This window comes from Lolium rigidum, chromosome 3, assembly GCF_022539505.1.
Source record: "Lolium rigidum isolate FL_2022 chromosome 3, APGP_CSIRO_Lrig_0.1, whole genome shotgun sequence".
Taxonomy (NCBI): Eukaryota; Viridiplantae; Streptophyta; class Magnoliopsida; order Poales; family Poaceae; genus Lolium; species Lolium rigidum.
The window spans coordinates 14,580,280-14,652,368 of NC_061510.1; the positions used below are offsets into that span (position 1 = coordinate 14,580,280).

A 72,089-nucleotide genomic window follows, 5' to 3' on the forward strand; every position below is an offset into this window, starting at 1 on the left:
GTTAACTCTCAGTCAGATTAAATCATACAGATACAACCCATGTTGTAACTTATGGCTAGCATGAATTGCAAAACAACCAATGGTCTGATTTATTTACTACTTTGTAACTCATGTTGCAACCCATTACTGGCATGAATCACAAATCAATATAACGGTTCTAGAGCATTTTCTCAATTGCTATCTATCTGCATGAGTAAAATCTTGTAACCAGAGATTAAAAACTTAGATGGGTAATTTTTTTTGCTTACATCGAAATCGACGGAATTTCCAAAATTTCTTAAAAATCTCCTGGACAAAATGACCATGGACGATAAAATAAAGCTACCATTATTTTTTCAGGGAATGTGTATTGTGCTAGTAGTTTGCCCATTACGACCACCTTGATTGGCCTAGGTTCGATTCTTCTTTTGCGAGCCATATCCAAGTGTGTGTCAAGAGGGTGGCGGTGTGAGGTTTTATGTCGCCCGACTAAGGAAGCCACATTGTCTGCAAAACGTATGTGGCACACAAGAGTAAAGTAAAGTGGCTATATGCGTGGACCAGAATACCATGAGATAACCTAGAGAACACACTACACACAACTATTTCTATATTATTGTCTGAGAAGAGCAAAAAATTGGTGAAAATAGACTACGTCACAAATATTTTGCACCCGCTTATGTCGCGGTCACATGGTCAAATTTTTAAGGGCATCAACAATCTTCCGTACCGCACACGGAAAGAATAGACGGGGCCTTAAAAATTCTACACTAGTGATGCCATAGAAATTATAATAATACACATTGGAGATGGAGAATCACATACCATAACCGGTCAAACCATCGTTGTATATGCTAGAAAATGTTGGTACAGTATAACAATTATAATAGAACCTCATGCTAGCAAACAATACGACACCATAATAATAAACAGATAAATATATAGGTGTGACATCATATCATGGCGACGGTCTTGTCCAGATGTGTCTCCTAGTTTGATCAGTCTTAGAGGGCGGACCATGGCGTTATCCTCATGATCCAAAATCTGTGATTTGTTGGAAGAGCAAAAATGATAATTAGTTGGTGAACTATATATGGCGCAATCTTCACCAAAACTGCAAATGGAGATTGTAGCTCTTTATTTTCTAAAAAGAAATTATAATTTAAAGTTTCAAAAAAATCTGAAAAAGCTAGATGTATCCAATGATATATCCTACAGACGTGTAAATTCTCAATGTTAAATTATTTGTATTCTGGGATACACAAAAATGAAGAAACTGACCAGTTTATAAAAAAATATGTATATATGTATACATATACACATATCACGAGGAATGTAATGGTGCTGATTTTATTTTCTAGATGTTTATATTTTTTTACACATTTGGTCAAACTTTACATGGTTTGACATTTAGAAATAAACTTATACGAAGTACATTTTGGCAATGATGGAGTATATGGGAGTGATTAATTCTCGGCTAATTATCTATCAGATTACATCATACAAATGCAAACTATGTTGTAAGCACAAATTGCAAAGCAACGAATGATTTGATTTATTTACTCAGTTGTAACTCATGTTGCAACCTGTTACTGGCACAAATCACAAATCAATATAACGGCCCAGAGCATTTTCTCAATTGCTACCTATCTACATGAGTAAAATCTTAGTTGTAACCAGAGACTAAAAACTTTGTTTGGATAATTTTTTTTTTGCTTACCATCCAACTCGAAGAAATTTCCAAAATTTCATAAATTCTCTTGGACAAAATGACCATGGAGGATACAATAAAACTACCATTAATTTTTCAGGGAATATTTACTACTAGTATCCTAGTAGTTTGTCCACTATGGGCAGCTTGATTGGCCTAGGTTGGCCATGCTAAATATCTTAGCAAATTAATTCTTTATTTTAGCATAAAACAAAATTGAACCAATAAAAACAAAGAGGGCTTTCACGTACGTGGCAATGGTAGACATAGCCAGGCTCAGCTGCGGCGTCGAAGGGGTAGGGTTCACCCGTCTCCACCAAGAAGAAGTTGACGACGAGTGTGGTCATGTATCCCGGGGCAATCTTGGCGACATTCTTCCACGCCCTCTCGTGTTCCGGCACCTCCGCCGTCTCCCCCACGGCGTGCTGGCTCACGTTGCATCTCTCGGCGTCGTTGAGCATGGTGACACAGCGCGTGAACTCCTCCAGTTGGTCGAGCGCGCGGGCACGGACCGCCTGGATACTGGCAAGATGCAGATGGATGGGGTGATCTTCCGGGGTGAGGTTGATGACCTCCCAGACCTCCGTGGTGCCAGCACGCGGCGTCTCCGTCACCGGGTCCTCGGGCCGCTTCCCATTGATGTATAGATGGAGCGGACTGCCCATGCCCTCCATGTCGCCCATGCCCTCCATGCCACCCATCCCCCCGGTGCCGTTGCCGTTGCCGTAGGGGGAGAGCACGATGTACCGCCTTTGCACAGCCTCTTCCTCGGCAACCTTGACGTACTCGAGCAGCTTCGCCGGCACCGTAGAGTTGTCCGTCGTCGTCTGTTGCGTGACGACGAACTTCATCACCTTGCCGTTTAGCTGATTCGGCGCGTTGCCCCCGGGGTAGGGATACGGCGCGGTGTTGACCATCTCTGCAGCGGCGCTCCCACTTCCACCAGCGAAGTCGACAACGACGTCGAACGCCTCGGCAACTGCGACGAGTAGGTGGGCTGTTGTCACCGGACGGGATAGGTAGGCGGCGTCGGAGCCTACGACGTGGAAGGGGAGGCCGTTGGTGAAGGAGAGGTTGAAGTAGCGGGCGTTGCAGGCGTTGATGATACGGAAGCGGTACCGGCGGCGCTCAACCGAGAGGAACGGCCATGCCTTGCCGTTGACCGTGATGGCCTCGCCGAAGTACTCCATCCGCCACTGCGGGTGCGTTCCTGGGTTGTCGCCGGTACTGTTCATGTAGATAGATCCGTCGTCGTTGAAGCTGCGGTCGGCGAGCACCAGCACCCGGTCCAAGTCGTCGCCGGAGGGGAGGCCGAGCGGCCCCTCCACGGCAGGGTTACGGATGATGTAGGCGCCGAGGAGGCCGGCGAGGAGGTTGACGCGGGTGAGGCCGAGGGCGTGGTCGTGGTACCAGAGCACGCCGGGGCCCTGGGCGTTTGGGTAGGAGTAGGACGGCGTGCTCCACGTAGCGCCTGTCTCGTTGAAGCCTGCAGTGAACCAGGCCATGGCGCTGCCATCAGATTGCGGCGGATGGACGCCGCCGTGCAGGTGGACGACGGTGGGGATGCCGCCGCGCTTGGGGACGGCGGCCGGCAGGGTGGGGTCCCACGGTAGGATGTGACGACGGGGCAGGTGGTTCTCCCATGTCACCTGCAGCGGGACACCCTGCAGGGCCTCGATGGTGGGCCCCGGGAAGGTGGCCGCCTCCGCCGACGTGCCGAATGCGAACACCGTGGACGGCGGCAGGTCGCGGTGGAATTTCTGCACGCGCGCGGCCGGCGCAAGCATCAGTACTGGATCGGAGTATATTATGGTGAGTGGAGGCAGACGTTGTGAAGGGAACGAACCCATTTTATCTGGAACATCCCCACGGTGAGGTTTGCCGTCGTGGCGTTGTAGCCGTAGATCTTGGGCATCTGAGGGAGCTGGTCCACGTACATCTCCAGCGAGGACACCGTTACCTTCTCAGGACCGTCCGGCGGCCCCATCCCGGCGGCGGCGGCGCCAACCACAAGGAGGAGAAGGGCCGTCTTGCGGAGCATCTCGCCCTCAATACTGCCACCTGCCAAAAATGAGGGAAGAGAGATGTGCTGAGGAACTCGCGTGTGACACTGTCACCTAGGCTAAAACTCTAAAACACCAAGGTTCCCATTGCTCTAAGTCTAAGCTGAAAGTAGCACAACGTCCAGTGTCAAAAACTCACTAGTAACCACGGGAAACAGGACATCCAACGGAGTAAAAAAAACAGGTGGACTCAAAGGTCTGTAGGCATGCCGTGTGATACTGTGATTGATGTGACATAGAGATATCACTCGGTTTGGCATCCGGCCGGAAGTTGTAGACTCTAAGCATTTGCAAGATAAGAAAAAAAAAGTAGGGCAAGCAAAACGTAGGATTGTAATAACATGTCCACCATAATTTTATAGGAATATTCATATATACCAAAATTTGTTAGATTTCATGGCACGAAAAGCAAAGGATTCTCGAAAGAGGTATCGGTGAATGTTAGATTTCCTATGATATCTAGTGTAAACGGCTGTTTAGAAAAATCATATGAAAACTTACAAATCAAACAAGCATTAAAGGAAAATTTCATATAGGATTTAATCCTACATATTTCCTATGCAAATATTTTGAATCAAACAAATCCTAATACATGTTGATTACATCCTGCTCTAACACCCACTTCAATAATTAGGTCCTTGGTTGCTTTTCTTTAATTACTAGAAGGATACCCCGCGCGTTTGTAATATCCCAGGTTTAGAGGCTATAAAATGAAAGAACACCAAAGTGTGCATTGCATTCATGCATAGAAAATCCGGGGAATTTTCGCGCTTCCAAATAAAACTTACCACAGTAACTGAAGTTTCACTTGACTTGCTGGAATTGAAGTAGAGCATCAAGTCAAGCGCTATAAACTTCACTGTGATCTTTGCTAAAACCTTGTTTTGGGTAGAGATGATTTGATCTATGGGCTAGATCAAATGTAATTAGTTTTAGAACAAACAACACCTTAAGTTAGGGTCAACTACAAGATCCTATAAAAGATCTCAACATGACATTCCTTACAACAACACATGAATAATTATTCAACCATAAATCAAAGAACATGAATAATTAAGAAACTATTCTTTACTTATCTTTTCCATGTATTTTACTAAATAAATGTTTCTACCATGATTCTCATGGTGTACCTTCAACTACTTTTGTGTGTAATATAATTCAATTCTAAACTTATTAATAAATAAGGTAAATCACAGGGTCTAAAGTGCATAAAGGCCACACATTCTTACTTAAATCATAACTTATTAAATATATGGAATATCATAAAACTGAATCCATTTACATTACAAATTATAGTTCAAACTATTTGAATAAAACTACTCATGAGTATTTTGAAACTCATATGATTATGCCTTGGTGCAATCAAACACCAACTATTCAAAATTGAGGAATAACCTTCAACCTTGACCTTTTGACCAATATTATAATGTAAATCAAATCAAATATGATATAGTGACTCATCCACCATAATAAAACCATCCACAAGATATTTAGTAACAAATGCCACTTGGCTATCCAAAGATAAATCATATGAGAGGATAAGGATCATGCCACATGGGATGAAAATATCTACATGACTTGCTTTCCAAGCTATGCCACCTCATGCTCAAAGGATTGCTATGGATGAGGGCATGACACCCAAGCACCTTACTCATCAAACCAACACAAGAGTCACCACCTAGGTGTCATGATACTAGAGCTTGCCAAAGCCTATAAATAGAGCCACACCCTTCATCCATTTGATCATCTTGTAGCATGACACAAGGAAACCAACACATAGAGCCACTCAATACATTAGCTAGGATCAAGATGAAGAAGCTAGGAGGTGGAGGCATACCACAAGATGCAGGTTTATCAGATTTTCAGAAGAACAAGCTACATAAGATACCAAGGTAGAATTCCTAGGCAAACCATATATTTAGAGGATCATATCATCATCTCTTGAGTAGGACCTTAGGATTTTCCAAGACATTTAGAAGTAAGAGTGGTTATAGATGCTAACTATATATATCCATGTCCATCCTAGAGAATATTAGAGTAGTATTAAATCCTACTTGTTCAAACCAACCTTTAATCTTGGAGGTGAGAGCCATGTTCTATTAGTGAAACATAACCAAAGCTTATGCTCATATACTAATCTTAGTTGTGTATCACATGGGTGATCACCACTAAAACCCTAGACCACATCTGAATTCCAATCCAAGGATCACTTTGGATCATAAATAGAACCATGCCATGCCTCATGCCTATTTATACTTCAATTTAGTGAAGAGTATGCAAAACCCTAAACCCTTTCACCAAGGATTCACTCCACATGAAATATTATGCCCTAACTTGTGTATCATGGATCACAAGTAATAAGCCAATACATATATACTTTAGAACTAAATGTCATTTGGTGAGAAGAGTAAAACCAATATCCAATTCTATTTGGTATCCCAAGTAAATATTTAGTTAACCAAAAAGGAAAATATATCATAGTTTGAACCATCACCTTAGCAAGTGAATTGACCAATGGTGAGCTTGGGAATTATCCTAAGTAATCCAAGTTAGAAGTTGCTAAGAAAGATTAGTAATTATAGAGTTTATTCAATCATCTTCTTAAACCCTCAGAACCCACATGAAATCATAAACTCATTCTATTCACAACACCATTTAATTTAAACTTCAACCATAATTAAAATAGATATGAACAATCAATATTGTTAAGCACACTAGTTTAACCTAATAATATTTCTACCATTCACATGTTCTAAACTTCAAATTATTTAAACAGATTTTGTTCTTAAATTAAAAAGGAATTGAGATTGATATCAAAACCCATTTCTATGATAATTAAATCTCACAATATATCAATCTAATCCAAAAATTCAAAGTTTATTTAAACAAAATAATGATACAGTAAGCATTAGTATCAATTTATGTTGATATTCCAATATTTTAGAAGTCAGTAAAACAAAACAGAATTCAAATGTGAATCCAAATACCAAATTCAAACCAGAAAATAAAACAGAAAATTTAAAAAGGAAAAAGAGAGGGAAAGCCTTACCTTGCCGGACCATAGCAGTCGCAGCGAGCCCAAGACCGCACCAGCCGAAGCAGGCCAACGCAGCCCAGACTCGGCCCAGCCCACCAAGGAAACGGTCCATATCGTTTCAGAAATAAAAAGGAGGCCATCGACTTCGTTCTCTTCCCCGGCGTCGACAGCGAGCCTGCGCTAGTAGGCCACGATCACGACGACGATAAGGACGATCTCGGACGCTGCAGGCGAACTCAGAGCTTCGCCAAATCTTCTCCGCGTCCGTCTGATCCTATTCACGCCAAGATTCGTGCCCACCGCACTCAACACCAACACCGCCGCATCTGTGCCGTCTCCGGCGAGTTGCCGTCGCCCTCAAGCTGCACTCAAGCTATAAAAGCACGAGCTGACGCGCACAAACCCTAGCTACACTCAGATCCCCTCCATTATCTCTCTATCCCTTTCTATCTCTCACTGGAACCACAACCATGGCCGGCCAGTTCTCCGGCTAGCCGTCGATTAGAAGCACCCCGGCGCATGATTTCTGGTCGAGGAGAAGCGCCTGGTCTCGTACACCATCTGGGTAGAGTACATCGTCAAGGGGAGCTCGGTGCTGTGCCAATTTTGGGATTCCCTTTCTCGGTATTTCGCCAGTAATGGCTAAATCGAGGTCGACTCCGCGGCAATCATCGTCAACGACCACACCATCATCTTCCCGGTGAGCTCGCGCATCCGATGAACCAAGTTTCGCTTCCTAGATCTCTCTCGTAGCTCTCAATCAATAGTTCGCCGGAGTGCACCGCCGCGAGGCATGTTCTCCGACGTTTTTCCGGCGACCTTTAGTCGATTCCGCCACCACCAGATGGTTCACCATCGTCTCCTGGTCCGAGCGGTACAAACGGCGTGTCCGCGGGAGCCCTGTAGCGGCGGCGCCGTCCTCGTCTGGTCGCCGGCGTCGAGCCGACGGCGAGAGGGACGTATCCACCGCCACGTCAGAAGCTTTGACTGGTCTTCTGCCCACGTGGCAGCTGACTGGTCAAAGGCCCCACTAGTCGGTCACTAGGGTTAGATCCAGGCCGGTACGTTTAGTGTTTTCATTTATTTATAAATTCCAGGAAATCACTGAAACTTTGTAAAATCATATAAAATTCATTTCAACTCAGAAAAATATAAATAATATATCAAATTGCTCACAAAAATAAACTCTATTCAAATAAAATTAAAACAAAAATGTGTGTCAAAATAAAAATTCATTTATTTTTAACTTCTTTAATTATGCCTTTTCATTTATTTAAAATGCAAATTGAATTCAATAAATAATTAAGTTCCAAACTTAAATTTTAACTGTTCAGTAACTAAGTAAAATGTTAAGATTAATTTTATTTACCATATTTGTATTAACTTAATTATTAGTGGTAATTCATAAACCCTAATTTGAAAATTCTAAATTTCTATAATAATAACTCAATAAAATATTAAAAACCAATATTAATTTGGTAGCTTAAATATTGTGAACTCAAACATTTTTAATTAGAAAATTATTATTTCTAAAACCTAATCATAATTATAAAACCCTAACTCTGGAAATTAAACCCTAATAATATATGTCTTAATTTCTAAACCTTTTGAAAGAAGTAAATGCTAAGGCTAATATTAATTTTGTTAAAATTACTTAATCACATTAATTCTAGTACCAACTATTATTTTAAGAATTGTATCATAATTTAGAAACCCCGATTTCAATATAAGTTAGAATCTGGATTCCATTATTTCATGTGCTCATCTCAAATTGTTTCAATTCTAAAAACCCTAAAAATTTAACCTTGTGATCATTCCACTTTAGTAGTAATTCTAAAACCCTAGTTATGTGTCACATGTGATCATGTAAGATTCATCTATGCATATAGAACCTGAATAAGCAACAATTGAATGCATGCTTATGATCCACTAGTATAAAACCAAGTCACATGAGATTACCATATCATGTTCCTATTCTTAAATAAAACCTATATGAATAACTAGTATCACCTAGGTATAAACCCTAACTTGCTAATTGGATTAGTACCATTGATCACCACTCCTATATACCACACCATTAAGATCAACCTAAACCATCAAACCCTAGTAGAACCCTAATGATAAACCCTAGTACCAACCTTGTGTAGCAATTCACATCATATGCTCCTATTCAACTAAACCCTACTTAGAAAGTAATAAACCATCTAGTTTAGAAGCCATTAGAGATTCCTTAGTCAAGAACATGAGAAGCTATAGTAAACCCTAACTCATAGCATCACCTTGACCATCATTCTTTGATATAATACCTATGCTCAACCTTAGTAACAAATCTACCCATACTTGTTATATATAGATCCATCCAACTTAAGAACTTAACTAGTCCCTAATAATGAACTAAATGAAACCAATAGTAAACCCTAGAAACCATAGCTCCCATTTGAAGTAATTCTTATACTTATTAACCTGTTCTTCATAGGTTATTCTTTTGAAGTACAAGTGTCAATCCAACCATAGAAACCCTAGTTCTTATTTATACTTATTATTTCTTAATTAACATGTTCTTCAAAAGTCATTCTTTTGAAGTATAATTTAAGTAATCATCAACCATGTCTTGTAGAACCTAAAAATTAATAACTGTTCTTTACATTCTATTCCACTACTATCCTTTGTGTATATGATTGTTATGATGCATTATATCACTTGTCTATACTATAATGTCACCAACCCTAATAAGAACCTTGTTTGAGAACCATCCTAAAGGTGCAACAAACCCTAAAGAAACCTTTACAACTCATACATCCTAAATCATCGAGGTTAGGTTACACTCGGGACGATTGCATCTCATACTATGCATTATAGCATCTTTGCCAGCTTCTTTAAACATTGTCCTTCATCGGACGATGATGGTATTTCAGCATTTGGAGTTCTCACGTATCGAAGCTTTTGCCTCGCATAATCTTGCAGTCAAGAAAGGCAAGTTCATCGCTTGCTCATGTCATTTGATTATTTTTATCAAATTATATGCAAAGTACTATACTTATCACTCTTGCATTGAAAAGCAAATATTATTTTACAATTATGAATATGACTATGTGGTGGGCAATGGAACCATGGTATGTGTTGATATGGTGGAGGTTTCACTGCACGGGTACTATTCATCTAGGACTAAGTACCAATGCCGTCCAGTGATTCTAGCGCCGTACATACCGCGTTGACCATAAGATCTATAATGGCTCTGGGGAAGTCAGCTGTATCTTTTCCCTCCCGCACGCCAACGGACTTGATAGAGCCTCGGCGGGGTGCCTGGAGGCACTGCCGTAGGTTGGGAAATCCTTTAAAATCCCCATCCGGACGTTTGGATGAGAGGCTCTACCGTCTATGAAGGATTGTCCATCGTACACCGGGGGTAAAGCCGTATGATCGGGAGATGTCTACCGGGGGTGTACAGATGGACAAAAGGGTGGGTTTGCAGGGTCGCGGAGAAGGCAGTGATTGGCTTGGTTCTTATACCTGACCTCACACCAAAGGAAGTGTGGACGGTGCCAGCTGCCCGGTTGGCAACAAGGTTAAGTTCTCTTATGGGAAAAGTAACGCACCTCTGCAGAGGATACTGAATTGTGACTGTCACTCCCTGTTCCGGGAAGGGAACTGCGAACGCGGCAGGAAAGGAACTCCATGAAGTTCTAGTCAACCTGTGAAGACTGACGGGCATAGTTTTCAGAATAAAATAAACCTTTTGAAGAAATGTTTAAGAAAACTTGCATTCGCCTATGACTTTCTGGTCTGTGGCTGTAGCTAGTGCATGATACACCTATTTCCTAATATGAGCTTGCTGAGTACGCTCGTACTCATCCCACTCTTAAATCCCCTGCTTAGCTATGGAGGCACCGGAGGATGAACTACCGTGGAACTCGAAGACAAAGGAGTCAACTGCAACAAGATGGAGAATCCAAGCAAAGAAGTCAATGAAGTCAACTGCTGCAGCAACTAGAGTGAAAACTTAGACTAGTAATAGAAGGGAACCTTTCCCTAATCCTAGCACCTAAGTAGCTAGATTTCTATAGAAAGCCAAGTAGCTCTTAAGCTTAAGTTAGCAATAAGTTAGATTACGAGTCGTTCTTCTGGAGCTTTATTTGAAGTTTTACCTCACTGTAAAGTAAGAGGTTGTGTTGATCTTCTGTAAACAGTTTATGTATCCTTCTATAGACATGCCTTGGACTCGCATATGTTTCTGTTGTACCACTCTGAGGGATGTAATATGAGTGGAACGGTGTTTCACTTGTGTTATATCAACGACTTGTGTACTACACCATGCAGTGGTACGCTGGGTCACCACAGCTGGTATCAGAGCAAATGCTTTGACCCTAGGATTAAAACCCTTTAAAGGAGACCTATAGGTTTGGTAGTGTCTATAGGAAGTAGTCTTAGCTAAGACAACTATGCTAAACCAATTATTCTATGGACTTGAGCTGGGTATTCACTTGAGAATAATCCTGACACACTTGAGTCAATCTTTCTTATCTATCTTTCTTAAGTAGAGTTAGTGAGTTATCTTGCTTCATTCCCAACTAACTAGAACACCACTGGAGCTTAAGATAATTGGGTGGTAGTAGACCACAGTTGGTATACAATACATGGTAGTCCAAAGAGAGGATACAACCACAAGGAAGATATCCTATTGGAAGAAGTATACCAATGCAAGTTATGGTTAAGTAAGAGTCATTTAAAATGTCAAATGACTGATGTTAAGTAATGTAGATAAGTAATATGAGGTAGTATATACCTATGAGGAGTCAATCATTGGAGGTAAGGAAGAGTGATAGGAATCATATAAGTCTACTTTTCATGGTAAAGTTGGTAATCATATATGATTCAATTGAGAGTCATGATGTGATAGAGTAGAACATCCTAAGTACGTAACAGAAGTATGATAAGGAGTAGGATTTAAGGAATAGTTCAAAAGCTTAGGCCTTAAAATCCTAATAACGGTACTAAGTATGTTAGAACCATAGTCCTTAATTTAAAGAAGGCTTATTTAGAGCATATCACATAGAGAAATCCTAGAGTTATAGGTGGTATATTCTAAACAATCATGTGTTTAGAGTAGACATGTTAGAACTAATTGTATTATAGGTAGTAGTCCTCAATAGCACATATATATGGTATCCTATTTTGTTAGTACTTCCAAAGAAAACTAGGTTAACTTCAACTATCCCAATCCATTTTGTTTCAAGTTTGTCTCATTGCAAATGTGCAATTAAGATAAATGTTGAGACAAATAGTAGAAATTCCCGTATTTGTGCTAAGTATCACAACCAAAACCTATCTTATGTGGTGTTATATACTACACATATGAGCCTGATGTTTAGGGATGTCTTACCCAACTATTATATTCAGGCATATAAAGATGTGTATTGTAAGCACAAAGCTGGATTTTTGGATTTTACTGGATTTTCATTGTTTGACTAGATCCATACATGAAGTTTGACTTTGATATGCAAATGCATGTTGCAATATCAAGCTCCTACTTGATGTTATAGGTCTAGAGGGTAAAGGTATTCGTGTGAGGAAGTGACGAATTCTGAAGATTTTGGAAGACAAGATGAAGGTTTGCTAGAAGAAAGAAGTCAAATTGTGGGAAGCAACCACAATACTCTAAAGGAAGGACCAATCCAAACTCATTTCTATCCTTAATCAAGGAGTACTTCAACATGGAAGTACCATGAAAGTGAGAAAATAGTGAATATGGAGCAGTAGAAGTGGAGCCATATTCATTATGAAAGAAGGGAATGCAAGTGAAGTCACTTACAATACTATTTTCATAGTGTCAACAAGTGGTTATCTTGCAAAACAAACCTTAGAAGAAGGAAAATAGACAAGTGAAGTCACAGCTGGTAGCATCAGACTGCAGCTGATATAGGATAATCATGAAGAGAAAGTATGTGAAGTGAGGTATATCTTAACTAAAACTATAAAAGTAGCCACAACTGGTAGGTAGATGTGGACTAGAACCATAACATAGCCACAGCTGGTATCCAATAAGCCACATCTTGTGTTAGATAGTCCGCAGTTGGTAACAAATAGTCCACAACTTAATCGTTCTTTCACTCTAAAGGAAAGAGGGATTCCGTAGCTGGTAAACATTTAGTCGAAGGATTCACATCAGATACCCACAACTGTGTGGATACACTGCAAAGAATTCTTCGTGAGACTCTAGAAAAGTACAAACTGAAAGTCAGACCAAGACCAATCTTCTAACCTTGGAGTTTAGTGATTAGAAGAAAAAGAGTTTAAAGATCATTAAGTAAACTCCAAGGGGGGGAGAGGAAGATTGAAGGAGAAGTATTAAGATATGATTTGCAGTATGAAAGACGAAGAAAAAGGTCTGAACTGAGAGGAAGTCCGATCCTATTTTTCATAAGATTGGTGGAAGTATCCATATAATAGTACTCTCAGGAGGTTGTCAGACCAGAAGCCGAGGTTCATATCTCGAGGAAGTAAGGGTTATACCTTAACTTGAGTGGGTAATTGATAATTACTCAGAAGCAGAAGAGCTCAAGTAAGTCTAAGCTAATGAAGTTGGATGAAGAAGATGTCGGAGGACAATCAAAGTCTAAGAAAACAAAAGACCGAAGGGTTTGACAATACCAAAACATAAGCCTATTAGAAAGATTCCTTTCATGGAACCTAAAGAAACCAAAAGGAAGATAACTAGTATGAACTAGAAGCCATGACTGGATGGACTAAATGAGTCTGATCCATTCGAAGGAATATAACCCACCAAGAACATGCCTATTGTATATACCTTACTTAGTACCATTACTATAGTTATGGTAGTAAGGGAAAACAATAACCTACCTTAAATAAATCTTTTAGAATTAAGGTTTGGCCACCGCAGCTGGATTACCACAGCTGGTAGAACCAAGTTTTGGTTACCCAGATAGGAAGCTATCACCACAAATATTAGTAAAGTCCATTAGCATAAGAAGATGTCCTAATCCAAGGATCTTTGGAGAGCAAGACTATAAGCTTAGAGTATAGAAAGAAATCATAAAGTGGTAGAAAGTATCAGCGCCAGACATCAGAAGACGTTAGGAAGGATCTGGACAAGAGATATATTCAATTATATCTAATGAGATCACCATGGAGTTTGAAGGATTGTGATATGTTCAAGTCAGTTCAACATTCCGAAACATGAGAGCGTTCGAACTTCGGGACGAAGTTCAGTTTAAGGGGAGAGGCTGTAATATCCCGGGTTTAGAGGCTATAAAATGAGAGAACACCAAAGTGTGCATTGCATTCATGCATAGAAAATCCGGGGAATTTTCGCGCTTCCAAATAAAACTTACCACGATGAATCGAAGTTTCACTTGACTTGCTGGAATTGAAGTAGAGCATCAAGTCAAGCGCTATAAACTTCACTGTGATCTTTGCTAAAACCTTGTTTTGGGTAGAGATGATTTGATCTATGGGCTAGATCAAATGTAATTAGTTTTAGAACAAACAACACCTTAAGTTAGGGTCAACTACAAGATCCTATAAAAGATCTCAACATGACATTCCTTACAACAACACATGAATAATTATTCAACCATAAATCAAAGAACATGAATAATTAAGAAACTATTCTTTACTTATCTTTTCCATGTATTTTACTAAATAAATGTTTCTACCATGATTCTCATGGTGTACCTTCAACTACTTTTGTGTGTAATATAATTCAATTCTAAACTTATTAATAAATAAGGTAAATCACGAGGTCTAAAGTGCATAAAGGCCACACATTCTTACTTAAATCATAACTTATTAAATATATGGAATATCATAAAACTGAATCCATTTACATTACAAATTATAGTTCAAACTATTTGAATAAAACTACTCATGAGTATTTTGAAACTCATATGATTATGCCTTGGTGCAATCAAACACCAACTATTCAAAATTGAGGAATAACCTTCAACCTTGACCTTTTGACCAATATTATAATGTAAATCAAATCAAATATGATATAGTGACTCATCCACCATAATAAAACCATCCACAAGATATTTAGTAACAAATGCCACTTGGCTATCCAAAGATAAATCATATGAGAGGATAAGGATCATGCCACATGGGATGAAAATATCTACATGACTTGCTTTCCAAGCTATGCCACCTCATGCTCAAAGGATTGCTATGGATGAGGGCATGACACCCAAGCACCTTACTCATCAAACCAACACAAGAGTCACCACCTAGGTGTCATGATACTAGAGCTTGCCAAAGCCTATAAATAGAGCCACACCCTTCATCCATTTGATCATCTTGTAGCATGACACAAGGAAACCAACACATAGAGCCACTCAATACATTAGCTAGGATCAAGATGAAGAAGCTAGGAGGTGGAGGCATACCACAAGATGCGGAGTTTATCAGATTTTCAGAAGAACAAGCTACATAAGATACCAAGGTAGAATTCCTAGGCAAACCATATATTTAGAGGATCATATCATCATCTCTTGAGTAGGACCTTAGGATTTTCCAAGACAGAAGTAAGAGTGGTTATAGATGCTAACTATATATATCCATGTCCATCCTAGAGAATATTAGAGTAGTATTAAATCCTACTTGTTCAAACCAACCTTTAATCTTGGAGGTGAGAGCCATGTTCTATTAGTGAAACATAACCAAAGCTTATGCTCATATACTAATCTTAGTTGTGTATCACATGGGTGATCACCACTAAAACCCTAGACCACATCTGAATTCCAATCCAAGGATCACTTTGGATCATAAATAGAACCATGCCATGCCTCATGCCTATTTATACTTCAATTTAGTGAAGAGTATGCAAAACCCTAAACCCTTTCACCAAGGATTCACTCCACATGAAATATTATGCCCTAACTTGTGTATCATGGATCACAAGTAATAAGCCAATACATATATACTTTAGAACTAAATGTCATTTGGTGAGAAGAGTAAAACCAATATCCAATTCTATTTGGTATCCCAAGTAAATATTTAATTAACCAAAAAGGAAAATATATCATAGTTTGAACCATCACCTTAGCAAGTGAATTGACCAATGGTGAGCTTGGGAATTATCCTAAGTAATCCAAGTTAGAAGTTGCTAAGAAAGATTAGTAATTATAGAGTTTATTCAATCATCTTCTTAAACCCTCAGAACCCACATGAAATCATAAACTCATTCTATTCACAACACCATTTAATTTAAACTTCAACCATAATTAAAATAGATATGAACAATCAATATTGTTAAGCACACTAGTTTAACCTAATAATATTTCTACCATTCACATGTTCTAAACTTCAAATTATTTAAACAGATTTTGTTCTTAAATTAAAAAGGAATTGAGATTGATATCAAAACCCATTTCTATGATAATTAAATCTCACAATATATCAATCTAATCCAAAAATTCAAAGTTTATTTAAACAAAATAATGATACAGTAAGCATTAGTATCAATTTATGTTGATATTCCAATATTTTAGAAGCTGTAAAACAAAACAGAATTCAAATGTGAATCCAAATACCAAATTCAAACCAGAAAATAAAACAGAAAATTTAAAAAGGAAAAAGAGAGGGAAAGCCTTACCTTGCCAGACCATAGCAGGCCGCAGCAGCCCAGCACCGCACCAGCCGAAGCAGGCCAACGCAGCCCAGACTCGGCCCAGCCCACCAAGGAAACGGTCCATATCGTTTCAGAAATAAAAAGGAGGCCATCGACTTCGTTCTCTTCCCCGGTGTCGACAGCGAGCCTGCGCCAGTAGGCCACGATCACGACAACGATAAGGACGATCTCGGACGCTGCAGGCGAACTCAGAGCTTCGCCAAATCTTCTCCGCGTCCGTCTGATCCTATTCACGCCAAGATTCGTGCCCACCGCACTCAACACCAACACCGCCGCATCTGTGCCGTCTCCGGCGAGTTGCCGTCGCCCCCAAGCTGCACTCAAGCTATAAAAGCACGAGCTGACGCGCACAAACCCTAGCTACACTCAGATCCCCTCCATTATCTCTCTATCCCTTTCTATCTCTCACTGGAACCACAACCATGGCCGGCCAGTTCTCCGGCTAGCCGTCGATTAGAAGCACCCCGGCGCATGATTTCTGGTCGAGGAGAAGCGCCTGGTCTCGTACACCATCTGGGTAGAGTACAGCGTCAAGGGGAGCTCGGTGCTGTGCCAATTTTGGGATTCCCTTTCTCGGTATTTCGCCAGTAATGGCTAAATCGAGGTCGACTCCGGCGGCAATCATCGTCAACGACCACACCATCATCTTCCTGGTGAGCTCGCGCATCCGATGAACCAAGTTTCGCTTCCTAGATCTCTCTGTAGCTCTCAATCAATAGTTCGCCGGAGTGCACCGCCGCAGGGCATGTTCTCCGACGTATTTCCGGCGACCTTTAGTCGATTCCGCCACCACCAGATGGTTCACCATCGTCTCCTGGTCCGAGCGGTACAAACGGCGTGTCCGCGGGAGCCCTGTAGCGGCGGCGCCGTCCTCGTCTGGTCGCCGGCGTCGAGCCGACGGCGAGAGGGACGTATCCACCGCCACGTCAGAAGCTTTGACTGGTCTTCTGCCCACGTGGCAGCTGACTGGTCAAAGGCCCCACTAGTCGGTCACTAGGGTTAGATCCAGGCCGGTACGTTTAGTGTTTTCATTTATTTATAAATTCCAGGAAATCACTGAAACTTTGTAAAATCATATAAAATTCATTTCAACTCAGAAAAATATAAATAATATATCAAATTGCTCACAAAAATAAACTCTATTCAAATAAAATATAAAACAAAAATGTGTGTCAAAATAAAAATTCATTTATTTTTAACTTCTTTAATTATGCCTTTTCATTTATTTAAAATGCAAATTGAATTCAATAAATAATTAAGTTCCAAACTTAAATTTTAACTGTTCAGTAACTAAGTAAAATGTTAAGATTAATTTTATTTACCATATTTGTATTAACTTAATCATTAGTGGTAATTCATAAACCCTAATTTGAAAATTCTAAATTTCTATAATAATAACTCAATAAAATATTAAAAACCAATATTAATTTGGTAGCTTAAATATTGTGAACTCAAACATTTTTAATTAGAAAATTATTATTTCTAAAACCTAATCATAATTATAAAACCCTAACTCTGGAAATTAAACCCTAATAATATATGTCTTAATTTCTAAACCTTTTGAAAGAAGTAAATGCTAAGGCTAATATTAATTTTGTTAAAATTACTTAATCACATTAATTCTAGTACCAACTATTATTTTAAGAATTGTATCATAATTTAGAAACCCTGATTTCAATATAAGTTAGAATCTGGATTCCATTATTTCATGTGCTCATCTCAAATTGTTTCAATTCTAAAAACCCTAAAAATTTAACCTTGTGATCATTCCACTTTAGTAGTAATTCTAAAACCCTAGTTATGTGTCACATGTGATCATGTAAGATTCATCTATGCATATAGAACCTGAATAAGCAACAATTGAATGCATGCTTATGATCCACTAGTATAAAACCAAGTCACATGAGATTACCATATCATGTTCCTATTCTTAAATAAAACCTATATGAATAACTAGTATCACCTAGGTATAAACCCTAACTTGCTAATTGGATTAGTACCATTGATCACCACTCCTATATACCACACCATTAAGATCAACCTAAACCATCAAACCCTAGTAGAACCCTAATGATAAACCCTAGTACCAACCTTGTGTAGCAATTCACATCATATGCTCCTATTCAACTAAACCCTACTTAGAAAGTAATAAACCATCTAGTTTAGAAGCCATTAGAGATTCCTTAGTCAAGAACATGAGAAGCTATAGTAAACCCTAACTCATAGCATCACCTTGACCATCATTCTTTGATATAATACCTATGCTCAACCTTAGTAACAAATCTACCCATACTTGTTATATATAGATCCATCCAACTTAAGAACTTAACTAGTCCCTAATAATGAACTAAATGAAACCAATAGTAAACCCTAGAAACCATAGCTCCCATTTGAAGTAATTCTTATACTTATTAACCTGTTCTTCATAGGTTATTCTTTTGAAGTACAAGTGTCAATCCAACCATAGAAACCCTAGTTCTTATTTATACTTATTATTTTTTAATTAACATGTTCTTCAAAAGTCATTCTTTTGAAGTATAATTTAAGTAATCATCAACCATGTCTTGTAGAACCTAAAAATTAATAACCTGTTCTTTACATTCTATTCCACTACTATCCTTTGTGTATATGATTGTTATGATGCATTATATCACTTGTCTATACTATAATGTCACCAACCCTAATAAGAACCTTGTTTGAGAACCATCCTAAAGGTGCAACAAACCCTAAAGAAACCTTTACAACTCATACATCCTAAATCATCGAGGTTAGGTTACACTCGGGACGATTGCATCTCATACTATGCATTATAGCATCTTTGCCAGTTCTTTAAACATTGTCCTTACCGGACGATGATGGTATTTCAGCATTTGGAGTTCTCACGTATCGAAGCTTTTGCCTGCATAATCTTGCAGTCAAGAAAGGCAAGTTCATCGCTTGCTCATGTCATTTGATTATTTTTATCAAATTATATGCAAAGTACTATACTTATCACTCTTGCATTGAAAAGCAAATATTATTTTACAATTATGAATATGACTATGTGGTGGGCAATAGAACCATGGTATGTGTTGATATGGTGGAGGTTCCATTGCACGGGTACTATTCATCTAGGACTAAGTACCAATGCCGTCCAGTGATTCTAGCGCCGTACATACCGCGTTGACCATAAGATCTATAATGGCTCGGGGAAGTCAGCCTGTATCTTTTCCCTCCTCGCACGCCAACGGACTTGATAGAGCACTGGCGGGGTGCTCGGAGGCACCTGCCGTAGGTTGGGAAATCCTTTAAAATCCCCATCCGGACGTTTGGATGAGAGGCTCTACCGTCTATGAAGGATTGTCCATCGTACACCGGGGGTAAAGCCGTATGATCGGGAGATGTCTACCGGGGGTGTACGAGATGGACAAAAGGGTGGGTTTGCAGGGGTCGCGGAGAAGACAGGTGATTGGCTTGGTTCTTATACCTGACCTCACACCAAAGGAAGTGTGGACGGTGCCAGCTGCCCGGTTGGCAACAAGGTTAAGTTCTCTTATGGGAAAAGTAACGCACCTCTGCAGAGGATACTGAATTGTGACTGTCACTCCCTGTTCCGGGAAGGAAGCTGCGAACGCGGCAGAAAGGAACTCCATGAAGTTCTAGTCAACTCCGTGAAGACCGACGGGCATAGTTTTCGAATAAAATAAACCTTTTGAAGAAATGTTTAAGAAAACTTGCATTCGCCTATGACTTTCCGGTCCGTGGCTGTAGCTAGTGCATGATACACCTATTTCCTAATATGAGCTTGCTGAGTACGCTCGTACTCATCCCACTCTTAAATCCCCTGCTTAGCTATGGAGGCACCGGAGGATGAACTATCGTGGAACTCGAAGACAAAGGAGTCAACTGCAACAAGATGGAGAATCCAAGCAAAGAAGTCAATGAAGTCAACTGCTGCAGCAACTAGAGTGAAAACTTAGACTAGTAATAGAAGGGAACCTTTCCCTAATCCTAGCACCTAAGTAGCTAGATTTCTATAGAAAGCCAAGTAGCTCTTAAGCTTAAGTTAGCAATAAGTTAGATTACGAGTCGTTCTTCTGGAGCTTTATTTGAAGTTTTACCTCACTGTAAAGTAAGAGGTTGTGTTGATCTTCTGTAAACAGTTTATGTATCCTTCTATAGACATGCCTTGGACTCGCATATGTTTCTGTTGTACCACTCTGAGGGATGTAATATGAGTGGAACGGTGTTTCACTTGTGTTATATCAACGACTTGTGTACTACACCATGCAGTGGTACGCTGGGCCAATGACACACCACAAGTTTCATCCAGTATAGTGGCGTGTTATCGCCACTAAAATATTATTTTAATTAAAACAAAATTTCTCCTTTTACTGAACTTGACCACAAAGTGAAATACAAGAAGAACAAAAACATTCAACAAGCTATCATATTGGTTCATCAAATTGATCAATAAATAATATGAAATTGTTTCAAACACAACAATAATGAATTAATTCGTTCAAACAAGCAATAAACCACTAGCACAAGTGGTACACCTCCCAATTAATTGATGATGTCAATCACAACCAAAATTCAGGATCTGGTGTGTGATGGTCCTAGTGGTGCTAGGGCTCCGTGTAGGCATGCATCCGAAAAAGGTGGGGAAGCCGGGCAGGGCCGGATTACACCTTTCCGAGCAGGAAACCCACTCCATATATGGTTTCGTTATCCGGCACACCAGGTTACTGGCGTGTGTTTTAATCATAAAAGAGGAAATCATAGCGCGTAAAATTTAGGAAGGCAGGATGACGGACCAAGGCATGATTAACTTGGGTTATGGAAGTTGTTTGTGTGGTTGAGCATGGTCCCAAGCAAGGAAGTAGTCGAAACTAGGGGTTTTACGCAAAACTGGTCTACCATAGGCAACAAATGAGAAAATCATGTTAGAATAGGCCAAGATTTGGCACATTTACCTTGTGTTACAACAGTTGCTTGTGTGGTTGAGCATGGATGAAAAACCAATATAGTAATATGAAGTCAGACAACCACCACAATTTACGAACATAAACTAGCAAATGATACATGTGCCTTGCAGGAGAGAAACATTGTATCTTGCATGTTTCATAGGTAAGAATAAGTTACCGCCTCAATGAAATGTAAGTATAACCTCTAAATATGCTAAATGTAATTTGTCATACATACGAAACTCAGTGCATGGGGGAAGTGGTATTTTAAGTTCTTGTACCTTCTATGATAGTGTGCTAAAAAATGAAGGCATTGGGAGAGACCTTGGGGTCTATTACTTATGAATAATATTTTAATACTAGATCTGTCCAAAAATAGGTGTTTTAGTTTTATCTAGATACATATGTATCTAGACATATCTTAGTTGTGGATACATCCGTATTTAGAAAAAGTTTTTTTTAAGAACACCCACAACTTTATTAAATCACCCCACTGCCATTACAATCAGCTCTAAGGCTGTTTTGAAGGAAAACTGGGCTCGCCTCGGTCCATTCTTCTGACAGATTATGCAAACACGCAAAACGTGCGCACTCATGTGCAGATTTATTGGCCAAACGACGAGAAAAAGAGAGAGAGAAAACTTGAAAATCTAAGCTTAACACACTAACTTCATCGAGGAGCGGGGCAATTAGAGGACGGTTCCTCCTTCTTGCTTCCCAATGTCGAACTAGCTCCGAGCAATCAGTCTCAAACATAACCTGTCTGAAATTGTGAGCCCGAGCAAACAGCACAGCGTCTCGAAACGCCAAAGCCTCTGTTGTTAGGGGGTCGACAATGCCTGGGTAAGCTTTACATCATGCTCCCATGAAGAGACCTACAACATCCCTTGCGACACCCCCACTTCCACCAACAGCTTCCTGAGCATTGACAACACCATCCATATTGATTTTAATCACACCGCTGATTGGTCCCTGCCAAGTACACTCTGGCTCAACAGCCTTTAGAGCATCTCCACTCGTCCCCCCGACGAGGCCCCCGGCATCTTTTTTCCATCCGGACGGCATAATTCGGTCCAGTCGCGCCCCCGGTTCCTCGTTTTCGTCCGGAATTGGGCCTAATTTCATCCGGCGATCCCACGCCATCCCCAGCCCCCCGGGGAGCGCTCGGGGACTCCGGACGAAACGAAAGCGCGGGAAATACCGAGGAAACTTCCCGCGCGTCTGGTGGCCCCAACTTGTCGGCGAGAGAAACCGATCGTCGTCCTCATCGCATCGTCTTCCGCACGCTGTAAAAGCCTGCCGCCGGTCTGCATTCGCCGTCCACGCGGCGAGTTAATGTCATCGTCTTCCGCGCACGCATCGTCTTCCGCGCGCACTCCACGCGGTCAAAGGCTGCCGCCGGTCAGCTCGCCGCGGACGCGTCGCACTCCACGCCGCATTAATCCCCCGCGCCAGCCGCACCTATATACGCCGCTCCGCTCGCCGCGAGTGATGTCTACGGGTGCTTCTATTCTTGTAGACAGTGTTGGGCCTCCAAGAGCAGAGGTTTGTAGAACAGCAGCAAGTTTCCCTTAAGTGGATTACCCAAGGTTTATCGAACTCAGGGAGGAAGAGGTCAAAGATATCCCTCTCATGCAACCCTGCAACCACAAAGCAAGAAGTCTCTTGTGTCCCCAACACACCTAATAGGTGTACTAGTTCGGCGAAGAGATAGTGAAATACAAGTGGTATGAATGAATATGAGCAGTAGTACGGCGCCAGAAAATAGCTTACTGGCATGCAGTTGATGGTAGTAATATTGCAGGAAGTAAACAAGCAGTAGTAACTCAGCAGTAGTAACGCAGTAAAACAGTAACAAGCAGCGATAGCAGTATTTAGGAACAAGGCCTAGGGAATAGACTTTCACTAGTGGACACTCTCACCATTGATCACATAACAGAATAGATAAATGCATACTCTACACTCTCTTGTTGGATGATGAACACATTGCGTAGGATTACACGAACCCTCAATGCCGGAGTTAACAAGCTCCACAATTCAATGTTCATATTTAAATAACCTTAGAGTGCATGAAAGATCGATACGACTAAACCAAGTACTAACATAGCATGCACACTGTCACCTTCATGCTTATGTAGGAGGAATAATACACATCAATACTATCATAGCAATAGTTAACTTCGCAATCTACAAGAGATCATGATCATAGCATAAACCAAGTACTAACACGGATGCACACACTGTCACCATTACATCGTGCGGGAGGAATAAAACTACTTTAATAACATTGCTAGAGTAGCACATAGATAAATTGTGATACAAAACACATTGCAATCATAAAGAGATATAAATAAGCACTTCACTACGCCATTCATAACGAGTGAATAAGTATTCTGTGAAATATAGCCTAAGATACCCACATGGTGCACACACTTTCACCTTTACACACGTGGGACAAGGAGTCTCCGGAGATCACATAAGTAAAACTCACTTGACTAGCATAATGACATCTAGATTACAAGCATCATCATATGAATCTCAATCATGTAAGGCAGCTCATGAGATTATTGTATTGAAGTACATAGGAGAGAGATGAACCACATAGCTATCGGTACAGCCCCAAGCCTTGATGGAGAACTACTCCCTCTTCATGGGAGCAGCAGCGGTGATGAAGATGGCGGTGGAGATGGCTGCGGTGTCGATGGAGAAGCCTTCCGGGGGCACTTCCCCGTCCGACAGGGTGCCGGAACAGAGACTCCTGTCCCCCAGATCTTGGCTTCGCGATGGCGGCGGCTCGGGAAGGTTTCTCGTACCGTGGCTTTCTCCGTAAGGGTTTTCGACGCAGGGGCTTTATATAGGCGAAAGGGCAGCCTCGGAGGGTCGAAGGGGCGACGACACCTTAGGGCGGCGCGGCCAGGGCCCAGGCCGCGCCACCCTATCATCTGGGGCACACAGGGCCCTCCTCCGGCGGCTCTCGGGTGTTCCGGATGCTTCCGGGCAAAATAGGAACCCGGGCGTTGATTTCGTCCAATTCCGAGAATATTTCGTTACTAGGATTTCTGAAACCAAAAACAGCAGAAAACAGGAACTGGCACTTCGGCATCTTGTTAATAGGTTAGTTCCAGAAAATGCACGAATATGACATATAATGTGCATAAAACATGTAGGTATCATCAATAATGTGGCATGGAACATAAGAAATTATAGATACATTTGAGACGTATCAAGCATCCCCAAGCTTAGTTCTGCTCGTCCCGAGCAGGTAAAACGATAACAAAGATAATTTCTTAAGTGACATGCCATCATAAACTTGATCATACTATTTGTAAACATATGTAATGAATGCAGCGATCAAAACAATGGTAATGACATGAGTAAACAAGTGAATCATAAAGCAAAGACTTTTCATGAATAGTACTTCAAGACAAGCATCAATAAGTCTTGCATAAGAGTTAGCTCGTAAAGCAATAAATCAAAGTAAAGGTATTGAAGCAACACAAAGGAAGATTAAGTTTCAGCGGTTGCTTTCAACTTATAACATGTATATCTCATGTATATTGTCAACATAAAGTAATATAACAAATGCAATATGCAAGTATGTAGGAATCAATGCACAGTTCACACAAGTGTTTGCTTCTTAAGGTGGAGGGAGATAGGTAAACTGACTCAACAATAAAAGTAAAAGAATGGTCCTTCAAAGAGGAAAGCATTGATTGCTGTATTTGTGCTAGAGCTTTTATTTTGAAAACATGAAACAATTTTGTCAACGGTAGTAATAAAGCATATGAGTTATGTAAATTATATCTGACAAGTTGCAAGCCTCATGCATAGTATACTAATAGTGCCCGCACCTTGTCCTACTTAGCTTGGACTACCGGATCTTCGCAATGCCATGTTTCAACCAAGTGTCACAAAGGGGTACCTCCATGCCGCTCCGTACAAAGGTCTAAGGAGAAAGCTCGCATTTTGGATTTCTCGCTTTTGATTATTCTCAACTTAGACATCCATACCGGGACAACATGGACAACGAGATAATGGACTCCTCTTAAATGCATAAGCATGTAGCAACAATTATTATTCTCATATGAGATTGAGGATATATGTCCAAAACTGAAACTTCAACCATGATTCATGGCTTTAGTTAGCGGCCCAATGTTCTTCTCTAACAATTTGCATGCTCCAATCATTAAGGTGGCAGATCCTTCAAACAAGACGGACATGCATAGCAACTCACATGATATTCAATAAAGAGTAATTGATGGCGTTCCCCAGAAGCATGGTTATCGCACAACAAGCAACTTAATAAGAGATAAAGTGCATAAGTACATATTCAATACTACGATAGTTTTTAAGGCTATTTTGTCCCATGAGCTATATATTGCAAAGGTGAATGATGGAATTTTAAAGGTAGCACTCAAGCAATTTACTTTGGAATGGCGGAGAAATACCATGTAGTAGGTAGGTATGGTGGACACAAATGGCATAATAGTTGGCTCAAGGATTTTGGATGCATGAGAAGTATTCCCTCTCAATACAAGGCTTAGGCTAGCAAGGTTATTTGAAACAAACACAAGGATGAACCGGTGCAGCAAAACTCACATAAAAGACATATTGTAAACATTATAAGACTTTACACCGTCTTCCTTGTTGTTCAAAACTCAATACTAGAAATTATCTAGACCTTAGAGAGACCAATTATGCAAACCAAATTTTAGCAAGCTCTATGTATTTCTTCATTAATGGGTGCAAAGTATATGATGCAAGAGCTTAAACATGAGCACAACAATTGCCAAGTATCACATTATCCAAGACATTTTACCAATTACTACATGTAGCATTTTCTCGTTTCCAACCATATAACAATTAACGAAGCAGTTTCAACCTTCGCCATGAACATTAAAAGCTAAGAACACATGTGTTCATATGAACCAGCGGAGCGTGTCTCTCTCCCACACAAGGATGAACTTATTAAAACAAAACAAAAATAAAAGCACACACAGACGCTCCAAGTAAAGTACATAAGATGTGACCGAATAAAAATATAGTTTCAAGAGAAGGAACCTGATACTTTGTCGATGAAGAAGGGGATGCCTTGGGCATCCCCAAGCTTAGACGCTTGAGTCTTCTTAAAATATGCAGGGATGAACCACGGGGCATCCCCAAGCTTAGAGCTTTCACTCCTCTTGATCATAGTATATCATACTCCTCTCTTGACCCTTGAAAACTTCCTTCACACCAAACTTCAAGCAAACTCATTAGAGGGTTAGTGCATAATCAAAAATTCACATGTTCAGAGGTGACACAATCATTCTTAACACTTCTGGACATTGCACATAACTTCTGAAAGTTAATGGAACAAAGAAACTCATTCAACTTAACAAAAGCGGCAATGCGAAATAAAAGGCAGAATCTGTCAAAAACAGAGCAGATCCGTAAAGACGAATTTTAAAATGGCACCAGACTTGCTCAAATGGAAAAACTCAAAACTAATGAAAGTTGCGTACATATCCGAGGATCACGCTCGTAAATTGGCAGATTTTTTCGAATTTTATACAGAGACTTGTGCCCAGATTCGTGACAGCACAGACAATGCTGTTTCTGCGCAGCGATCCCAAATATAACATCAACTTTGACATAGAAACTTTACTTGGCACAAAAACTTGATAAGGAGTGGTTGCTACAGTAGTAAACAACTTCCAAGACACAAATACAAAACAAAGTACTGTAGTAAAAAAAACACATGGGTTCTCTCCCAAGAAGTTCTTTCTTTATAGCCATTAAGATGGGCTCAACAGTTTTAATGATGCACTCATGAGAATAGACAATGAAGCAAAAGAGAACATCAAGAGGCAAATTCAAAACACATTTAAGTCTAACATGCTTCCTATGCATAGGAATCTTGTAAATAAACAAGTTCAAGAAGCATAATGCAACAAGCATAGAAAGATAAAACAAGTGTAGCTTAAAAAATTGGGATTTCTATTTTCGTGCCCCTGGTTCGTTAGTTGTACTCAGTTTTCCCCAGTCCCTTAGTTTTTCCTCAGTTTTCCCCTCCTCTAGTTTGAAACACGCACAAGTGCTGGAACGGCCGGTAGCCGTCAGGTCAGAGGCCTTGACCGTTAGTCCGACCGGGTGGGGCCGCACAGGGGCAGCTCCTCCCCGACCGTCTCGTGCTGACGGGTAGGGTCAGGAGACACGTCGGAGCAGCCATCCATCTATCGCTGACGTGTGGCCCGTTTTATTTCATGATTTTATACGCGGTGCTGCCAATGACAAATGGGGCCGCTCTATAGGGCTGCCGCAGCCAATGACCAGTGGGGTCGTATATTTTTCGAGTAAAAGACATATATTGCCGCTCCGTGGGCTGCCGCAGCCAATGACCGATGGGGTCGTCTATTTATTTAGGGAAACTCATATATTGCCGCTCCGTGGGGCCTCCGCAGCCAATGACCAGGTGGGGTCGTCTATTTTTCGATAAAAGACATATATTGCCGCTCCGTGGGGCTACCTCAGCCAATGACCGGTGGGGTCGTCTATTTATTTAGGGAAACTCATATATTGCCGCTCTGTGGGGCCTCCGCAGCCAATGACCAGTGGGGTCGTCTATTTTTCAGTAAAAGACATATATTGCCGCTCTGTGGGGCTGCCTCGGACAATGACCGATGGGGTCGTCTATTTATTTAGGGAAACTCATATATTGCCGCTCCGTGGGGCCTCCGCAGCCAATGACCGGTGGGGTCATCTATTTTTCGGTAAAAGACATATATTGCCGCTCCGTGGGGCTGCCTCAGCCAATGACCAAGTGGGGTCGTCTATTTATTTAGGGAAACTCATATATTGCCGCTCCGTGGGGCCTCCGCAGCCAATGACCGGTGGGGTCGTCTATTTTTCAAGTAAAAGACATATATTGCCGCTCCGTGGGCTGCCGCAGCCAATGACCGAGTGGGGTCGTCTATTTATTTAGAGAGAAAAAATCATATATTGCCGCTCGATATATGTCTTTAGAGAATATCATAGAGAGAAGCAACAAGTTCGCTAATTAATTATTCTTAAGCTAGACCGGAGAACCGCCGGCAGCTCGTTCCCCACCGTCGGACGGAGCAGCCATCGCCGGCGCCTCGTCGCGCCGCCGGCTCTGCCTCCGGCGGCGCCGGACGAAATGCGGCGCTGCACGTCAACCACGGCTCCGAGCACTTGTTTCGTCCGCACGCATTGTACCCACCGCAGGAAAGTCCGCCGCAAGCGGATCCGCCGCCCACGACGACCGGGATTTGTTCCGCGCACCAATTGGTAGACCTCCGCTTCGCCTCCCCCGCCCCCTAACCGATTCGGTTCCCGTAATTTATTGGAGTTTGCAGGTACGAAATAGTCCTTAATGTCTCGTCGTAGCGGGTACACCGGCGAGGGTGGGGATTCGATCATGTCGTGGCCACGTTCTACTTCTCCTACCTCGTCGGAAGTGCGGGTATATAGCTTCAGCTCTCTGTACTACCGTTGAATTTGAAGTTCCGCCATGGCCTCGTTGGGGTGATTTCAGTTGTTCTTTTTTCCATTATTGTTACGAGTTAGCCGTGCAAGCCGATGATCCATGGTACATTGCATACCAAGATGAATCAACCCGGTGGTGTAGCCGAGAGGATGGATTTGGAGGAGAAGGTGGCAAATTTAGGTGATGAATTGGCCCGTAAAAACTCGATGATATTCGAGCTGAAGCGTATTGTGGAGGAAGAAAAGAAGAATTCGGAGCTTATTCGCAAGGAGAAGTTGAGAGTTGAGACAGATCTTGCCGTATTTGATCAAGTGGTAGAAAATCTAGAACATGAACTTAAAGTGATGGGAGAGGAGAAAAGTATATTCATCTGTGCAGTTTTATTAGGTGTCATCCCTGTCCTAGCAGTTATGTGGTTCTGGTAGACGATTTAGTATAGAATTGTTATTCAGTAGATGGCTCTAACCACTGTATTTTGTTGTGGCTCTAAGCACCGTATTTCGGTGTACAATTTCCTACTTGTGCTAAGTAATGCGCACGATAATTTTAGCATGCATGAACATTTTATAAAAGTGAAGGGATCCCAAAAGTGAAAGCATGTACCAGCCTCCGGATCAAATACATATCAATATCTTCCCAATCAAGTTGGGATAGAATTCAAATCATACATACGGATGTACATGGACACATCAAGAACGTGAAGAAGCTTTTTTTGAGACAGAGGTAGTAGTGAACAATTTTATCCCATTTGGAAATTGAAAAATACAAATTTATAATAATTTATCCCAATTTGCGGCGTCGAACACGGCCGCGCAGCGATGGGCAAGAAAGGCCAGGACGACGGGCGGCTGAGGGGTGGTCATCTGCGCCATCAAACGTTGAAGCGATGTTATCGGCGATGGCTTCAATGTTTGTGGCATCGATGACCAGTGTCGGAACCGCCGCTGTCTTGGTGTACTTCATCAGCGACGGATCTACGGAGGGCTGGATCGGCGGCTTTGCAGCGCGGTTGTAGACGATGGCTTCAATCGTCTTGGCATCGATTCGCACTCTCGGCACCGGAAGTGAGACATCAACAGGCTCCGACATTGAAGGCTGGGTCTGCGCCGTCGAAGCGATGTTGTAGGCGATGGCTTCAATGTTCGTGGCATCGATGACCACTGTCGGCACGGCCGCCGTCTTGGTGTTCTTCATCATTCAACGGATCTGAGAATAGAATCGAAAGTGAGACAGAGAGAGACATTTCAACTATTTCTGACGGTTAGATCCTCACCGGCACTCTTAGATCCACGGCGCACGCACGGTTAGATGCACGCCACCGCACGCACGGTTAGATCTGCGCCGCCACACGCCGCCGCACGCACGGTTAGATCTGCGCCGCCGCACGCCGCCGCACGCACGGTTAGATCTGCGCCGCCGCACGCCGCCGCACGCACGGTTAGATCTGCGCCGCCGCATGCCGCCGCACGCACGGTTAGATCCGCGCCGCCGCACGCACGGTTAGATCCGCGCCGCCGGACGCCGCCGCAAGCACGGTTAGATCCGCGCCGCCGCAAGCACGGTTAGAGAGAGGAGGATGCGACTGGAATATGCGACCGCCGTGGTTGGTAGGTATGTGCTCTGCTCTTGTCTCCGTATGCGTCCATCGTGGTAGAGAGAGATACAGTGCCGTCCGATCAAAAATGATCGAACGGTGCAATCGTTCGTTGAGCTTTCATCCAACCAAGATCCGTGTGACATACATCTCGACCAATCAGAGATCAGCCAGTGAGTACAAGTTAGGAAAACTGAGTAGAACTGAGAGGGGGAAAAGTGAGGAAATGTTTATCGGAAGGGCAAAACTGAGTATGACTGAGTAAAACAAGTGGGCCCGGAGGGGAAAACTGAGTAACACTAAGTAAAACAGGGGCACCCAAATAATAAACGGACTAAGGGAAATTGAAGCTTTTGGCATAAAAATTGTAAAATTGTGTTATTTGAACAATATATTACATTTTGGCCGACTAGATATTGTTTGCAACTCAAATATACACAAGTGTGACGAATTTGGACTCATTTGGACAAAGTTTGTAAGCATAGTGGGTATTTGGGAGGTGTATTGAGCAGAAAGCCCTGCATCTTCATATCTAGTAGCTCATGGACTAGGAAGTGGTTTTGAAGCTTTTGGCATAAAAACTTCATATCTCTATATTTCCTTTTCCATTATTATTTCTCTAGGTTGTAGGTAACATAACAAGGCTCCATGGGAAGGTTCCACCATGTTTTGAATTATTTTGATTTGAACCCTAAAATGTTAAAACCCTAAAACCCTAAAACCCTAAAACCCTAAAATGATAAATGTGGCTTAAATGTGGCTTAAATGTGGCATACAAATTGTTCATACAAATTCAAATTGTTCAACACAAAGGGATCCCCAATACAAAGGGAACCACAATACAAATTGTTCATACAAATTCAAATTGTTCAACACAAAGGCATCCCCAATACAAAGTTAACCCCAATACAAATTGTTCAATACAAAGGGAACCCCAATACAAAGGGAACCCCAATACAAATTGTTCATACAAATTCAAATTAGTTGTTCAGAATAAAATCTTTCTCTTGCTCCTGGTGTGACTCGCCGGGGCCACCACCTTACTCCGGTAACCCTACCAGGGATATTACCGGTGTCTACCTTCCTTTTGCCCTCTTTCTTGTTCTTCTTCTTCTGCGAAGCTTGTGCTTTTTCTTCTGCCATGAGCTCTTCGAAGTGTGCATCACACATGGCCTTACAACTATCGAGGCAATCTCGATTATACCGTTCCCTCTCCTCTGGACTCATCGGTTGAAGCCTTTCTACATCCATCTGTTCCCTCTGCTCTCGATCCATTGGTTCAATCTCCTCATGTTGAACTGCTGCTTCAATCTCCTCTGCATTTGCTGCTTCAATCTCCTCATGTTGAACTGATGCTTCAATCTCCTCTGCATTTGCTGCTTCAATCTCCTCATGTTGAACTGTGATACGTCTCCAACGTATCGATAATTTCTTATGTTCCATGCTACTTTATTGATGATATCTACATGTTTTATGCACACTTTATGTCATATTCGTGCATTTTCTGGAACTAACCTATTAACAAGATGCCGAAGTGCCGCTTCCTATTTTCTCGCTGTTTTTGGTTTCGGAAATCCTAGTAACGAAATATTCTCGGAATTGGACGAAATCAACGCCTGTGTTCCTATTTTGCCCGGAAGCATCCGGAACACCCGAGAGCCGCGAGAGGGGCCCTGTGGGCCCCAGATGACATGGTGGCGCGGCCAGGGCTGGGCCCGCGCCACCCTATGGTGTGGGCGCCCCTTCGACCCCCCTGCGCCGCCTCTTCGCCTATATAAAGCCCCTGCATCGAAAACCCTTACGGAGAAAGCCACGATACGAGAAAAGTTCCAGAGCCGCCACCATCGCGAAGCCAAGATCTGGGGGACAGGAGTCTCTGTTCCGGCACCCTCGCCGGAGCGGGGAAGTGCCCCCGGAAGGCTTCTCCATCGACACCGCTGCCATCTTCACCGCCATCTTCATCACCGCCGCTGCTCCCATGAGGAGGGAGTAGTTCTCCATCGAGGCTCGGGGCTGTACCGGTAGCTATGTGGTTCATCTCTCTCCTATGTAGTTCAATACAATAATCTCATGAGCTGCCTTACATGATTGAGATTCATATGATGATGCTTGTAATCTAGATGTCATTATGCTAGTCAAGTGGGTTTTACTTATGTGATCTCCGGAGACTCCTTGTCCCACGTGTGTAAAGGTGACAAGTGTGTGCACCGTGTGGGTCTCTTAGGCTATATTTCACGAAGTACTTATTCACCGTTGAAGAGCGTAGTGAAGTGCTTATTTATATCTCTTTATGATTGCAATGTGCATCGTATCACAATTTATCTATGTGCTACTCTAGTGATGTGTTATTAAAGTAGTTTTATTCCTCCCGCATGTGTGCAAAGGTGACAAGTGCGTGCACCGTGTTAGTACTTGGTTTATGCTATGATCATGATCTCTTGTAGATTGCGAAGTTAACTATTGCTATGATAATATTGATGTGATCTATTCCTCCTACATATGCATGAAGGTGACAGGTGTGCATGCTATGCTAGTACTTGGTTTAGTCGTTTTGATCTATCTTACACTTAAGGTTACTTAAACATGAGCATTATTGTGGAGCTTGTTAACTCCGGCATTGAGGGTTCGTGTAATCCTACGCAATGTGTTCATCATCCAACAAAAGTGTAGAGTATGCATTTATCTATTCTGTTATGTGATCAATGTTGAGAGTGTCCACTAGTGAAAGTGTAATCCCTAGGCCTTGTTCCTAAATACTACCGCGTTACTACTCGCTTGTTTATCGTTTCACCGCGTTACTACCGCCGCAATACTACCACCATCAACTACACGCCTGACAAGCTATTTTCTCGGCACCGTTGCTACTGCTCATATATATTCATACCACCTGTATTTCACTATCTCTTCGCCGAACTAGTGCACCTATTTGGTGTGTTGGGGACACAAGAGACTTCTTGCTTTGTGGTTGCAGTGGTTGCATGAGAGGGATATCTTTGACCTCTTCCTCCCCGAGTTCGATAAACCTTGGGTGATCCACTTAAGGGAAAACTTGCTGCTGTTCTACAAACCTCTCGCACTTGGAGGCCCAACACCTGTCTACAGGAAAGGAGGGGGAACGTAGACATCAAGCACTTTTCCGGCGCCGTTGCCGGGAGGAAAGGTAAAAGGCTCTCATACTTCGGTTCCGGTGTAGCGTACTTTTCTGGCGCCATTGTGTGTGTGCTCGAAGCTATTTCCTTTAGACTCTGCAATTACATCTTTTTGTTTCTTGTTTTTATTTTTCACTAGTTAGGCATAATGGAAAACAACAAAAAAATTAGTGAGCTTCTTATTCTATTTCCCGATTTAAGACATGGATGGTTTGATACAAAAATTAAAAAACCTATGGAACCTTATTTACATGATAGTAGCAATGTTATTAGTATGAATGCAATTACTGCTAATGCTATGAAGAAGTCTAAGCTTGGGGAAGCGGGTTTACATAAAAATAATCTTTTTAGCTCCTCCGCTTTGGAAGAAATATTTTGCTCTGATAATGCTTTATCTCCCATATGCGATAACTCTAATGATGCTTCTGATATTTTAAATCCACCTGCTGAAAGTATTCCGTATAAAATACCTATGAAAATTATTGAACGTGTTATGGATAACCGCTATGAAGGGGATGGAACTCGTCCATCCTAGTAATCATTTACTGTTTTTGCATGAATTATGCGGGTTATTCAAGTGTGCAGGTATTTCAATGGATGAAGTTAGAAAGAAATTATTTGATATGTCGTCGTCCGGTAAAGCGGCGCATTGGTATGAACTCGTTGAAGGACGGGCGCTCTCTTGATTGGAAGGATATTGTGCCTCTATTTTATTCCAAGTTCTATCCTCCAAGTGAAATTCACAAAGATCGAAACCATATATATAATTTTTGGCCTCATGATGGAGAGAGTATTGCCCAAGCATGGGAGAGATTGAAGACTTTAATGCTCAAATGCCCCAATCATGAGCTTCCAGGTAATATCATCATTGATAATTTCTATGCAAGACTTTCTTTTCAAGATAAGACCTTGCTGGATACTACTTGTTCTGGATCATTCACGAGCAATAAAGAAGAGTTTAAAAGGGACCTTCTAGATCGGATTAAGGAGAACGCTGAAGATTGGGAGAACGACAAAGGTAAAGAGTCAGGTATAAATTATGATTATGAATGCATTGAAACTTTCATGGATAGTGGTAAATTTCGAAATATGAGTGCTACTTATGGTCTTGACTCTCAAGTTGCTGCAAATCTTTATAAAGCCTTCGCTTCTCATTTAGAATTGCCTAAAAAGAATTTTGATAAGTATCATGAACCTTTTAAAGAGGCTTGTATGAAAAATGACATTGTTGTTAATGATTGCAATAAGCATGCTCAAACTCCTAAGAATGCTATTTCCTATAAGCATGTTAATTTTTGTGGAATACATAGACCTTGTGGAATTAATCAAATAGAAGATGAATATTGTATCCATCACAGAAATGAAAAAACTAGAAAGTGGTCTAGAGCTCTAGATGATCTTGGAGAAAAAGTGTGTGCCCTCTATCCTTTTATTTGTGAACTTTGCCATAGAGTTGGTCATTTTAATTTTCAATGTTCCTCCAATGATAATTCAAACCCCATGAGTGCTGCAAATTTGTATTGTGATGATGAAATTACTCCTAATAAGCATGATGAACTTACCTTATTTTTGAAGTATGAAGAGTTGTCAAGAAAAATTTCTTTGTTAAATATTAACGATCTTGATATTGATGATGTCCTGCATGGTTGTCTTTCTTATTGCATTGATAATAGCCATACAAATACTTACATACAAAATATTTTAGAAGATGACACCTTGCCGAAATATGATAGGACTGCTGTGTGTTTTCAACTAATTAATGAGAAGGAGGGATCCTCCCAAGTTTCTTCTATTGTTTCTAAAAGTAAATCAGGTTATGCGGACAAGCCACCCTTCAAGCCTCTTCCTCCTAAAGAAGGGAATGAGGAGAAGGAAGAGAAGAAGAAGAAGAAGAAGAAGGGAACGAAGAAGAAGAAGAAGAAGGAGAATAAAAAGAAAGAGGTAACGGCGTATCCCCGCGTGAATGAGATAACGCTAGGTAACCGTAAGTATGTTGCTCCTAATGATTATTGTGATAATGAATCTGAATACGATGATCTTCCTATGCCCTTTACATACATTAGCGATCATGATTTGAATGAGCACACTACCTTTGATATTGGAAATCTCTTTGGTACTGATTATGAAAGTAATGATGATAGCATTATTCATGTCCCCTTAAACGATGATATTGAAAGCCCTAAGCTTGGGGATGCTGTGCTTGAAGATCCTATATTTGAGACTTCTACTTTTAGTGAAAATGATGATATTACATATTCAGGTTTAGATAATTGCTGTAGAGATGTATATGACACATGCTACAATTATCCTTATGAAACTTGTCATAGTTATGATGGGCTTGCCAAAAACAATTCTTTTAATATGCAACTTGTTTACCATGTTCAAATTCTTGATAATAATCTTGCTCCGATTACTATTAATGAGAATAACTCTTCTTATGCCAAAATTAATGATACTTCTATGCATATGAACCATGATAAGAATGTTTTAAGTGACGGGTATATTGTGGATTTCATCAATGATGCTACTGAAAGTTATTATGAGAGAGGGAAATATGGTTATATGCATCTTAATAATATTAAGTTTCCCCTCTTTATGTTGAGAATCTTTAAGTTACTCGTGTTTTATCCTCTTATGCTTGCCACTTTGCTCTTCATGAATTCATTTGTGTATAAGATTCTTTTGCATAGGAAGCATGTTAGGCTCAAATGTGTTTTGAATTACCTCTTGAAGCTCTCTTTTGCTTCAAATACTATTTCTTGCGGGTGCATCACCAAAAATTGTCTGAGCCCATCTTAATGGCTATAAAGAAAGAACTTCTTGGGAGATAACCCATGTGTTATTTTGCTACAGTACTTTGTTTTATATTTGTGTCTTGGAAGTTGTTTACTACTGTAGCAACCTCTCCTTATCATGTTTTTGTGCCAAGTAAAGTTTCTATGTTAAAGTTGATGTTATATTTGGGATCGCTGCGCAGAAACAACATTGCTGTCTGTCACGAATCTGGGCACAGTTCTCTGTAGAAAATTCGAAAAAATCTGCCAATTTACGAGCGTGATCCTCAGATATGTACGCAACTTTCATTAGTTTTGAGTTTTTCTATTTGAGCAAGTCTGGTGCCAGCTTTAAATTCGTCTTTACGGACTGTTCTGCTTTTGACAGATTCTGCCTTTTATTTCGCATTGCCGCTTTTGTTAAGTTGAATGAGTTTCTTTGTTCCATTAACTTTCAGAAGTTTTGTGCAATGTCCAGAAGTGAAAAGAATGTTTGTGTCACCTCTGAACATGTGAATTTTTGATTATGCACTAACCCTCTAATGAGTTTGCTTGAAGTTTGGTGTGAAGGAAGTTTTCAAGGGTCAAGAGGGGAGGATGATATACTACGATCAAGAAGAATGAAAAGTCTAAGCTTGGGGATGCCCCGGTGGTTCATCCCTGCATATTTCAAGAAGACTCAAGCATCTAAGCTTGGGGATGCCCAAGGCATCCCCTTCTTCATCGACAAAGTATCAGGTTCCTTCTCTTGAAACTATATTTTTATTCGGTCACATCTTATGTACTTTACTTGGAGCATATGTATGTTTTTGTTTTTGTTTTTGTTTGAATAAATGATTGTTTGGGAGAGAGACACGCTCCGCTGGTTCGTATGAACACATGTGTTCTTAGCTTTTAATTTTCATGGCGAAGGTTGAAACTGCTTCGTTAATTGTTATATGGTTGGAAACGGGAAATGCTACATGTAGTAATTGGTATAATGTCTTGAATAATGTGAAGCTTGGCAATTGTTGTGCTCATATAGATTTTGTTTAGGCTCTTTCATCATGTACCTTGTACCCATTAATGAATAATTACATAGAGCTTGTTAAAATTTGGTTTGCATGATTGGTCTCTCTAAGTCTAGATATTTTCTGGTTGAGGTGTTTGAACAACAAGGAGACGATGTAAAGTCTTATAATGCTTACAATATGTTTATATGTGAGTCTTGCTGCACCATTTTATACTTGAGTTTGCTTCAAATAACCTTGCTAGCCTAAACCTTGTATCGAGAGGGAATACTTCTCATGCATCCAAATACTTGAGCCAATATTCATGCCATTTGTGTCCACCATACCTACCTACTACATGGTATTTCTCCGCCATTCCAAAGTAAATTGCTTGAGTGCTACCTTTAAACAATTCAAAAGCTATTACCTCTTATTTGTGTCAATGTTTTATAGCTCATGAGGAAGTATGTGGTGTTTATCTTTCAATCTTGTTGGGCAACTTTCACCAATGGACTAGTGGCTTCATCCGCTTATCCAATAATTTTGCAAAAAGAGCTGGCAATGGGATTCCCAGTCCCAAATTAATTAACAAAAATAGACACTCCTCCATGGTATGTGATTGTTGGACGGCACCCGAAGGATTCGGTTAGCCATGGCTTGAGAAAGCAAAGGTGGGGAGGAGTGTCATCATAATAAAACTAAAATAAAAAGGCACTCCTTCATGGTATGAGATTGTTGGCAGGCACCCGAGGATTCGGTTAGCCATGGTTTGTGAAAGAAAGGTTGGAAGGAGTGCCACTCAAAAATAAAATAAAATGGGAGCCGCTCTTTGAAGGTTTGTCTGGCAAGGGGGTTAGAGTACCCGCTACCATTCGTTGACAACAACAAACACCTCTCAAAACTTTACTTTTATACTCTCTTGATGTTTTCAAAATAAAAGCTCTAGCACAAATATAGCAATCGATGCTTTCCTCTTTGAAGGACCTTTCTTTTACTTTTATGTTGAGTCAGTTCACCTATTTCTCTCCATCCCAAGAAGCAAACACTTGTGTGAACTGTGCATTGATTCTTACATACTTGCTTATTGCATTTGTTATATTACTCTATGTTGACAATTATCCATGAGATATACATGTTACAAGTTGAAAGCAACAGCTGAAACTTAATCTTCCTTTGTGTTGCTTCAATACCTTTACTTTGATTTATTGCTTTATGAGTTAACTTTTATGCAAGACTTATTTATGCTTGTCTTGAAGTACTATTCATGAAAAGTCTTTGCTTTATGATTCGAGTTGTTTACTCATGTCATTACCATTGTTTTGATCGCTGCATTCATTACATATGTTTACAATATGATCAAGTTTATGATGGCATGTCACTTAAGAAATTATCTTTGTTATCGTTTTACTCGCTCGGGACGAGCAGAACTAAGCTTGGGGATGCTGATACGTCTCCAACGTATCGATAATTTCTTATGTTCCATGCTACTTTATTGATGATATCTACATGTTTTATGCACACTTTATGTCATATACGTGCATTTTCTGGAACTAACCTATTAACAAGATGCCGAAGTGCCAGTTCCTGTTTTCTGCTGTTTTTGGTTTCAGAAATCCTAGTAACGAAATATTCTCGGAATTGGACGAAATCAACGCCCGGGTTCCTATTTTGCCCGGAAGCATCCGGAACACCCGAGAGCCGCCGGAGGGGGCCCTGTGGGCCCCGGATGACATGGTGGCGCGGCCGGGGCTGGGCCCGCGCCACCCTATGGTGTGGGCGCCCCTTCGACCCCCTGCGCCGCCTCTTCGCCTATATAAAGCCCCTGCATCGAAAACCCTTACGGAGAAAGCCACGATACGAGAAAAGTTCCAGAGCCGCCACCATCGCGAAGCCAAGATCTGGGGGACAGGAGTCTCTGTTCCGGCACCCTGCCGGAGCGGGGAAGTGCCCCCGGAAGGCTTCTCCATCGACACCGCTGCCATCTTCACCGCCATCTTCATCACCGCTGCTGCTCCCATGAGGAGGGAGTAGTTCTCCATCGAGGCTCGGGGCTGTACCGGTAGCTATGTGGTTCATCTCTCTCCTATGTAGTTCAATACAATAATCTCATGAGCTGCCTTACATTGATTGAGATTCATATGATGATGCTTGTAATCTAGATGTCATTATGCTAGTCAAGTGGGTTTTACTTATGTGATCTCCGGAGACTCCTTGTCCCACGTGTGTAAAGGTGACAAGTGTGTGCACCGTGTGGGTCTCTTAGGCTATATTTCACGAAGTACTTATTCACTCGTTGAAGAGCGTAGTGAAGTGCTTATTTATATCTCTTTATGATTGCAATGTGCATCGTATCACAATTTATCTATGTGCTACTCTAGTGATGTGTTATTAAAGTAGTTTTATTCCTCCTGCATGTGTGCAAAGGTGATAGTGCGTGCACCGTGTTAGTACTTGGTTTATGCTATGATCATGATCTCTTGTAGATTGCGAAGTTAACTATTGCTATGATAATATTGATGTGATCTATTCCTCCTACATATGCATGAAGGTGACGAGTGTGCATGCTATGCTAGTACTTGGTTTAGTCGTTTTGATCTATCTTACACTTAAGGTTACTTAAACATGTGCATTATTGTGGAGCTTGTTAACTCCGGCATTGAGGGTTCGTGTAATCCTACGCAATGTGTTCATCATCCAACAAAAGTGTAGAGTATGCATTTATCTATTCTGTTATGTGATCAATGTTGAGAGTGTCCACTAGTGAAAGTGTAATCCCTAGGCCTTGTTCCTAAATACTACTCGCGTTACTACTGCTTGTTTACTGTTTCACTGCGTTACTACTGCTGCAATACTACCACCATCAACTACACGCCGGCAAGCTATTTTCTGGCACCGTTGCTACTGCTCATATATATTCATACCACCTGTATTTCACTATCTCTTCGCCGAACTAGTGCACCTATTTGGTGTGTTGGGGACACAAGAGACTTCTTGCTTTGTGGTTGCAGGGTTGCATGAGAGGGATATCTTTGACCTCTTCCTCCCCGAGTTCGATAAACCTTGGGTGATCCACTTAAGGGAAAACTTGCTGCTGTTCTACAAACCTCTCGCACTTGGAGGCCCAACACCGTCTACGGGAAAGGAGGGGAACGTAGACATCAAGCTGCTGCTTCAATCTCAAGTTGAATTGCTGCTTCATTCTCCTCTCGCATTTTCTCGCTCCCGCCCGATCTTCCATTCCAAAAGCCGGATCAACTGCATTTTTACAAAGCCTAGCAATGTGTCCAGGGATTCCACAACGTTTGCACTTACGTTTTCGAATCGGTGCACCACCCTCTTGCACTAGCTCTGATCCTATTCTTCCTCGGCCTACCTGCCGGTCTAGTCAATACTGGAGAGTACAGTTTGAAGCCTGGATCGACTTTCATCCATTGGTCTTTTCCCAACAAGGTAGGAACATTCATAGCATATGCAGCCCTAAATTTTGCAACAGAGAAATACTCTGACACATACTGATCAACTTCACCGTCTTTACCCCTATAACACTCATGAAAAACAATGCGTGTATGCAGGGTATCCCACGGATCTGCCATCCCCTACAATGGCATGTCCTATCAACCAAACTCACTGGATACCTCCACTGCATGTTTTTACTGTCAGTGTAGGTTACCTCAACCTCCATTCCTTTTCTGACGCATTGCATCCTCAATTGTTTTGCCCTCTCATGCAAAGACTTAATCAAAGATGGGAGCATGAGATGGCCAACATAATTTGTGGATGCAATTCTTTGACGTCGGATCGATCTTTATCATGATCATCTGCCTAATCTTATCAAATATTTGCCACAACATAAGCCCTTTCAATGACTTGACCTTTGAGTTGAAACTCTCCGCAAGGTTACTTGTTACATAGTCTACCTTGCAAATTTCATTGAATTGGATTCTTGACCACACCCTACCATGATGTTCATCCAAGTACTCCTTCACCCCGGGTTTTTGTTTATACAACACATCCAAATGAAACATATGCTTCCTAGAGCTGCATGTGTATGAAGCTGGCCATAGGTTGTCGGTAAAAACTTTACCCTTGAATTTCTTTGTAAAATTCTGTACCAAGTGTCGCATACATTCCCTATGCTCCACTCCGGGAATATCGCTTCTACCGCACTCTCCAAACCTTTGCAAGCGTCTCGTGTGGATAACAAGTCCTGGTGGATGACCTATAAGGTCGCGCAAGTTCTGCAGAAACCAAGTCCAACTTTCCTCCGACTCAACCTCCAAAACTCCATAAGCAACAGGGAACATCCAATTATGTCCATCAAGCTGCAGTAGCAGACAACTAGCTGTCCTTTAAACCTACCATGAAGAGCTGATGCATCCACGGCCAAATAAGGCCCGCAACCGTCCAAAAGCCTTTCCAGCAAGCTTTGAAACAAACAAAAGCCCTTCTAAAACATTCCTTGTGCATTACCTTCCCGCTTTTCAATTTGTAGGGAACCGTATGCTTGTCTATTGCTACAACACTGCCTGGACTAGCCATCTCCACTTCGGCTTTGAAAGTGTAAAGCAACTCGAAAGCTTTCATTCCATGGACCATTGATCTTGTCAAGAGCCATTTCCTTTGCATAGAACATCCTCATGTAAGGTACTTTCATCCCTTTATACTTCTCAGCCACCTTTTCTCAGAGTGCTGTTGGACCAAGTGAAGGAGTTTCTCTCAGCCAATCTAGGATTATATCTGCCAACCACCTAGTCTTCGCTAGCTTTGTTTTCAGCTCTAGCTCTCCCCCTAGAGGTGGACACCTATGGATCTCCTTATTAACCTTTATCTGAAACATAATGATAAGGGATGTCAGTAATAGATAACAAATTTTACACCGTGATCTAAATACACAACTGGTTGGCGTAGTACCTGAACCAAGCCGCATCGCGCATTGTGGATGCATGCAGCCTAAACCTACACCTTGGGTATGGGCATTTAATTGTGAACCTACCTGGCTCACTTTTAATAACCTCATAATTATTCTTAGTGAGAATGTGATATGTAGTAATTGCATTACGGCAGTCCATCATCGTTTGAAACACGGTGCCTTTTGCAAGTCGAGGATCCTCCCTGTTCCACTCAATTGTTGGCAAGTCTTCACCTTCGTAATCGGCTAAAACGAGGTCTGTCATCGTTCTCATTCTTCTCTTCATCATCGGTCTCATCAAATCTGGCACCAAAAGCAATATCTTCCATGTATTGATCCTCCATTGCCCGCTTATCGCATCGATCTACCAATTCAGGAAACATTAACTCATCCTCATCATCTTCGGAGATCGATCCCCAATCTCCGCATCGTCCTCCACATTGACCACGAGAACGATCCGGCTACCACTCGCATCGGGGACAGATGGTGCTGCTGTGGACCTACAAGGATCGCCGCGACGCACACTATTAGCAGAGGCAGCAGCAGTAGAGAGACATGATGCCCGACCACCTGATGATGCCCGACCACCTGATGATGCCCGAACACCAGATGATGCCTGGCCCCTGTCCACATGGACACGAATTTTACCGAAATGGCAAGAAGCATTCAAAGCAAAAAGAAGTCCCAGATCATCGTCGGAAATTAGTGGAACCAATCTTCCCTCCGTGCTGTTGAAATATTCGAAATGAACTGCATCGCGAGGGCTCCAGGAGTACTTATCGAAGATGTTAGCTTTCAAATCCCTCAATGAGATGGTGGTTGCAACCACCGCAGGGAAGTAAAACCCATTCATGTGGCGTTTAGAATCACGCGGAAAGCTAGAATCCAGCCTAACCACCAGCCGAAAAGCCAGCGCTGGATCAATCCTATTCGAAAAGCAACGCAGTTAGTTGAGCAACAACGATTGGCGCTCAAAAACTGCCTACTGTTAATTCACATAGGCAGACGATGCTTACCCAGATGGAATCCATGCGTTAGATCCCTCCGATTCCCAATCTTCTCCGCGGCTGACGGGAAGAGTCGGTACACCAGACGGATATACAAACTCTACCGCGATAGGGGTAGATCTAGATCTGGTGGAGGCGGATCCCTCTCCGCCTCCCGGGGGTGGTGGTGGGGGTGGGGGCGGCTCGGCGGCGGACGACGCCATAAGGTAGGAGGGCAGGACGGCGTGGCGGCGGAGGGGCGGTGTGTGAGCTCCTCCAGTATCGGGCGGAGTGGAAAGCTTTGGGTGAGCTCCTCGAGTCAACGATCAACATAGTTCGAAAGAAACGGTCAATTCAACACCAACGCGGCTCCCGAGCCGTCACCGGTAACGGTGAAGGCCTCCGACCAGACGGCAACCCTCCCGTCTGAGCGTCTGCGACGGGTTTCAAACTAGAGGGAGGGGAAAACTGAGGAAAAACTAAGGGGCTGGGGAAAACTGAGTACAACTAACGAACCAGGGGCACGAAAATAGAAATCCCTAAAAAATTTCAGCACATAGAGAGGTGTTTTAGTAACATGAAAATTTCTACAACCATATTTTCCTCTCTCATAATAACTTTCAGTAGCATCATGAGCAAACTCAACAATATAACTATCACATAAAGCATTCTTATCATGAGTCTCATGCATAAAATTATTACTCTCCACATAGGCATAATCAATTTTATTAGTTGTAGTGGGAGCAAATTCAACAAAGTAGCTATCAAATATAGGAGGTATATTGTAATCATAATCAAATTTATCCTCCATAACAGGTGGTAACAAAAGACTACTATCATTATAATCATCATAAATAGGAGGCAAAGTATCATCAAAGTAAATTTTCTCCTCAGTGCTTGGGGGACTAAAAATATCATGCTCATCAAAACCAGCATCCCCAAGCTTAGAATTTTCCATAGCATTAGCAACAATGATGTTCAAAGCATTCATAGTAATAACATTCCCATTAGCATGCATATAAAGTTCCATGGGTTTCTTAATTCTTTCTTCAAACACATCATGTCCTAATTCGAGATAAAGTTCATAAAGATCTCTCATATTTTTGTTGTTTTCCATTATGCCTAACTAGTGTAAACAAGAAACCAAATGTCGCAATTGCAGAGTCTAAAGGAAATAGCTTCGAGCACACACACAATGGCGCCAGAAAAGTACTGTTACCTGGAACCGAAGTATGAGTGCCTTTTACCTTTCCTCCCCGGCAACGGCGCCAGAAAAGTGCTTGATGTCTACGGGTGCTTCTATTCTTGTAGACAGTGTTGGGCCTCCAAGAGCAGAGGTTTGTAGAACAGCAGCAAGTATCCCTTAAGTGGATTACCCAAGGTTTATCGAACTCAGGGATGAAGAGGTCAAAGATATCCCTCTCATGCAACCCTGCAACCACAAAGCAAGAAGTCTCTTGTGTCCCCAACACACCTAATAGGTGTACTAGTTCGGCGAAGAGATAGTGAAATACAAGTGGTATGAATGAATATGAGCAGTAGTACGGCGCCGAGAAAATAGCTTATCGGCATGCAGTTGATGGTAGTAATATTGCGGGAAGTAAACAAGCAGTAGTAACTCAGCGAGTAGTAACGCAGTAAAACGAGTAACAAGCGGCGATAGCGATATTTAGGAACAAGGCCTAGGGAATAGACTTTCACTAGTGGACACTCTCACCATTGATCACATAACAGAATAGATAAATGCATACTCTACACTCTCTTGTTGGATGATGAACACATTGCGTAGGATTACACGAACCCTCAATGCCGGAGTTAACAAGCTCAACAATTCAATGTTCATATTTAAATAACCTTAGAGTGCATGAAAGATCGATACGACTAAACCAAGTAATAACATAGCATGCACACTGTCACCTTCATGCTTATGTAGGAGGAATAATACACATCAATACTATCATAGCAATAGTTAACTTCGCAATCTACAAGAGATCATGATCATAGCATAAACCAAGTACTAACACGGATGCACACACTGTCACCATTACATCATGCAGGAGGAATAAAACTACTTTAATAACATTGCTAGAGTAGCACATAGATAAATTGTGATACAAAACACATTGCAATCATAAAGAGATATAAATAAGCACTTCACTACGCCATTCATAACAGTGAATAAGTATTCTGTGAAATATAGCCTAAGATACCCACATGGTGCACACACTGTCACCTTTACACACGTGGGACAAGGAGTCTCCGGAGATCACATAAGTAAAACTCACTTGACTAGCATAATGACATCTAGATTACAAGCATCATCATATGAATCTCAATCATGTAAGGCAGCTCATGAGATTATTGTATTGAAGTACATAGGAGAGAGATGAACCACATAGCTACCGGTACAGCCCCAAGCCTTGATGGAGAACTACTCCCTCTTCATGGGAGCAGCAGCGGTGATGAAGATGGCGGTGGAGATGGCTGCGGTGTCGATGGAGAAGCCTTCCGGGGGCACTTCCCCGTCCGGCAGGGTGCCGGAACAGAGACTCCTGTCCCCCAGATCTTGGCTTCGCGATGGCGGCGGCTCTGGAAGGTTTCTCGTACCGTGGCTTTCTCCGTAAGGGTTTTCGACGCAGGAGCTTTATATAGGCGAAAGGGCAGCCTCGGAGGGTCGAAGGGGCGACGACACCTTAGGGCGGCGCGGCCAGGGCCCAGGCCGCGCCACCCTATCATCTGGGGCACACAGGGCCCTCCTCTGGCGGCTCTCGGGTGTTCTGGATGCTTCCGGGCAAAATAGGAACCTGGGCGTTGATTTCGTCCAATTCCGAGAATATTTCGTTACTAGGATTTCGAAACCAAAAACAGCGAGAAAACGAGAACCGGCACTTCGGCATCTTGTTAATAGGTTAGTTCCAGAAAATGCACGAATATGACATATAATGTGCATAAAACATGTAGGTATCATCAATAATGTGGCATGGAACATAAGAAATTATAGATACGTTTGAGACGTATCAGCGAGGCGTACCCCGTGATCCACTCTCCCTCCACTCTCCCTCCAGTCTCCGTCCACTCTCTCTACTCTCCGACGATGGCATTCTCCGACGACGACGGCGCAGCCAACAACGGCTTCCCCCGCCGCTCGCTCCACGCGTGGGAGGGGCACCTCCTCCACCAGGCGGGGTACCCCTGCCCGCCGGACACGAGGCCTCCCGGCGGTGGGTGGCGGCTGAGTCATGGCGGCGTACCAATCCCGCCGCCGCCTCGGGGCGACCTCCTCGACATCGAGATCGAGGAGGCGCGGATGACAATGACGGATGAGGAGCGCGCCGAGCCACGCCACCACCCCGACAACTACACGGCGTGGAACTCGTACTTCCTGCGGCGGTGGGAGCGGGAGCTCGCCTCGTACGACGGCCCGCCGCCTCCGCCTCCGCGCAACAACTCCGCGGGCCGCAAACGTTGGTGGAGCGCGCCGGGCCGGAATCTCGAGGCCGTCCTCGAGCACATCCAGGGCGGCAACTTCCCGGTGCTCACGATGCCCGCTCCATCGAGGGCATCGGCGAGCCGCCGCCGGGAAACGTCCGGCAGCCACGGCGCATGGCTGCCGGCTCGTCGTCTTCGGATCGGCGCCGAGGTCATCCTTGGCGCCGGTGAAGAGGGAGGAGGCGACGTCGCCTTCGACGCCGGTGCGCGTCAAGAAGGAGCCGGCGTCTCCGCCGCCGACCAGAGGGCGCAGCAGCGGCGCCCTCGTCATCCGCGACCAGCCTTCCGCGCCGCAGAGCGGCCGGAAGAGGACGAAGAAAGAGGCCGCCACAATCCAGCTCGCCGAGGAGGAGGCGAAGCGCGCGGAGGACGCCGCGATGGCGGAGGCGATCGCCAGGTCGCTGAAGGACATGGAGGAGGAGAAGCGCGCGGACGACGCCGCACTGGACTGGGCCAGGCGCGACTGGGAGCGCCAGGAGGCGGAGCAGCAGCGGCGGCTGCTGGACCTGGCCGCCGCACGCCAACGCGCCGCCCGCGCCGCTACAACCACCAACGTCGATGCCGCGCGCTTCCGCCGTCCCGCGACACCTCCTTCCGGCGTCGCTGTCCCCGTCGTCGACCTCGAGTCCTCCGACGACGATATGTACAAGCCATCCCCGGGGTGGTGGGGAGACGCCGGCCAGGGCAGCAGCAGCCAGGCCGCGCAGCCGAAGGACGACGGCTCCGACGACGACGACGGCGACTACACGGTGTTCTACCGCCATTTAGGCATGTAGAGCGCCGTGTTTTAGAATTAGCATTTGAATTCCCCTTGCCGAATTCGAAATATAGTCGAATTCGGCCTCTATGTATGAACTCCGCCCGTTATGTAATAAATATCATTAAATTTAGTCTATATTCACCCGTTTTTAGCCGTAGTTTGTCAAGTTTCCGTTTTTTAAATTCGCCTCGTCGACTATGCATGGGCACGCGGCTGGGAAACTACTACTCCCCACGCCAAATCTTCCTCCAATCCGGACGAAAATTTCGCCGGATTTGGGCGTGGGGAGCGCCAACGAGTGGGGATGCTCTTAGACCATCATTCTTGGGTGGCAACTCCAGCTCCAGCAATGTATCTTGCACAGCCTTGATTGCCACGCCCGGGTCAAAACTCCAACTCCATGTGCTGTTTCTGACATTGACACCGCATTGGCCGTGCCCATCGGCAAGGAAGGTGGTATATGAACTAAGGTTTTGATGTCTGCCAAAAAGAAGCAGCTTTAAGCCTCCTTTGATTCAGGAGATAATTGTAGAAAAAGTGTAAGATTTGTGTTTCTATAGGATTTTGTATTGTAGCAGAGTTTGATTCACAAGAATATGCCAAAAGGATTATTAGAAGGAACTTTCCCTTTGCAACTAGATTGGCAATATAGTAGGAGTAGCACTTTTGACACGATGTAGCACGGTAACTTTGTTGCCCTTGCTTGGTATACACATGCTAAATTGCTAATCAAGTTGCTTATGGTAGGATGTTGAATTCCTCTAGCTTTTTTCTATCCTATATTTCAAACGACAACTAAAGGAAATAAATATGTAATCTCAGTTTTCCACCTATATTCCTATCTAGTTCCCATTTCTACTCCTACATTTTGAGATCCTTTCAATTAAATAGGGCGAAGAACATATTTGGTTTGATGTGAAAGATACATGTGGGACAAAATAAAGAAAGAAAGAAATAAGAGAAAATCAAAGCAGATATCTATATGAATATCTTAAACCAGGTTTGAAAGAAAGTAATGTTAAACTTATGTCAACTTTGAAAGTATCCTTGCAACTTTTGTTTGAAAAAGCATCCAGCTTTGTTTTTTTATATCGATATAACTACTATATTAAAGAGCAACTGACTTCATTTTTCTCCAATTTTTGAATTTTGTTTTGGATTAAGGATAGGTTGACACGTATGTGATTTTGTAGTACATTCCTGCTCTATTTTCCTTGTGTGCATTTCTGGTATGCTCTTGCATTTTTCGTTGATCCCTTTCTCTGGTCTCTTGTGATCTTACTTCTGGCTGGGTGTGGATGTAGCATTTTAGTTTGCTATCTATGGTGCGTCATGTAACAGCCTCCTCCACAGCCTCTCCTGCCGGCGACGAACTTGCCATTCATCCCAGGATAGCCACCTCCCGCACGTCCCTACCAACCACGAAGGCAAGAACCTGTTGCGCCGCCGCCACCGGACGGGACTCCTGCGCGCCGCCACCTGCCCAGACTCCCGCGCGTCGACGGCCTCGCCCACGTCCCTAGCTGCGATACCAGCGGCGTGATGGAGAAGGGGTAGGAGGCCATGGAGGTGGGTCTGCCAGCGGCCGCGCGGTGGAGGCGCCGGAGCTGTGGTGGTCGGTTTGCGCTGGAAGTTTGGGGCGCGCGCGTGATTGCGGTCGGTTTGCCGGCGAGGAGGCGGCGGAGGCGCAGGACGAGCGCACGGCGGAGGTGGAATGTCGGCGACCGCCAGTGGAGGTGCGAGAACCCGAGGTCGAGGAATCTACATCTTGCGCATGGTTCTTATTTTTCTCTCTGCCGCGCCGCCGGCCATGTTGGCTATGGTCTTCTACCAGTGCGGCGCCGTGCCTCCACACACGACATGGTCAGAGCAGAGCCGGGAGGTGGCGACCGGGAGCGCCCACGCTTCGCCCTACCAGGCGGTGAAGAAGAGTAGTGGGTGGTTGGGGTTCATATCCGACGCCATGGAGGTCGTACTCAAGGTACACCGTAAACAAAGCGGCAAGCGAGCGTTCTAGCCAGATTTGCATGAAGACGATGCATATTCTCTAACATATGTCCATGAACTGACAAAGTTGATTCTTATCTGATTTAAGGTCGAATCGACTCTGGCGGTGCAAAATTTGCAGCTACGGCTCAAGGAGATTCTGATGGGATATGAAGGCAATCAGGTTTGTCTATGAAACTTTGTTCATGGTCTCATGGATATAGAAGAGCCTGGAAGGTTATGCTTTGTTTTAGACATACGTTTGTGTATTGCCACGAAGATTATATTTCCCTTCCTAAGTGTTCAGGTTTGATCTTTTCAGGCAAGTTTTGTTTGTCAATTCTCGGCCTTAGTTTTCCTACGAAAGAGTACAGCTGCAGACTACTCGGTTATACAAGACACCTTACTTTTCTTGATTTTCTCATCCTAAGCCAAGTTAGTTCTATAGTGAAATGACTTCTCTGGTCTGATCCATTGTGTGCAGTAGCCTGATTTGCCTCCTTTTAATAAATTTCGGTCATTTGCTTTGTCAAGATAAGCTACTACATGCAAAACTTAAGTTGTAAAAACTGAAACTAAAGTACCTGCAGATTGATCGGTTTCATCCCTTCATCTGTACCTGCCGCAGTCAATTTTCATTTAGGGATTAAAACCTCAGATAAACAACTCAGCTTGTTACAATCTTCTGAGAACATTTCTGTACCTGCAGGTTGATAAGTTTCATCCTTCATCTGTACCTGCCGGTTGAGCAGTGCGTGTTTGAGGCGTGGCAAGTCAGGTAGTAGACAGGGTCGTGGCCGCTTTGTTTGGTTAGCCATTTACATTTATCCGTTCGCCACCGACGGACGCCACACCAGAGCTCCTCTCGTGGGCTACGGTAAGGTGCTCCAACTACAGCCCTTGCAGGTTTTCTTCAGTTGCCCCAATGTTTGGACCAAGCTAGGTATACATCCACTAGCCAAGATTGATCCTTCAGCTGTTGTTTGGCCCGTTCCTGCATCTGTACTTACTGTTCGTTGAGTCCGCATATTTCTATGTGACTGTCTGGTGAATATTCATCAAGTTGCATCCGGTCTTTCGTACATGTTAAAAGTAGATTTTTTTTCTAGAGAAGTAACTTAACATATATCCAATAAAGATTGCTATATTTACATGTATAGTTCTAATTTGATGTTCTTTCTAATTTACCCCTGGACGGGTAAAGTAGAAGGTTCAGTGCAACACCTCCACTTTTGATATCTGGAAATTGTTCATCTGGTATTGTTGGTGAATTGTTTAGACCGGTAGAAACATGTGCCGACTCCTATTGTGATAATGTGGGAGAAGTGCCTGCTGGTTTCAGGGTAGGGTGTACCATTGCGATTTGACATGCTTTTTTGATCAAGCTTTAGTTGAAGCTAGCTGTCATATCTACAGTTGGACAAATGAAAGATCTCTGAAAATATCTAACGAAAACTCAACTTTTAGTTTTCTTCATGGCTTGATGTCACTGCTTAGTGTGCAATAGAGGTTCAGCCGGAATAATATGTAGCCAGTGTGTGTACCTACCATTGAAACCAGTCAATGAGATGCTTCATACTAATTTTTCAAGAACTAGATCAATCGGTTTCAACAACTATGGTACCTTAACATGAGAACAATAGTGGTTATAAATTTTAATTTTTGCAAGTACTGTGCGTTGTAAGAATTTTGTTCAGAATGTTTCCCCCTATATCACTTTTCCCTTTTTATTTTTTAATATGTAGAAGAGAGTCTTTTACATAAGGAAATTGGACTCTTCATTTATTTTCTTGATGAGTGATTAGTTTTTCGATTGTTAATTTCTTTGATATTTAGTTCCTTTTCTCTTATCTCAACAAAGTAAATGAGTGGTGTCATTGATACGTCCCCGACGTATCCATAATTTCTGTCGTTCCATGCTTGTTTTATGACAATACTTACATGTTTTGCTTGCACTTTATGATGTTTTTATGCGTTTTCCGGAACTAACCTATTAACAAGATGCCACAGTGCCAGTTCCTGTTTTCTGCTGTTTTTGGTTCCAGAAAGGCTGTTCGGGCAATATTCTCGGAATTCGACGAAACGAAGACCAAACCTCCTATTTTTCCCAGAAGGCTCCAGAACACCGAAGAAGAGTCGGAGAGGGGCCAAAGGGCCACCACACCATAGGGCGGCGCGGCCTGGCCTAGGCCCGCGCCGGCCTGTGGTGGGGAGCCCCCAGGTGCCCCCCCGCGCCGCCTCTTCGCCTATAAAATCCCTTTCGACCTAAAAACACCGTACCACTCGACGAAACTCCAGAAAGACTCCAGGGGCGCCGCCACCATCGCGAAACTCCAATTCGGGGACGAAGTCTCCGTCCCGGCACCTGCCGGGCGGGGAAGTGCCCCCGGAAGCCATCTCCATCAACGCCATCGCCTCCATCATGCTCCGTGAGTAGTTCCCCCATGGACTACGGGTTCTAGCTTTAGCTAGTTGGTATTCTCTCCCCATGTACTTCAATACAATGATCTCATGAGCTGCCTTACATGATTGAGATTCATCTGATGTAATCGGTGTTGTGTTTGTCGGGATCCGATGGATTGTTACATTATGATTGTCTATCTACAAAGTTTATGAAGTTATTGTTGCTGCAATCTTGTTATGCTTAATGCTTGTCACTAGGGCCCGAGTGGCATGATCTTAGATTTGAGCTCTATAATTATTGCTTAGATTGTATCTACAAGTTGTATGCACATGTCACCGTCCGGAACCAAAGGCCCCGAAGTGACGAAATCGGGATAACCGGAGGGGATGGCGGTGATGTGAGGGACACATGTTTTCACGGAGTGTTAATGCTTTGCTCCGGTGCTCTATTAAAAGGAGTACCTTAATATCCAGTAGATTCCCTTGAGGCCCGGCTGCCACCGGCTGGTAGGACAATAGATGTTGTGCAAGTTTCTCATTGCGAGCACATACGACTAAATATGGAAAACATGCCTACATGATTAATGATCTTGATATTCTGTCTTAATGCCTTATCAATCCTATCAATTGCCCGACTGTAATTTGTTCACCCAACATTTGTTATTGGAGAGTTACCACTAGTGTAGATCGCTGGGAACCCCGGTCCATCTCTTATCATCATATACTCGTTCTACATGTCATTGGAAGTAGTATCAACTATCTTCTGGTGCCATTGCTCTCATATTGCTATTACTGCTGCTGTGTTACTGTTACTACTGCTCTCATATCACTGCTACTTTCACATCACCCTTGTTGCTAGTGCTTTTTCCAGGTGCAGCTGAATTGACAACTCAGTTGTTAAGGCTTATAAGTATTATTTACCTCCCCTTGTGTCAAATCAATAAATTTGGGTTTTACTTCCCTCGAAGACTGTTGCGATCCCCTATACTTGTGGTTTATCAAGACTATTTTTCTGGCGCCGTTGCCGGGGAGGCATAGCTCTACTCATAAGTTCACCCGGGGAGTACACTCTACCTCTCTCTCGTTTTTATTTTGTTTTACTTTGTTTTGCTTAGTTTACTTTTGTCTAGTTTATTTGTGCTTAGTTTATTTCTGTCTTGTTTTATTTTGCTTAGTTTACTTCTGTCTAGTTTACTTTTGTCTTGTTTTATTTGTCTCATATACCCAAAAATCCATAAAAATTTGAAAAACCAAAAAAATTAAAAACTGCTGTTATGGGAGAACCAACAACCTACTTGGAGCTTATGGAATGTTATAATTGTTATAGAGAATCAAGCACTAGTAAAATAATGAGTGCTATGATAGAAAAACTGAATACAATTGCTAAAATCTTGCTTAAACGCCATGATATAAACTGTTGCTCTCAACAGGACACTAAACATCTTAAATTTCAATGTGGCTTTAGTGAGGAATTTTTTATTAAGAGCTATAATCGGAATTGCTATATTCATTATGGGTTCGAAGAGGTAGAACAATTTTTCTTATTTATGGGAGCCTCCGAGATAGAATCCTTCATGGTTGAGAATTATGAAACTTGTGTTGTTTGTAAGGACCTTAAAGATTATGTCTCTACTATCCTTAATTCTTGCATAGAATGCTACAGTAGGAATCCTTATATCCTTGATTATAAAGAGAGACACATTAATGCACAAGAATGCACTCACAATTTGCAGGAACCGTTGGAAGAAGAAATTGATGAACCTGAAAGCTCATTGGACGAAAAAGAGGAGGAGAGCGACGAACAAAAGGAGGAAGAATGGATTAGCTACCCATGTCAACCTTCTAATGAGAGTAACTCTTTATCTCTTACACTATTTGATTGTCCTCCATGCTTACCGGAAGAGGTTGAATGTTATGTTCCTGTGGATTTTCTTGAAATATTTCCTATAAGTAAAACTTGTGAGAATAATTATGCTGCTGTTATATATGATAATCCATGCTACTTTGATAAATCTTATGATAATGCTTTGTTTGTGCCTGATGTCGAAATGCATGGTACTAAAGAATTTTGTTTGGCAAATGTCTATGATAAAGCTCTAGATGATGGTCCTATGTTACTTGATAATATTAATTGTACTACTAATGAAAATGGGATTGGAGAGTTCTTGACTTATTCTATGAGTCCCATATCTATTGAGATTGATCAACTACCTTGTTATATTATTAATAAAAGTAAGTTTGAAAGTTTTAATTCCACTATTCTTGAACTTGATAAAAATTATGTGTTTGGAAATCATGAAAAGTATGCTGCATGTGATAGTTATATTGTTGAGTTTGTTCATGAAGCTACTGAAAATTATTATGAGAGAGGAAAATATGGTTGTAGAAATTTTCATGGTACTAATACACCTCTCTATATGCTGAAATTTTTGAAGTTATTCTTGTTTTATCTTCTTATGCTTGTCACTTTGTTCTTCATGAATTTATTTGTGTACAAGATTCCTTTGCATAGGAAGCATGTGAGACTTAAATGTGTTTTGAATTTGCTTCTTGATGCTCTCTTTTGCTTCAAATACTATTTCTTGCGAGTGCATCATTGAAACTGCTGAGCCCATCTTAATGGCTATAAAGAAAAGAACTTCTTGGGAGATAACCCATGTGTTATTTTGCTACAGTACTTTGTTTTATATTTGTGTCTTGGAAGTTGTTTACTACTGTAGCAACCTCTTCTTATCTTAGTTTTGTGTTTTGTTGTGCCAAGTGAAGTCTCTAATCGAAGGTTGATACTAGATTTGGGTTTCTGCGCAGAAACAGATTTCTATCTGTCACTAATCTGGGCTTATTTCTCTGTAGGAAACTTAGAAAAATCTGCCAATTTACGTGCGTGATCCTCAGATATGTACGCAACTTTCATTAGTTTTGAGTTTTCTGATTTGAGCAACGGAAGTACCATTTTAAAATTCGTGTTTACTGGCTGTTCTGTTTTGGCAGATTCTGTCTCTGTTTTTTGCATTGTCTCTTGTGGACTTTATGTGAGGCTTTCTAGACGTGGAGAGCTGTAGCTAATGTTTTATTGAGTTCTTGCAATGTGTCACTACAGGACCAAGGTGGATTCAAATTTTTTGAGTACTAACCCCTCTAATGAAGTTTATGAGAAGTTTGGTGTGAAGGAAGTTTTCAAGGGTCAAGAGAGGAGGATGATATATGATCAAGAAGAGTGAAAAGCCTAAGCTTGGGGATGCCCCCGTGGTTCATCCCGGCATATTTCAAGAAGACTCAAGCGTCTAAGCTTGGGGATGCCCAAGGCATCCCCTTCTTCATCAACTTATCAGGTTTCTTCTATTGAAACTATATTTTTATTCGGTCACATCATATGTGCTTTACTTGGAGCGTCTGTGTGCTTTTATTTTTGTTTTGTTTGAATAAATTCGGATCCTAGCAATCCTTGTGTGGGAGAGATACACGCTCCGCTTTTTCATATGAACACTCGTGTTCTACGTTTTACTTTTAATGTTCAATGATAAAAGTTGGAAGCTATTGCACTTATTTATTTATATTTGGTTGAAAACAGAAAATGCCTCATCATGTCTTGGATAATTTGACACTTGGCAATTGTTTTGAGCTCTCAAGTAGATCATGATTAAGTTTTTTTTCATGTAGTTTAAACCTATTAGTGGAGAACTACTGTAGAGCTTGTTAAAATTGGTTTGCATAATTGATCTCTCTTAAGGTCTAGATATTTTCTGGTAAAAGTGTTTGAGCAACAAGGAAGACAAGTGTAGAGTATTATAATGCTTGCAATATGTTCTTATGTAAGTTTTGCTGTACCAGTTCATACTTGTGTTTGCTTCAAACAACCTTGCTAGCCTAAACCTTGTATCGAGAGGGAATACTTCTCGTGCATCCAAAATACTTGAGCCAATGATACGTCTCCAACGTATCGATAATTTCTTATGTTCCATGCCACTTTATTGATGATACCTACATGTTTTATGCACATTATATGTCATATTTATGCATTTTCTGGAACTAACCTATTAACAAGATGCCGAAGAGCCGCTTGTCGTTTTCGCTGTTTTTGGTTTCAGAAATCCTAGTAAGGAAATATTCTCGGAATTGGACGAAATCTTCGCCCGTGGTCCTATTTTTGCACGGAGCTTCCGAAGACCGAAGAGGGAAGGAAGTGGGGCCACGAGGTGGCCACACCATAGGCGGCGCGGCCCAGGCCCCGGCCGCGCCGGCCTGTGGTGTGGGCCCCTCGCGCCGCCTCTTGACCTACCCTTTCGCCTACTTAAAGCCCCCGTCGCGAAACCCCCGACACCGAGAGCCACGATACGGAAAACCTTCCGGAGACGCCGCCGCCGCGAATCCCATCTCGGGGATTCAGGAGATCGCCTCCGGCACCCCGCCGGAGAGGGGATTCATCTCCCGGAGGACTCTTCATCGCCATGATCGCCTCCGGAGTGATGAGTGAGTAGTTCACCCCTGGACCATGGGTCCATAGCAGTAGCTAGATGGTCGTCTTCTCCTTGTTGTGCTTCATTGTTGGATCTTGTGAGCTACCTAACATGATCAAGATCATCTATCTGTAATTCTATATGTTGTGTTTGTCGAGATCCGATGGATAGAGAATACTATGTTATGGTGATTATCAAATCTATTGTTTATGTGTTGTTTATGATCTTGCATGCTCTCCGTTATTAGTAGAGGCTCTGGCCAAGTTTTTACTCTTAACTCCAAGAGGGAGTATTTATGCTCGATAGTGGGTTCATGCCTGCATTGACACATGGGACAAGTGACGTAAAGTTCTAAGGTTGTGTTGTGCTGTTGCCACTAGGGATAAAACATTGATGCTATGTCTAAGGATGTAGTTGTTGATTACATTACGCACCATACTTAATGCAATTGTCTCGTTGCTTAGCAACTTAATACCGAATGGGGTTCGGATGATAACCTCGAAGGTGGACTTTTTAGGCATAGATGCAGTTGGATGGCGGTCTATGTACTTTGTCGTAATGCCCGGATTAAATCTCACTATATTTATCATATCATGTATATGCATTGTTATGCCCTTCTCTATTTGTCAATTGCCCGACCGTAATTTGTTCACCCAACATGCTTTTATCTTATGGGAGAGACACCTCTAGTGAACTGTGGACCCCGGTCCTATTCTTTACATAGCATACAATCTACCGCAATTGTGTTTTACTGTTTTCTTGCAAACAATCATCTTCCACTCGATACGTTTAATCCTTTGTTACAGCAAGCCGGTGAGATTGACAACCTCACTCGTTTCGTTGGGGCAAAGTACTTTGGTTTTGTTGTGCAGATTCCACGTTGGCGCCGGAATCCCCGGTGTTGCGCCGCATCACATTTCGCCACCATCAACCTTCAACGTGCTTCTTGGCTCCTCCCGGTTCGATTAAACCTTGGTTTCTTCTCGAGGGAAAACTTGCCACTCGTGCGCATCATACCTTCCTCTTGGGGTTCCCAACGGACGTGTACATTTACGCGCATCAAGCCTGTTTTCCGGCGCCGTTGTCGGGGAGATCAAGACACGCTGCAAGGGGAGTCTCCACTTCTCAATCTCTTTACTTTGTTTTTGTCTTGCTTTATTTTATTTACTACTTTGTTTGCTGCACCTAAACAAAACACAAAAAAATTAGTTGCTAGTTTTACTTTATTTACTGTCTTGCTCTCTATATCAAAAACACAAAAAAATTAGTTACTTATCTTTACTTTATTCGCCTAGTTTACTTTTTGCTTATTGCATCATGTTTCCTTTTAATTTTACCACAAAAGACATACCGGTAGGACGTGGGTCCACAGTTGGGAGAAATAATATAGAAGAATTTTTCAATCATGTTAGTATTATCGAAGATTTTGAAGATAGACACTTGGTAGAACTTGCACCTACCTATGAAATTGCTGCTCGCTGCTTTAGTTTGCATGTTGGAAACTAAATTTGTTAATCTCAATCCTATAATCCAACACATGTTTCTTACACTCGGTGATATGGAAGAAGGGGAAAAGAAAGATTTTGTTCTAGAAACTCTTCTTAGAGAATTTGGTGGTCTAGCAAGAGAGGCTAGAAAGGTTTTTGCTAAATTTAATATGCTAGGTTCTCATACTAATTTTGTTGGTCTCCTTGAAAAAATGGACATAGATAGAATAAGATACACTAATAATATTAATGATGGTGGGGAGATCAAAGCACCAATACCATGTAAACTCCTAGCTATGAATGATGCACTAGAAAATAACTATGCTTGGCTTGTTCCGGAAAATTTGTTCGATGAGAGTAGCAAGCCCAAGACTAATGAAAAGGGAGATGCTAAAACTTATGTATCCAATATATTATGCTTGGTTGAGAAAACTCCCAATACCCCTGGTTATAATGTTGATGCCTCATCTCTCGATGTTACTTGATTTGCACTTTCTGCGCCTAGCTGAAAGGCGTTAAAGAAAAGCGCTTATGGGAGACAACCCATGTTTTTACTACAACAATTTTTTATTTTTGTTGAGTGTTGGAAGTTGTTTACTACTGTAGCAACCTCTCCTTATCATGTTTTTGTGCCAAGTAAAGTTTCTATGTCAAAGTTGATGTTATATTTGGGATCGCTGCGCAGAAACAACATTGCTGTCTGTCACGAATCTGGGCACAGGCCTCTGTAGAAAATTCTAAAAAATCTGCCAATTTACGAGCGTAATCCTCAGATATGTACGCAACTTTCATTAGTTTTGAGTTTTTCCATTTGAGCAAGTCTGGTGCCATTTTAAAATTCGTCTTTACGGACCGTTCTGTTTTTGACAGATTCTGCCTTTTATTTCGCATTGCCTCTTTTGCTATGTTGGATTCATTTCTTTGATCCATTAATGTTCAGTAGCTTTATGCAATGTCCAGAAGTGTAAAAAATGATTGTGTCACCTCTGAATGTGTGAATTATTAATTGTGCACTAACCCTCTAATGAGTTTGCTTGAAGTTTGGTGTGAAGGAAGTTTTCAAGGGTCAAGAGAGGAGAATGATATACTATGATCAAGAGGAGTGAAAGCTCTAAGCTTGGGGATTCCCCCGTGGTTCACCCCTGCATATTTTAAGAAGACTCAAGCGTCTAAGCTTGGGGATGCCCAAGGCATCCCCTTCTTCATCGACAACATCATCAGGTTCCTCCCCTGAAACTATATTTTTATTCAGTCACATCTTGCGTTCTTTACTTGGAGCGTCGGTTTGTTTTTGTTTCTGTTTTTGTTTGAATAAAATGGATCCTAGCATTCACTTTGTGGGTGAGAGACACGCTCCGCTGTTGCATATGGACAAATATGTCCTTAGGCTTTACTCATAATGTTCAAGGCGAAGTTTCTTCTTCGTTAAATTGTTATATGGTTGGAATTGGAAAATGCTACATGTAGTAATTCTAAAATGTCTTGGATAATGTGATACTTGGCAATTGTTGTGCTCATGTTTAAGCTCTTGCATCATATGCTTTGCACCCATTAATGAAGAAATACATAGAGCTTGCTAAAATTTGGTTTGCATATTTGGTCTCTCTAAGGTCTAGATAATATCTAGTATTGAGTTTTGAACAACAAGGAAGACGGTGTAGAGTCTTATAATGTTTACAATATGTCTTTTATGTGAGTTTTGCTGCACCGGTTCATCCTTGAGTTTGCTTCAAATAACCTTGCTAGCCTAAACCTTGTATCGAGAGGAAATACTTCTCATGCATCCAAAATCCTTGAGCCAACTACTATGCCATTTGTGTCCACCATACCTACCTACTACATGGTATTTCTCCGCCATTCCAAAGTAAATTGCTTGAGTGCTACCTTTAAAATTCCATCATTCACCTTTGCAATATATAGCTCATGGGACAAAATAGCCTTAAAAACTATCGTAGTATTGAATATGTACTTATGCACTTTATATTTTATTAAGTTGCTTGTTGTGCGATAACCATGCTTCGGGGAACGCCATCAACTATTGTTGAATATCATGTGAGTTGCTATGCATGTTCGTCTTGTCCGAAGGATCTATCATTTTAGTGATTGGAGCATGCAAAATTGTTAGAGAAGAACATTGGGCCGCTAACTAAAGCCATGAATCATGGTTGAAGTTTCAGCTTTGGACATATATCCTCAATCTCATATGAGAATAATAATTGTTGCTACATGCTTATGCATTTAAGAGGAGTCCATTATCTGTTGTCCATGTTGTCCCGGTATGGATGTCTAAGTTGAGAATAATCAAAAGCGAGAAATCCAAAATGTGAGCATTCTCCTTAGACCTTTGTACAGAGCGGCATGGAGGTACCCTTTGTGACACTTGGTTGAAACATGGCATGCAAAGATCCGGTAGTCCAAGCTAAGTAGGACGAGGTGCGGGCACTATTAGTATACAATGCATGAGGCTTGCAACTTGTAAGATATAATTTACATAACTCATATGCTTTATTACTACCGTTGACAAAATTGTTTCATGTTTTCAAAATAAAAGCTCTAGCACAAATACAGCAATCGATGCTTTCCTCTTTGAAGGACCATTCTTTTACCTTTATGTTGAGTCAGTTCACCTATTTCTCTCCATCCCAAGAAGCAAACACTTGTGTGAACTGTGCATTGATTCCTACATACTTGCATATTGCACTTGTTATATTACTCTATGTTGACACTTATCCATGAGATATACATGTTACAAGTTGAAAGCAACCGCTGAAACTTAATCTTCCATTGTGTTGCTTCAACACCTTTACTTTGATTTATTGCTTTATGAGTTAACTCTTATGCAAGACTTATTGATGCCTGTCTTGAAGTACTATTTATGAAAAGTCTTTGCTTTATGATTCACTTGTTTACTCATGTCATTACCTTTGTTTTGATCGCTGCATTCATTACATATGTTTACAAATAGTATGATCGAGATTATGATGGCATGTCACTTCAGAAATTATCTTTGTTATCGTTTTACTCGCTCGGACGAGCGTAACTAAGCTTGGGGATGCCGATACGTCTCCAACGTATCGATAATTTCTTATGTTCCATGCCACTTTATTGATGATACCTACATGTTTTATGCACATTATATGTCATATTTATGCATTTTCTGGAACTAACCTATTAACAAGATGCCGAAGAGCCAGCTTGTCGTTTTCGCTGTTTTTGGTTTCAGAAATCCTAGTAAGGAAATATTCTTGGAATTGGACGAAATCTTCGCCCGGGGTCCTATTTTTGCACGGAGCTTCCGTAAGACCGAAGAGGGAAGGAAGTGGGGCCACGAGGTGGCCACACCATAGGGCGGCGCGGCTCAGGCCCCGGCCGCGCCGGCCGTGGTGTGGGCCCCTCGCGCCGCCTCTTGACCTACCCTTTCGCCTACTTAAAGCCCCCGTCGCGAAACCCCCAAGCACCGAGAGCCACGATACGGAAAACCTTCCGGAGACGCCGCCGCCGCGAATCCCATCTCGGGGATTCGGGCCTCCGGCACCTCGCCGGGAGAGGGGATTCATCTCCCGGAGGACTCTTCATCGCCATGATCGCCTCCGGAGTGATGAGTGAGTAGTTCACCCCTGGACCATGGGTCCATAGCAGTAGCTAGATGGTCGTCTTCTCCTTGTTGTGCTTCATTGTTGGATCTTGTGAGCTGCCTAACATGATCAAGATCATCTATCTGTAATTCTATATGTTGTGTTTGTCGGGATCCGATGGATAGAGAATACTATGTTATGGTGATTATCAAATCTATTGTTTATGTGTTGTTTATGATCTTGCATGCTCTCCGTTATTAGTAGAGCTCTGGCCAAGTTTTTACTCTTAACTCCAAGAGGGAGTATTTATGCTCGATAGTGGGTTCATGCCTGCATTGACACTCGGGACGAGTGACGGAAAGTTCTAAGGTTGTGTTGTGCTGTTGCCACTAGGGATAAAACATTGATGCTATGTCTAAGGATGTAGTTGTTGATTACATTACGCACCATACTTAATGCAATTGTCTCGTTGCTTAGCAACTTAATACCGAATGGGGTTCGGATGATAACCTCGAAGGTGGACTTTTTAGGCATAGATGCAGTTGGATGGCGGTCTATGTACTTTGTCGTAATGCCCGGATTAAATCTCACTATATTTATCATATCATGTATATGCATTGTTATGCCCTTCTCTATTTGTCAATTGCCCGACTGTAATTTGTTCACCCAACATGCTTTTATCTTATGGGAGAGACACCTCTAGTGAACTGTGGACCCCGGTCCTATTCTTTACATAGCATACAATCTACTGCAATTGTGTTTTACTATTTTCTTGCAAACAATCATCTTCCACTCGATACGTTTAATCCTTTGTTATAGCAAGCCGGTGAGATTGACAACCTCACTGTTTCGTTGGGGCAAAGTACTTTGGTTTTGTTGTGCAGATTCCACGTTGGCGCCGGAATCCCTGGTGTTGCGCCGCATCACATTTCGCCACCATCAACCTTCAACGTGCTTCTTGGCTCCTCCTGGTTCGATTAAACCTTGGTTTCTTTCTGAGGGAAAACTTGCCACTGTGCGCATCATACCTTCCTCTTGGGGTTCCCAACGGACGTGTACATTTACGCGCATCAGCCAACCACTATGCCATTTGTGTCCACCATACCTACCTACTATGTGGTATTTCCTGCCATTCCAAAGTAAATTGCTTGAGTGCTACCTTTAAACAATTCAAAATGCTTCTCAATTTGTGTCAATGTTTTATAGCTCATGAGGAAGTATGTGGTGTTTATGTTTCAAACTTGTTGGGTAACTTTCACCAATGGACTAGTGGCTTCATCCGCTTATCCAATAATTTTGCAAAAAGAGCTGGCAATGGGATTCCCAGTCCCAAATTAATTAACCAAAATAGACACTCCTCCATGGTATGTGATTGTTGGACGGCACCCGAGGATTCGGTTAGCCATGGCTTGTGTAAGCAAAGGTTGGGGGAGTGTCATCATCATAATAAAACTAAAATAAAAGGGCACTCCTTCATGGTATGAGATTGTTGGCAGGCACCCGAGGATTCGGTTAGCCATGGTTTGTGAAAGAAAGGTTGGAAGGAGTGCCACCCAAAAATAAAAATAATTCATGGGAGCCGCTCTTGAAGGTTTGTCTAGCAAGGGGGTTAGAGTGCCCACTACCATTCGTTGACAACAACAAACACCTCTCAAAACTTTACTTTTATGCTCTCTTTATGTTTTCAAAACCAAAGCTCTAGCACAAATATAGCAATCGATGCTTTCCTCTTTGAAGGGCCATTCTTTTACTTTATGTTGAGCCAGTTTACCTACTTCTTTCCATCTTAGAAGCAAACACTTGTGTCAACTGTGCATTGATTCTTACATACTTGCTTATTTGCATTCATCATATTACTTTGTGTTGACAAATATCCATGAGATATGCATGTTGAAAGTTGAAAGCAATCGCTGAAACTTATATCTTCCTTTGTGTTGCTTCGATGCCTTTACTTTGAACTTATTGCTTTATGAGTTAACTCTTGCGCAAGATTTTTTATGCTTGTCTTGAAAGTATTATTCATGAAAAGTTTTGCTATATGTTATCTACTTGTTAGCAACTATAGATCATTGCTTTGAGTCACTTCATTCATTTCATATGCTTTGTAATAGTATGATCAAGGTTATGTAAGTACATTGTCACTACAGAAATTATTCTTTTTATCGTTTACCTGCTCGGGACGAGCAGGAACTAAGCTTGGGGATGCTGATACGTCCCCGACGTATCCATAATTTCTGTCGTTCCATGCTTGTTTTATGACAATACTTACATGTTTTGCTTGCACTTTATGATGTTTTTATGCGTTTTCCGGAACTAACCTATTAACAAGATGCCACAGTGCAGTTCCTGTTTTCTGCTGTTTTTGGTTCCGGAAAGGCTGTTCGGGCAATATTCTCGGAATTCGACGAAACGAAGACCAAACCTCCTATTTTTCCCGAAGGCTCCGAACACCGAAGAAGAGTCAGAGAGGGGCCAGAGGGCCACCACACCATAGGGCGGCGCGGCCTGGCCTAGGCCCGCGCCGGCCTGTGGTGGGGAGCCCCCAGGTGCCCCCCTGCGCCGCCTCTTTGCCTATAAAATCCCTTTCGACCTAAAAACACCGTACCACTCGACGAAACTCCAGAAAGACTCCAGGGGCGCCGCCACCATCGCGAAACTCCAATTCGGGGGACAGAAGTCTCTGTCCCGGCACCCTGCCGGGCGGGGAAGTGCCCCGGAAGCCATCTCCATCAACGCCATCGCCTCCATCATGCTCCGTGAGTAGTTCGCCCATGGACTACGGGTTCTAGCTGTAGCTAGTTGGTATTCTCTCCCCCATGTACTTCAATACAATGATCTCATGAGCTGCCTTACATGATTGAGATTCATCTGATGTAATCGGTGTTGTGTTTGTCGGGATCCGATGGATTGTTACATTATGATTGTCTATCTACAAAGTTTATGAAGTTATTGTTGCTGCAATCTTGTTATGCTTAATGCTTGTCACTAGGGCCCGAGTGGCATGATCTTAGATTTGAGCTCTATAATTATTGCTTAGATTGTATCTACAAGTTGTATGCACATGTCACTGTCCGGAACCAAAGGCCCCGAAGTGACAGAAATCGGGATAACCGGAGGGGATGGCGGTGATGTGAGGGACACATGTTTTCACGGAGTGTTAATGCTTTGCTCCGGTGCTCTATTAAAAGGAGTACCTTAATATCCAGTAGATTCCCTTGAGGCCCGGCTGCCACTGGCTGGTAGGACAATAGATGTTGTGCAAGTTTCTCATTGCGAGCACGTACGACTAAATATGGAAAACATGCCTACATGATTAATGATCTTGATATTCTGTCTTAATGCCTTATCAATCCTATCAATTGCCCGACTGTAATTTGTTCACCCAACATTTGTTATTGGAGAGTTACCACTAGTGTAGATCGCTGAGAACCCCGGTCCATCTCTTATCATCATATACTCGTTCTACATGTCATTGGAAGTAGTATCAACTATCTTCTGGTGCCATTGCTCTCATATTGCTATTACTGCTGCTGTGTTACTGTTACTACTGCTCTCATATCACTGCTACTTTCACATCACCCTTGTTGCTAGTGCTTTTCCAGGTGCAGCTGAATTGACAACTCAGTTGTTAAGGCTTATAAGTATTCTTTACCTCCCCTTGTGTCGAATCAATAAATTTGGGTTTTACTTCCCTCGAAGACTATTGCGATCCCCTATACTTGTGGGTTATCAGTCATCTTTAGTGTTGTAAGCTTTGCAGTGTAAAACACATGGAAGTGAGATCAAGACTTTGTTCAGTTTTTTTGGAGCCAGTGAATTTTTACCTTGAGTTCTCATTGTTACCTAATGATCCTTAGTTTGAGCCCATTATTGCACCCTATTTGCATGGACAGCACGGACATGATCCATCACTTCCAGGCTTTCTCCATTTGGTAAGTTAGTTATCTTCTTTTTATGCCTTCTTGTGCCCATGCATGGAGAATCTGATATACCACAAAGATGTTTTGTTGATAGTGGTGGTTTTGGAGTTCAATCTTGGCTTTCATTTTTTAATTACTAATATTTTATCATGTACTCAATGACAACTAAAAATGTGAGATGTCATAGAAATTTTAGAGACATTTGTTGTTTGCCATGCTGATAAATTTGAATAGATTACCATGTCCCAATAAATAAGGATATCTATGTGGAGATCTAGACAAGTCTGGTTCCAATGAGCGTCTAAAATTCATTTTGTCATCTTTTAGAGATACCCTTGTAGAGAGTAGAACAGTGTCTGGGATTAGAACCATAAATTTTCTCCATGTTAACTTGATCTTCAGTACATTGTTATCATATTTAGGCTCCTAGAACTTTTCATTTTCATGATGGTCATCAATGTTGCTATTTGGCATAAAACTGACATTTGTATCAAAAGATTTGCCTCGGTCCTTAGAAAGTGTGACTTTAATTCATATTTTTAATCTTGATACTATGTCAACTCATATGTTTACATATGTCTTTAGTCAAAATATTTGTCTTTTGTACACATATACATGACTACAGTGAATTTTACTTTATTGATCATCACTTTACAGTATTGGAATATAAAAATTGACTGCGAAGCAATCATTGTTTCGGTGGATTAGAGAAATCTTTGCTGTGAGCATGACATAGATTAGGGAGAAAACATAAATCAACGAGCTAATATATAACAAGTGCATTGATTGTTTTTTACAAATCACAGAAATGAAATTCAAATGGCAGTGACAACTGGACTTTCTCTCTTAAGAAGGTATACACCAAAGGAAGTGGTGAAAGTTAGCAGGTTGCTCAGTATCAGACAGCCCAGTTCATCTCCCTCTATGTAACAGTACCTTATAGTGAAGTTTTCTGTGATAACAACGCACGTGAGCCTGCATCTTACCAGCCATACATGCCTTATAAAGAAAAAATGGGAAAACATGTTTTTTCGCTATTGCAAAAGTAGCTTCTGCATTCATGTCTTTTTTTATTAGCAAGCTCTCTAAACGGTGGTTCTTTGCTGAACTATTTTGCTGTGAGCATGACATAGATGACAGGTTTGTCGGCCTACTCCAGCTGCTTAGCCCAGCAGGCTCCCAATTCCCTTCCGGTTACAAAAGGGCATGTAAGCCACAGGATATACATTTCGCCAAGTGAATTTGCCCATCAAGTGGCTCAATAGAGATACATGTGCTTCAGGAATCATGAGACCAGCAGATAATTGCCAATATCAAATGCCAAACTAGCCTTCATGGCATGCCATCTATTTCATTGGATAAATTTATTATTTTAATGCCGGGAGAAAACTGCAACATGATCTCTTAGTAGTGCTTAGTAGAGATCCTTTTAATATCTGCGATAGCATAGCCTGTTTTACATATCATTTTGTAATAGTGGGATTTTGAAGAACCATTTTGTAGAAGGATAAAACCGAAGTCTAAGCAAATCATATGTCTTCAGATGCTGATAAAAGGTTCCCTTCCCTATCATTTTCAGTACTCTTAATTTTTAATTGTCCCCGCCATACAATCCCCACTCTGAATTTGTCTGCCTCTTTCTGAGGTGATGAATGATTAAAGACTACTCCTGACTACTATTTTCAGGAGTCTTTAATTTTTGTTTGTCTCTAACATATAAGATCTATTGAGAAACTATATATCTCTTTTTCTTCAGCTAAAGTGACTAATGTGATATCACTGAAATAGTAATTTTGGTTGACTTTGGCAACATTATGCCAAACTGTATGTTTCTTAACTAATGTGGTATCACTGAAATAGTAATTTTGGTTGTTTTCTCTGTATGTTTCTTAACTGTATGTACACTGTTGTGCATCTTGCAGGCAAGCCGTTGAATATTCTGCTGACTTAGTCTTTGGAGTTTTTTTTGTGTTTTAAAATGTAAGTACATCTCCATTTGTTACTCTGATGTAAGTACAGTGTTTTAAGATCTAAGTACAATGTTTTAAAATGCAATAGATGATTTATTCTCTGAAAAATACTCTGATGCTTCGTTCCTATCAGAGAGTGCTATTGTTTGTGTGGTACTAACAATGTGGGAAATGCAATCAAAAGAACTCTGAAACCAGCCCTTAAATTGGAAACTAGCAAATTTTGGTGTTTCCCACACCAACACCATCAACCAGTACAAAAGCAGGAAACATATCTTGTTGAAATCCAAGAAGACAAGGTTAAACATATATAAACTCTGACATGCGATACTTGAATTATCGATGTAGATGCCACATAGTGGGTTGCTTTTGGAAAACATCACCAAATCCATTGGGCTATGTAATGGTACCATGTCATATGCAGACAAGGTTAGGAGAATAGGTTTTAGAGGCAAATTTCATTGTAATAAGGTGAATAAGTGTGCATACTCAGAATAGTATAAAATGCACCATGGACAAAATGCCCCTTCGTCACATTGCAGGTCATGGGTACTATACAATTTGTATTTTTATGCAATGACTGTTAACAAAACCTACGGTTAGATACCTGATAAATTAGTTGTCTACTTGCTGAAGGATGTGTTTACTTAAGGAGAATTTTACATTGATCTCTCCAGGGTGACATCTAAAATGGGTTTAAAGATCCTTGCTATGGATGAATCTGGTGTACCAACTATGAAAGCAATAAACAATGTATGGCAGAAAGTATCTAACCATCTTTAGAAATATACACTGCAATCTACAATTTCATGTATGTTCGATGCTATACCCAAACTTCCAGTATATTTAATTATTTACGTTGTGGATCGGACTAACTATTAAATAGTTTATGCTTTTTTTTTCAGGGTACATTTCGTGCTGATGATATTAGGTGTGGTCCAGGTCGTCGTTTTGTTGTCTACATATGCCTTACACTGAAACTACCCGAGATAGTGATGGTGCAAATGCAGAAGCACACATGTGATAGATACAGATGATTCAAATTGGATTTATGAGTGGTTCTGCAAGAAACTAGCTCTAGGATGCAGAGATAGTCTGTGCATTGGCCTGAGGCGTTTCACAATGTACAGATTGTGCACAAACATTGCAGTTTTTTTTTCCAACTATCACATCTAAAGGATGAACTGACCTTTTTATTGTTGGCGGTTTTGCATCACATGGACATTTACTGTTTACTACCAGACCTTCCACATTACGGCCGTAATTTAACATGATTTAAAGCATCCTTTATTCTTTAGGTTCAGGTTGGGCGCGGCGTGCCGCCGCGCCTGTCCTTGCTAGTATACTATATAGCACCCGCAAACAGAGAAGGCCGAGGCTGGAATTTTTCTTTAAAGAACCAAGAATCTGAAAGAACTAAACAATAATCTCGGCAAGATGCCTAGCACCGACCAGGATCCACTCATTTCATGCATCCTTGATTTTCTAAATCAGCGCCAACTGCGTGGTATAGATGCTATTGATCATCATTGCATTCACTCCTTCCGAATATGCGAAACAAAGAGAGTGATAGTAGAATGAATACCTTGTGGTGTTTGCCGTTCACTAGTAGAAAAATGGGCATCCGTCTAAGCCATATATACCGGATTCCTTACGAACCGGTACGAAAGGGAGCATTCGTACCGGTTCTAGGCGTGGGACATCTATACCGGTTCGTAAGGGCCCTTTTATACCGGTTCGTGTTACGAACCGGTATGAAAGGGTTTGAGCCCTGTATCCAGGCGGAGGTGGGGCCAGGGCTGCACCTTTAATACCGGTTCATCTAAGGAACCGGTACTAAAGGGTCCGCACCCTTTATCAGCTCGCCCCGACCCCCGTATCTCATTTTCCCTCTCCTTCTCCTCTCACATTTCCAAATATTTTGCACCTCTCACACTCTAATAATCTTCATTTTTCTTCACCATTTTAACAAGATCAACGGCATACATCTATCCAAGGGTTAGCAATATCATCCTTTCTTCCGGCGTTCCTAATTTAGCTCATTTCTTTGGTAGTTTTAACTCGTACTATTTTTCTAGTGCTAGCAAGGTGTTCGATGAAATGCCTAAGTTAGGGATTTTAATTTTTTATATGCAATTTGAGCTGAAATTATGGTATGTTTTGTAGGTTTTAATTAGTATCATCCCGTCCTCACCGCCGTCGATCGCCAGCGTCGTCCCCTAGCCGGCACGGTACCACCTCGGTGAGCCTCTTCTTTTTTATAATTTTTTTAGTTTTATGTGATGAACTTGAATATTAATTAAGTTGGTCACTCATATATCCACGATGTTGTGTACTTAATGATTTTTGATATACATATAAAATGCAGACGAGTCGACAATGGATGTACGGTGACCGGTGCCATCCCGAGTTCATTAATGGCATGCATTATTTTCTCAGCGTGGCTGAGGCAAACAGCGGTCGAATGGTTTCATGTATTGTCCATGTAGTTCCTGTAAGAATATGAAGGATTACTCTACCTCAAAGACCCTTCACGTCCACCTGCTGGAGAACGGTTTCATGCCCAGCTATAATTGTTGGACCAAGCACGGAGAAAGAGGGGTTATATTGGAAGACAACGAAGAAGAAGAGGATAGTGACAACTATCCCTTATTCACTGAAGACGGTGATAGTAGAATGGGGGAAGATGAAGCTGAAGAAGAGCCCATTTTCGAAGAGCTGATTTTTGATGACCCGGATGACGATTTGGGTCGGGCCATTCTTGATGCGAAGATGAACTGCGGAAATGAAAAGGAGAGGTTGAAGTTGGAGAAAATGTTAGAGGATCACAACAAACTGTTGTACCCAAATTGCGAGAATGGTCAGAAAAAGCTGGGTACCACGCTGGAATTGCTGCAGTGGAAGGCAGAGAATGGTACTTCTGATAAGGGATTTGAAAAGTTGGTGAAAATAATAAAGAAGATGCTTCCAGGGGAGAACGTATTGCCCTCTACTACGTACGAAGCAAAGAAGGTTGTCTGCCCTCTAGGATTAGAGGTGCAGAAGATACATGCATGCATCAATGACTGCATCCTCTACCGCGGGGAGTACGAGAATTTGAATGCATGCCCTGTATGTAGTGCATTGAGGTATAAGATTAGGCGAGATGACCCTGGCGATGTTGAGGGCGAGTCCACCCCCAGGAAGAGGGTTCATGCGAAGGTGATGTGGTATGCTCCTATAATACCACGGTTGAAACGTTTGTTCCAGAACAAAGAGCATGCCAAGTTGTTGCGATGGCACAAAGAGGACCGTAAGAAAGATTTGATGCTGAGACACCCCGCTGATGGGTCGCAGTGGAGAAAAATCAACAGAGAGTTCAAGTCATTTTCAGATGACGCAAGGAACTTAAGATTTGGTCTAAGTACAGATGGCTTTAATCCTTTCGGGGAGCAGAGCTCCAGTCATAGCACCTGGCCAGTGACTCTATGTATCTATAACCTTCCTCCTTGGTTGTGCATGAAGCGGAAGTTCATTATGATGCCAGTGCTCATACAGGGCCCGAAGCAACCAGGCAACGACATTGATGTGTACCTGAGGCCATTGGTTGAATAACTTTTAGAGTTGTGGTGTGACGAAGGTGTACCTGTGTGGGATGAGCACGAACAAAAGGAATTTAACCTACGAGCGTTGTTATTTGTAACCATCAATGATTGGCCAGCTCTTGGTAACATTTCAGGGCAGTCAAACAAGGGATACAATGCATGCACACACTGTTTAGGTGAGACTGACAGTAATTATTTGGGAAACAAGAATGTGTACCGGGGCATCGTCGATTTCTTCCAAAACAACATCACGTAAGAAAGAGAGGAAAGCATTTCGGAGGTGAGGCAGATAACCGATCGAAGCCTACCCGCCCTACTGGGGAAGTTATATATGATATGGTCAAGGATTTAAAAGTGATCTTTGGAAAGGGTCCTGGTGGACAATCTGTTCCGCATGATGTTGACGGACACGTACCCATGTGGAAGAAGAAGTCGATATTTTGGGAGCTACCATACTGGAAATTCTTAGAGCTTCACTCTGCAATCGACGTGATGCACGTGACGAAAAATCTTTGCGTGAACCTCGCTAAACTTCTTGGGCGTGTATGGGAAGACAAAAGATACACCGGATGCACGGCAGGACCAAGCAAAGTATCCACGAAGGAAACAACCTGAATCCAGAGAAGTATCAAGGTCCCGCCAGCTATGCTCTTACCAAAGAGGAGAAGGAGATCTTTTTTGAAGTCCCGAGTAGCATCAAGGTCCCGTCCGGCTTCTCGTCGAATATAAAGGGAATAATAAATATGTCGAGAGAAAAGTTTCAAAACCTAAAGTCTCATGACCGCCACGTGATTATGACACAATTACTTCCGGTTGCATTGAGGGGGCTTACGTCGGAAAATGTTCGAGTACCCATTGTGAAGCTATGTGCGTTCCTCAATGCAATTTCTCGGAAGGTGATCGATCCACTTACTCTACAAAATTTACGAAGGATGTGGTCCAATGTCTAGTCGGCTTCGAGTTGGTGTTCCCACCATCCTTCTTCAATATTATGACACATCTCCTAGTTCACCCGGTCGAAGAGATTGGCGTTCTCGGTCCTGTATTTCTACACAACATGTTCCCCTTTGAGAGATTCATGGGAGTCTTAAAGAGGTACGTTCATAACCGTGCTAGGCCGAAGGAAGCATCTCCAAGGGCTATGGAACGGAGGAGGTCATTGAGTTTTGTGTTGACTTTATTCCTGACC

General features: G+C 42.1%; 1 protein-coding gene across 1 annotated transcript; it reads right to left on the bottom strand.

The window, feature by feature from the left end:
* Positions 1 to 796: 796 nt before the first annotated feature.
* Positions 797 to 49,083, bottom strand: LOC124694365 (multicopper oxidase LPR1 homolog 1-like). The gene is made up of 5 exons (XM_047227359.1): positions 48,954 to 49,083; positions 3,537 to 3,751; positions 1,942 to 3,450; positions 932 to 1,023; positions 797 to 833 (listed from the first exon to the last, which is right to left on the bottom strand). Exons 1-5 carry the CDS (start codon positions 49,081 to 49,083, stop codon positions 797 to 799), a joined length of 1,983 nt encoding a protein of 660 aa, XP_047083315.1.
* Positions 49,084 to 72,089: the final 23,006 nt, after the last annotated feature.

What these genes read in the sequence shown, in the direction of transcription:
- LOC124694365 (XM_047227359.1), bottom strand. Translation starts at nt 49,083, where the DNA reads ATGGCCTCCTACCCCTTCTCCATCACGCCGCTGGTATCGCAGCTAGGG. An exon ending in CGGTGGCGGCGGCGCAACAG is followed by an intron (nt 3,752 to 48,953) that starts GTTCTTGCCTTC and finishes CATTTTTGGCAG; the next exon opens with GTGGCAGTATTGAGGGCGAG. An exon ending in GCTATGTCTACCATTGCCAC is followed by an intron (nt 1,024 to 1,941) that starts GTACGTGAAAGC and finishes AACAAATCACAG; the next exon opens with ATTTTGGATCATGAGGATAA.